Source organism: Eufriesea mexicana, unplaced genomic scaffold (genome assembly GCF_001483705.2).
Source record: "Eufriesea mexicana isolate 0111107269 unplaced genomic scaffold, ASM148370v2 scaffold22, whole genome shotgun sequence".
Lineage (NCBI taxonomy): Eukaryota > Metazoa > Arthropoda > Insecta > Hymenoptera > Apidae > Eufriesea > Eufriesea mexicana.
The window spans coordinates 682,068-754,156 of NW_016908212.1; the positions used below are offsets into that span (position 1 = coordinate 682,068).

The 72,089-nt window shown below is 44.0% G+C and overlaps 1 protein-coding gene across 1 annotated transcript; it reads right to left on the minus strand.

Annotated features, from left to right (window-relative positions):
- Positions 1-5,758: 5,758 nt before the first annotated feature.
- Positions 5,759-48,729, minus strand: LOC108553334 (agrin). The gene is made up of 24 exons (XM_017908205.1): positions 48,717-48,729; positions 46,682-46,918; positions 33,328-33,543; positions 32,146-32,387; positions 30,071-30,257; positions 26,636-26,733; positions 19,656-19,785; positions 19,266-19,499; positions 18,516-18,812; positions 17,830-17,991; positions 17,429-17,680; positions 17,156-17,302; positions 16,534-16,770; positions 11,865-12,059; positions 10,988-11,161; positions 9,981-10,320; positions 9,376-9,603; positions 8,692-9,260; positions 8,159-8,570; positions 7,837-8,090; positions 7,639-7,732; positions 7,325-7,432; positions 6,761-6,935; positions 5,759-6,205 (listed from the first exon to the last, which is right to left on the minus strand). Exons 1-24 carry the CDS (start codon positions 48,727-48,729, stop codon positions 5,948-5,950), a joined length of 5,259 nt encoding a protein of 1,752 aa, XP_017763694.1. The 3' UTR covers positions 5,759-5,947.
- Positions 48,730-72,089: the final 23,360 nt, after the last annotated feature.

Consider the following 72,089-nt stretch of genomic DNA (forward strand, 5'->3'; position numbering starts at 1 on the left):
GTAAAAGCGGTTTCGTTATCAAAATTGTATAAGCGCGTGTACCTTTCGAATAAACGAACGTAATAAAAAAGACACGTTTAAGAAACACCCGGCGATTTGTGGTAAGCGACGTGGATCGAGGACAATGTCCACGTGCTTCTTTCAAATAATTAAGCAAAAAGTTTTGGTCGATCGACGCTCATTCTTAGAACGACGTGCATAGCGTCCTTAACGTCGAACATTTCCAGACAGAAATGGTCATTATTTACATCGTCGATTAACGTCGAGTCATGATGACGGAATTTTATAAATATATAAACTTATGCACGTCAAAGATATGTATCGTATTTCGCGCTTAGATTCTAGAAATTACATACGCAAACGGTGCACTCAAAAAACAACCTTAAACATTAGAAAGTTCTTTCATCCTCGACGCTTATCATCGCTAACAAATATTCGTTACAATTAGTTCGTTTCCGTATTAAAATGAAACCTCTGTCCATTCGGTAAACCGAGCGAGGCTGGAAACGTTCGACGAGGTGGGTGAAAAAATCTTCGATAGCGTCTCTTTCCGCGACGGATCGGCAGCCGCCATTAACGATTAAAACTTAGGCTCTCATCGACGTTACGTTGTGATCATTCGCGGGATTTAACGAGCAAGGGAAGAACACGTTGACGCAGACATATTTTTCGTTTTCACGAGCGACGGAGGAAAATGAAATGAAAATATTCGTCGAAAAAGGCTGATTCGATGAATTATTACGATTACGATTAGGTCGTCTCGAAGATTCTCTCTCTTCTCTTTTTTCGCTTTTTTAGGTCCGACTTATGCAGGTGTGCACGCTCACGCGAGCTCTTAGTACACGATAGTAAAACGATAATCAACTCGTAGATCAGCACATGTTAATTATATTTACAAGTAGTATATCAGGACACGGTATTCACATCTTTTTCTCCAACCATACAGTCAGCTTTCATTCAGACACTCCTTCTCGTTGATCATTCGATTACACACAAGCGGTTCGTTTTCGTATAACTATTATTTCTGTCCTTTTTCCTCGTCGCATCAAGAGATCGAATCGTTTCCCGTTCATTCATATCGAATTTGTTGGAATTGGAAATCTCCTCGAAGATTCGTTCTCCTTTTTGGATCCTTGCTCCCGGACTGTCGAAGAAACTCGAATAAATCGAAAATACAATTATTATTCGGGAGAAACGATTCGACGTCGTGTTCGATTAGTTAAATACACGCACGCTTTCGATTCTTCTCGATTTTAGTCCATTTATAACCGAATCGTAGTAAACGTAGAATCTATGCGAACCCTGTACATCAAGAAGAAATCTATGGCCACGGTCGTAAGCTTTTAGAATTGGTTGCAGAGCTATTACGTGCAAGTGTGTTTGAGATTGTCGAACAGAAATGGAGTGTCTTCGAGGTAAGCTCGATGCATTCTCTAGTACCTGGTCTAGTACATTGATGATCGACGATACACATTCACCGTGGTACCTACGTAAAATTTGTTCGTCGCATTGATGTCCATTACATGGAATGTAATCTGCATAGTATCATATGTATAATATATATATATATATATAATCATAATTTTTTATATACATATATTCCTTACATAGGAACATATATATATTCCTTTGCGCATTGACAAAATCAGACTCTTATATCAAATTGATTACTGCAAACACATTGGTGTACCAGAGATGAAAGAAATATGAGCGCACGATAGAACAGAGTAAGAAAGAAAGAGAGTAAGAAATGAGGTGGAAAGAAATGAGACTACTCTCAAGATAATCGCATAATTTATATTTGTATATACAGTCACTTTACAACGCGTACTTTTTGTTATACAGTGTAGCTCACAAATACTTTAGGTCAGCGAACGGCGAATGGTCGCAGTAAAGACGGTATCAAAGTAAAAAAACTAATTCAAACGATCGCCTTGCCGCAATGGGTGTCCATCGTGAGAAACAAACAACGTTGAATGGTGTTGCACGCACAACGGAAGTCTCGAGAAATCATTTCCTCTCTGATCGGTATCATGGGGAGACAATCGATTTCGTTCCGTTTCGAAAGGGTTCGATAACTCACGGTTAATAATTTTCCTGGGACAAGGGAAGCTTTAGAGGGGAAAACATCGATCCTGTAATCTCTATCTAGATTGGCAGTAATTTTCAGGCATGGATTGAAATTTTTCCTCGCTCTTCTGCTTTCTTCTATACATTCTTCCGTTCTTAAACCGTACGCGAGCATCGTGAAATTCGTTTTCGTCGAACGATTTCCCAAGCTAGTCAGGTGGTAATCTTTATTGGTTTATTTTGTACCGTTCCGTCGATTACATATTGTACATCGTTATTACGTACATGCTTACGTAAATATCGGTCACATTGATGATTCGCAGACAAGCTACCGCAACAAAGTAGAACGTGGCGGTTTAACAAATAAGATCGACAATGGGAACAATTTATCATAAAATCAACATCGAAATTTTTAGAATATTCCTCATCTCTTTCGACATATCTTTTCACGATGCAACGCCTTCGATGTAGCAAAAAATGATTACAGTCGAAATTTAATAATTAACTTACACGTATGATATAACTGAAATCTACGAATTTTATCCTTAACGCTTACAAATTGAAATATATTCGATAAAAATATAATTATAATACGTTTCGAATCTAAGTTCGTTTTTTTCTTTTTCCATTATATAGATATATATATAAAACACAGTATATTCGTGAAAGCAACCTTGACGATCGAAGCAGATTTTTCCTCTTTATTCTCGGTATGAGCAGAAGTCGCATAATACAGGCGTAGCCTGTTCGTTATAATGAAACATTTCCTTTTTTCTCTGTCCTCTAAGGAGACACATTACTGGCCACAAATTCGTTTCGATATGTTAAATAGCGATATTCATTGGAAGAATACAAAGAATCACACTTTAAGAGGGAGGATATGTGACGATATTGCTCGCGATCGAATCGAATTCTCGGTAACGAGGAACAATTTTCATACGCAGCGAAGGCTTAATTATTCGAGAACGAACGCGTTTCTTCGGATTTTTCTCGCACACCGATCTCGATAGATCGACGGATATGAAAAGATATGATTGCTTACGAGACGTTACAATTATTCCCGGGGTAAAAGCGGTTTCGTTATCAAAATTGTATAAGCGCGTGTACCTTTCGAATAAACGAACGTAATAAAAAAGACACGTTTAAGAAACACCCGGCGATTTGTGGTAAGCGACGTGGATCGAGGACAATGTCCACGTGCTTCTTTCAAATAATTAAGCAAAAAGTTTTGGTCGATCGACGCTCATTCTTAGAACGACGTGCATAGCGTCCTTAACGTCGAACATTTCCAGACAGAAATGGTCATTATTTACATCGTCGATTAACGTCGAGTCATGATGACGGAATTTTATAAATATATAAACTTATGCACGTCAAAGATATGTATCGTATTTCGCGCTTAGATTCTAGAAATTACATACGCAAACGGTGCACTCAAAAAACAACCTTAAACATTAGAAAGTTCTTTCATCCTCGACGCTTATCATCGCTAACAAATATTCGTTACAATTAGTTCGTTTCCGTATTAAAATGAAACCTCTGTCCATTCGGTAAACCGAGCGAGGCTGGAAACGTTCGACGAGGTGGGTGAAAAAATCTTCGATAGCGTCTCTTTCCGCGACGGATCGGCAGCCGCCATTAACGATTAAAACTTAGGCTCTCATCGACGTTACGTTGTGATCATTCGCGGGATTTAACGAGCAAGGGAAGAACACGTTGACGCAGACATATTTTTCGTTTTCACGAGCGACGGAGGAAAATGAAATGAAAATATTCGTCGAAAAAGGCTGATTCGATGAATTATTACGATTACGATTAGGTCGTCTCGAAGATTCTCTCTCTTCTCTTTTTTCGCTTTTTTAGGTCCGACTTATGCAGGTGTGCACGCTCACGCGAGCTCTTAGTACACGATAGTAAAACGATAATCAACTCGTAGATCAGCACATGTTAATTATATTTACAAGTAGTATATCAGGACACGGTATTCACATCTTTTTCTCCAACCATACAGTCAGCTTTCATTCAGACACTCCTTCTCGTTGATCATTCGATTACACACAAGCGGTTCGTTTTCGTATAACTATTATTTCTGTCCTTTTTCCTCGTCGCATCAAGAGATCGAATCGTTTCCCGTTCATTCATATCGAATTTGTTGGAATTGGAAATCTCCTCGAAGATTCGTTCTCCTTTTTGGATCCTTGCTCCCGGACTGTCGAAGAAACTCGAATAAATCGAAAATACAATTATTATTTGGGAGAAACGATTCGACGTCGTGTTCGATTAGTTAAATACACGCACGCTTTCGATTCTTCTCGATTTTAGTCCATTTATAACCGAATCGTAGTAAACGTAGAATCTATGCGAACCCTGTACATCAAGAAGAAATCTATGGCCACGGTCGTAAGCTTTTAGAATTGGTTGCAGAGCTATTACGTGCAAGTGTGTTTGAGATTGTCGAACAGAAATGGAGTGTCTTCGAGGTAAGCTCGATGCATTCTCTAGTACCTGGTCTAGTACATTGATGATCGACGATACACATTCACCGTGGTACCTACGTAAAATTTGTTCGTCGCATTGATGTCCATTACATGGAATGTAATCTGCATAGTATCATATGTATAATATATATATATATATATAATCATAATTTTTTATATACATATATTCCTTACATAGGAACATATATATATTCCTTTGCGCATTTGTAAAAAGCTTTGCTTGCCTAGAAACAACGTTGTACGGCGTATCTGTTTGTATAATTCTTCTTTATGCGTGTTACGTATGTTTCCGTGTACGCGTGTGGGTGTACATGTATATGTATTTTATTTGTTCATCTTCTTTTTCTTCTTTTCATTTTTTTTTTTCTTTTCTCATTTTTCTCTACTGGCGTAAATCAACAAGTCCTTTAAAATACATTCTTCTATATTCTGATAATGCACAATCATTTAAATCTCTCTACCGAAACACTCAAACATAACACCGATTTATCGCTTTGTTTTTTCTGTTTTTTTTTCTCCCTTTTAACTATTTTTTTTTTTCTTCTAACTTCCCCGGTTCTCCCTCTTTCGTTCTCTTTTCTATTTCCCCTTTAATCAGTCTTGGCATCGTAAAACATTTATAGGTGCTTCGATATATTTAACTTACAGAGTAACGTCTAAACGAATATCGATGAGTTGTATCCCTTTCACGCCCGCCTCTGCGTCTTTGTCCCCGGAAACCCCCCAACCCCACTGTCCATGTTACTCAGCTTCATGTCGAGGCTTTACAGGCATCCCCCTACCCTCCCCATTCCCCGTTTATACGTATACGCGTTAAATTTTATACATACATATATATCCATATGTATACTTAATCTCGTCACCTTAAAAATATATTATTGTCCTTAGATGAGAACGTTCAGCATTTAACGCGGTGTTCCATTTATTCTCTCTTTTCTCTCTCGTCTGGCCCGTTCGTCGTTTGAACGAACGGCAAACGGGACTCTGTTTCTCTATACTATCCTGAACGAAAAATAAATATACGAGTTAGCTTGCTACTTCATTGGATCCGCGATTCATCCTTCCCGTGGTACGATCGACGTTCCCATATCCACGGAATTCTCTCGCACAGCTTTGGCAGGAATCACGTGTCATCGTATCGACTTCGACCCCAGTTTCCTTCCGTCACCTAGGTTCTCTATTCCTCGTTTTCCTCACGATCGTTCAGACCACGTGCCTCGTTTCCATTCGTCCCCCAGAAACGAACACCACCTTCGCTTCGTTCGTCTTTGTCCGTTTTTAGGCTGGTGCTAACTCGTCGAGGACAAAAGCGGCGTCCAGTCGACAAGCGTGGCCAGAGGCGACGTCACGTTGACAATCGTCGTTTCCGGGATTCGTTATCATACATCGTTGTCGTGACAGTACTCGATCTTCCGCCTGGCCAGTTGAAGACGCCGTTTGTCCACCACGAAGTCCGACACGCAGCCTTTGATACCTCGATGGCCTGGTTTACCACCGACGAAGAGCTTGCCGTTTGTCGTTAACAGAGTGGTCTCTGTCGATACCTTCACTGGGGTGAAGTCGTCGATCTGTATCATCGATGTTCGTCGTCTTCTCGATGCTCTGATATGGTGGAAAACGCCATCGTCCACCCGTTCCTGGATAGAACAAGGATCGATCAAACATTTGCGATGTTTTATTTTATATGTAGATGTAGCAGAAGTTAGAAGAAAATTTGTACAGTACATCACGTTTAAAGTGTAATGGTGGAATTTTGGTATGTTACTTTTGAGATAATATTAACATTGTTTGTAATCTTTCATGAATCAGTGTGAAAGCTCAAGATACGATGGTATAATAACACTGTCTAACAAATTTTAGCTTCTTTTCTAATTTATTCGCGTATTCTATATTTTTCTTGAATCCCAATTTATATGGGAACTGAGAGTCATTAAAGTCTTTTGAAATGAATAACGTTAGAGTTGCGGAAGCAGAGTATTAGAATTTAGTACACCGATCTGAATTTCCTTTTATGAGATGCTTTACAACGTCCCTAAGGTCAGGGTCTCTATGGGTAGCCGCCTCTGCGTAGAGTACCAAGCAAAGCGCTACGCTTCAAGTTTATTTGCAGTTTGTCAATTTTCCAAAATTTTGTACTAAAATCGTAGATAAAAATTCGTGTTGGATAGAATAATTAAGAAATAAATACAAACCCTGCTCCTCAGAGATATCAGTTCATTCTTGCTTTTGTATGTAAGAAGCACTTGACCACTGTGTAACGATAAGACAAGATTCTCGATTTTTCCTCTTCCAACCCAGGCAATCAGTCCATCCGGATGTGTCGTTCTCAATCTCAACTCAAATTTATTCGATTGCTGTCCCTTACGCCTAAAATATAATTTTCTTTAGTCATTTATTCAATTTTCGAATACTTAAACATCGAGCTACAGTGCCATAGGACAATGACATAACACACATGCAAGCATTGCTATAAAAGCAACGAAAATCATACAATATCAACCCTGTTAACTTTATTTTCCACGACAATTTTCAAATGTTAAACTCTTTTATTTCATGTAGAATATACCAATTATAATTGATATTTTTCAAAATTTAGTAAATTACGTAAAGTTTCTTGGATTGAGTTTGAAGGGTATGATATTAGCATTCTCTACATCTGAATAAACAGGGTAGCAGAAACGGCAAATTCATAGGCACAGAGAACAATGTCTCTCCCTCAAACGAGTACACCACAGCTATTCTTCCTAGAAACTTACTCCGTGTAATCGTAAGTGTCGTAATCGTAGTCGACTTCCTCCTCCAAGTCGTAGTCGGAGTAGGACTCCTCAAAGTACTCGCCGAGGGTAGTATTAGTTGAGTTAGTACTAGTCGGTGTTACACAATCAAAAGGTTAGTGATACTTTGATTGAAGAAGGGTCTAAGTAGTCTACCGTTACTAATGTTATTGAAACCTAACTTGGTGCTCCTAATTCGGAATAGTACCTTAGAAAGTGTGATGCAGTGACTTAGGAGTATGCGATAGAACTTTTGGAAAACGTTTAACGTTTAATCGTTATTCGATTAGGTTTACCTTCTTCCATTTCGATGTCTGAATTGCAGGAAATTGTCGCCCTTGAAGCGAACTGGTCTTTCGGATACTTCTGTAGATACGTCGTAACCCATGACTAACAAAGTGGGAGGAAAAAGATAAATTCTACACTAATTCTGTCTTATAAGAAACATTTGTACTAGCAATGTCTATGTAAATAAAATTCTATGTAAATCTTACAGAATTCGCAATGGAGGCCATTGTAATTACTAGCACACTTGCACAGGTAACTATTTAACAGAGGTAGACACACTCCACCATTGTAACAGGGGTTTTCATTGCTAGGGCATGGTAGACCATCGTAGATTTCCGTGTTATGTTGAGTAACGTTGACGGCTAGATTCTGGTAGGTTTTTCCATTCACCATCAATCTTTGTATCGCACCTACCAATCCAGTCCACGCTCCAGCCAGTCGATGCACTTCTCGCCATTGTCTACAAGTTAACCGAAGATGTATTTTCTTTCGCACGACTCAAATCTCATTGGACTTGTTTCAACTTACTTGACACCACCGACGTAAAGAGGCATTTCCAAATTCAGTTCCGTTAAAGGACTTCCAGATACTCCTCTGGCAACTGTTCCGTCATCCAACTGAAGAACACCTTCTCTGCCCAGCCTGTTGATACGAACACAATGCCACGTGTCGAGTGTAACTGGATCTGGAGAGGTAATGTTGGCGATACCACTTCCAAGATTAAATCTGAACTCCAGTTTTCCATGGACCAGATTCAGGCTAATGAAATCACCACGTCCGTTATTCAGTTGGCCATTGTAAAGAAGCAAACCGTCGCTCGCGTGTGTGAGGAACCACAACTCGATGGAAAATGCTTTCGCTACGCCTTCCAGGCATGGCAGTTCCAGAAAACCGTCTCCAGACATTTCGGGTATCAATAGCTCCGTCAATTCAGCGTCAACTGCAACCAATTACATAATAAAGCTATTCGATAACGAATAATATCTATACGTCAGACTCGACAGTAAGATTATCACCACAGATAGAAGAGTACTTGGAGAGAAAAATAGAAAAGTACTCACGGTTCTCACAATGTTCTCCAGTCCTGCCAGGTGGGCACTTGCAAACGTAACCACCCTGTGGTAGAATATCGCAAGTGGCGCCATGCTGACAAGGTTCGCCGATGCAAGGGTCTAAAGACTCCTCGCAGTTTCTGCCTGTGAACTGAGGCGGACAAATGCATCTGTAATCAGGAGGGTCGTACTTTTCCACCGCGTAATTTCCATGCTCGTAACTGCTTTCGTAATCAACGTCGTAATCGTTGATGTTCGATCTGCGTTGATCGATCGTGGTGCAATGCAATCCCTTGCACCTTACGATGTTCATTCCGTTCCTGTTCTTGCCCTTTCCCCGTTTATGGATTCTTCTGCATTCGCGACCATTGCAGAGGTCTTCTTCGAAGATCGGTTGGCAAGTTGCACCGTTCTGGCAAGGAAGATTGGCGCACGCGTTTTCTCCGCACTCCTTCACGCGATAGGTCTCCAAGACCTCTTTGTCGCGCCCTACGTGGAGATCGACGAAATTCCGATTGATCTTCAGTTTTCGTATGCAACCGAGGAAACCGTGACTGGTGCCAATATTATCGTAAATCCTGTGAAAATAAAGAAATTCGATGTTAACGCACCTTGAGTTAGAAACGTTAGAACTCGATAAAGTTGGAAAAATATTGGTGCTTGCGTAATAAAGAATTTAGAGGGAATACTTACTTGGAATAGTTTGTAGGCATATTTCCAATGAATGTATCTTGGTTTAGGTCAAGTGACTTCAACATCCCTTGACTCTGACCTGCGACATCTTCTCGGTTATTAAAAATTAAAACACCATCCTTATGATACCTCTTGGCTGCCACGCGGTGGAAAGTTTTCATAGTAACCCTTTCGGGGGAGGACAAAATTACAGGTCCATTTCCTAAATTGTATCGAAACTGTATGTGTCTGCAAGCAAAATAGAAAATATCAATTTCTGCTTTGAACTAGCTAAATTTTCTTTGCTAACACTACTAATCGATCTAAAATTCTAAAGTCATAAACTCCGGATAAAATTTCATTCGTTCGCGTCATTCAATTAAGAAACTCTGTCGACAGTAATATTTTAATAATCGAACTCGCTGTTATAATTCCACCCGGCTTCCATAAATACATATCTGTATTTTATGAAAACAAATATCATTATATATAACGCGAAGGTCTAAAAACTTTCGAAACGAATCATTGCAAACCACGAGAACTTTGCGAATAACCCAACAAAATGTTATACCGGCGAAACTAACTCCGCGTCAACGATACTAATTCAACAGATAACAACTACAGACCCGTCGACGATGGCTAACGAGACGAAATCCCCGGTGCCGTCGCTCTTCTGTTGGTTGTAAAGTATAATCCCGTTGTCAGCGTACGTCTTGAACTCAACCTCGACGCTGAACTTGTAGTAAGCCTTCAATCTGTTCATCCTGACGTAGCTCTTGCCGTCGAACGACGGCACCTCGTAATCCCTTTTGTTGATCTCCTCGTCGCATAATAGACCGGTGTAATTTGGACGACAGATGCAAACGAACGTCGCGCTGGGCAGATCGATGCACGTCGATGTCGCGTGACACGGATACGACAGGCAGGCACGAAATTCTTCGGTCGGCGTGACAGGCACGTAATTAGCTGGAAACGGGTTAATTAGATTCTTTCCTCGGTCTTCAAAGGACGCAAGAAACGTCGGACGTTTCGGCAAAGAAAGGCCCTTTCTCTATCTACTTTCATCGCTTTCTTTTCTTTCCGTTTGAACGGCACTTTGCTCGCAGGACCGTAACGCGAGAACGTGACGCGAGTTTTGTTTTCACGTCAATTAGTACTACCTGACTTCCTTTATACTCTTCTTGGAAAATGTGAGTCGTGAAATCTTTCTCAAACGGTACTTTCATGGGTATTCCCTTTTCACGTAACCTACTGTGATAATTACCGTTTCGTGCCATTGCGGTTATTTCTAGGGTCCTGTTCCTACGACAATTAGTTCTGCTCACGTCTCTTTGTGTTCTTGAAAAACGTGACACGCGGAATTCTTCTCGAATCTTGCTTTCATAGCTATTCGTTGCCAAGGTAGACGATAATTAAAATTACCGTTTCGCATATGCGAAACTACTTTAAAAAGATAATTCAGTGTAGTCTCGAATTCGTTAAACTGAACTTCAAATTGGAAAATGTTCTCTTTTAAATCCCTGATATTTTACCGATACTTCTCACGTTTTATCTCTACACTGCACTCAAGACTTACGCGTAACGCGTTGAAAGATAAGCGCAGCCGATCGAATAATAAAATACAATGAATTACCAAAACAGTCCTGCCTGTCGCTGGTCACCGTGTATCCTTCGGAGCAAATGCAACCACCGTTCGAGCACTCGCTATTGGGGATGGTGCAATCCTTGTCGTCGCTGCAGAGATCACCGACCAACGCGGTGACCACGCGAATCGTGGCTGGGGTTGGTCTGTACGCTGCGGCCACTCCTGGAAAGCGGAATTATCGAATGAATCGATGTCTATGGATTGACACGGTTCTCGAGGAAAAAGGCATTTCTCGTACGGACCACGTTCTGATCGATATCGATCCGATTACCGACGTCGAGCTGATCCAGAATTAACCGCCAAGCGGATTTAGAATGCACGCTTCGAAGCGACACACACGCACATAGAGGCAAAACATAGACACACGAGAGCACAAACATATAATTCGTATCATGTATCCGGCGTTGTTTCTAATTATTAATTACGCTGCGAGCGTTATCGCGACGACGAAATTACGGAGCACTGGTTAAAGGAGCTTAGACCAAATGCATGTGATACTCGCGTATCATCTGAGCACCAAACATGGCGCAGGAACATTCACGTTGTTTACATTAACACTATGCCGTTCGCAAGTTTAATTAGGATTCTTTAGCTTGGTACCGGTAGGACTGGCTCATCATTTGCGTATGATACCAACGTGGTGTCACCGGACGACATAGTGTTAAAAATTCGCTATTGCGGCAACATGTTCATGGACAGATGAATTAAGGAAAATTGAATAGGTTCGATCTAATGTATCCGAAGGAACGATCGAGTATATCGAAATGAAACGAAAGATGGCGCGGAGATGCATTTCGTAGTCGCCGTAGGTACATTGCAATGAAGTATGGCCGCGAACGATCTTGGAATAGGATTAGGCTTTTACCGTGCTTTAAATTGTCCCTGTCGATCGTGATGGTTTCTTGATGCGCCCTGTGTGTGTAATAATAGCGTGGATCCGGTTCAGGCACTAACAGATGCCTGGTAGATTTCGACAACGGAGAAATGGCGGCCGCTGGCTGAGTGTATTGCACCGCTGTGTACCTTTTAACGGGGAAGTCCGTGTTCACCAAGGGGTCGTCTGAAAATTTCACCAGCGTTCCTCAGTTCTGCTCATGCCTCATTTTAGGGTGCATCCGGAAGAATACAATTACGATTTTAAATTTTAACCGGTGGAAGAGGAAATGAGCTTCGGACGAGCAACGAATTATAATATATAGCTAATTTCTACCGTAATATTTATTTAGAAGTACGTTCAATGGAGTCAGAAAAATTTGTATAAATATCGTTAGGCACGAACAAGGATTATTGGAAATTTGTTAGGCGCTTTTAATACTTGGTCGAATATCGATGCATTTAATGCACAGTTCGTTGTTAATTGGAAATGTAAGACATATTTGGCAAGTATGGTTGAAATTTACGTGTAAATAAATTGTCCTCGAATTTTTGTCAGCCAAATACCAGTCGGGAAGTAATTAAAAATATAGCTATCCTCGTTTATCTCGAGCAAATTAATTTCTGTTGCTATTAGCATACTCTGACGATTCGATGGACCTATCGAGAGTGAAATTTTGAAACGAATTTTCATTCTGTATTTGATTACCGTGGCAACGAATGAAAGAGCAGCCTGGACATCGGTACGAATGAAAGGGAACTTCCGATCGCCGACAAAGTGGCGGAAGTGCATTGCAAGTCCTCTAAATGATGAAAATCGGAAAGTTAATTTTATCGAAACCGGTAACTCCGAGCTGGAAACAGGAACCGAAGACGGCTTGATGGGATTTTAATTACTTTCCAATTGCAGCGTTGCTTCCTATTATTTCACAATGACGACTTCCACTGCACGCGACTTTTTTCCATTATTTTTCCCACCCCCTGTGTGTTTTTGTCCCCTATCGGCCATTCTTGGCAATGTAGTCGCATATTCCTCCCGATATAATCAATTCTTTTATTGACTGCGAGACAAACTGACAACGAAACTTTTCCCTTCCCCAATGAAAATATTTTCTGCTATGGGAATCGGTACTGATTGCGAGGGGGTGAGTCGAAGGTACGCCGGTGAGGCAGGGGAGGAGAAAGAGGGGAATGGATTTAGTCAATTTAAGAGTTGGATGATTGGCGGAGAAGAGAATCTGACGGGAAATACGAGTTGACATTTACGAACCGAGAGAATTTCTTTCCCGATCCGCTCCACCGATTGGCCTTTTCATCGGCCGGGGTGGCTTTATCGACGTTACCGTTTGGCTGTTCCATTATTTCATTCCCTTCCTGTTTATTTTACAAAGAGTACCGAAGAACCGGAGCGGGATTAGTCTCGTATTTATCTGCTGAAAGCGTGGAATTTTGATGAAGTTGAGAGCTGAAATGCGGATGGTGGACGAAGAGGCGGAGTCAAACGAGTTGCTACTTCCCGCTTTCACGTTTATTTCTCCCGTCGTTTTTTCCCTGTCGTCCGAATTGCCGGTGATTTCGTTGCTTCCGTCGGAAAATAAGTTCCATCGATGACTCTCGAAGGTGAAACGAGCTTGGCCGCGGATAATTGAAATTCGAGACAACGGTGCCGATGTTGGTGCGAATATTTTCTGTCCAGCTCGTTTTACCCTTCTCGCGGTCGCGAGCTGATTTGAATAATGGTCCCATGCCGCTCCTCGTTGTTTCCCGGCGCGAAGCGTGACAGTGAAATATGTAAGATAACGTTCTACCCGAATCGCGAGACTTGCGATTTTTCTCCTTAAAAACTTTCCAACAAATTCGTCGAACGGTTGAATTAAGCGCGATATAAATGGCACGATAATACATCAATCGGCAGACAAATAGTCGATTCGTATGGGATACCATCCTCTCCGTGCACGATTCGACGGGATTTTTCAAAATCGTGACATACCAATTCGGATCCGTTCGACTCCACCCCCGGACGAAACAATTAATCGTCACGCTCCTTCTTTTTCGGCCGCCACATCCATCAAACGCACCCTCACCCTTGATAAACCTTCACGTCACGTCAGAACGTCCACGTAAGCAGGATATCCATCCTTCAATCAGTGCCGGCGTATCCTCGGCGCGGGTGAAAGGGATCACGCGAGGACGTCGAAGAAATTGCGGTATGCGATATTTACGGGGTTGAAAGTGGCGTCTCGACCACGTGCGGTTCCACGCTTTCTCGTTCGCGGAATTCTCGTGCGTCGTTCTCGCGAATGCAAGAGGGAAACCGGCGATGAAAAACGGTAGTCGAGAGAGAGAGCCGCGTCGTCTCCGTATAAAACGCGGAGACAGTGACTAGGAGGATAGCGGAGCGAAGGGGTGGTTCGCGTGCTCGAAGTAATCTGATTTATGTTTGACTCCGTAGGACGAGTCCCGAGGAAGAAGAACTTTTTAAGAGATTGACTTTCAGCGAGCTGGAGAGGACCAGGGCAACGCTGCTGACGGGGCGGGGCTTCGAGAGGGCTGAGCAATCGAAAATAAGGGGTGAGAGGTTACGGAACCGAGAGGAGACTTTAATAGATTCTGACGTTTCGCTCCGCGAACTTTGTCAGTGAATGTGGAATACTTCGGAGCGACAGCTGGGGATGCTTCTTTCCGCATTCTCCTCTGGCGAGACTCGTTGCTTCGTTCGACGAGTATATCGACCACACGTGAACTCCGGGCTGTATTCGGGATTCCACGATATTTGCGTTCGTTCGATGTTGCCACGATTTTTCGTAATATATCGGAAAATATAAAACAGCCGTCAGGTAAATTTAATTTTCAAATCAGGAAAAGGGTGGAAGTTGCTTTATTTCCGTCTATTTCTACCTCGATTCAGCTGGAATTATTTTCGTTCGCATAAAATCAAGAGTAAACACAAAAGGTACGTTAAACCAAGTAAATTAGAACTTTCGTAGCACAAACATTGACTAAATAAGTAGAATATTTTATTTAAACGAAAATATACAGAAAATACAGAGTATTTCTCTATACCAAACACGAACTGATGAAAATTTCTACCGCCTCATTTTGCAAATTTCGCTGTTTACATCTCTAGCCATGGACTGAAATACTACAAAACTTCAACTTCCAGATTTTAAATATAGTTTATCAAATACCAGTCTCATTTACGATAATAAGTAATTAGCTGAAGAATCGAGACGAATATAAAGTAAAAACGAAATTAAGTGTTAGATAATCCGGGATTTTAAAAACTTGGTCTCAATCTATTTTGCTAGTTACCTGGTCCACGTGATCCCGTCGGAAATCACTGGTAGGACATGCAAAGAGAATTCTTCGTCGGATAGATTTATCGCGACCTACGATTGGTCGGACGACACCGTCCGAATCTCCGAAGGCGAATTTATGGCAGACAACGGTATGAAAAAGCAGTCGGTACTGCATTTGGTCGAACTTCGAAAGAGCTTTAGGTCTCTCGCGGACTAATTTATTTTGATGGCGGGGCTGTGCTTAACGGCTGGGCCAAGACGTTTCGTTACCGTTTCTTAAGGTTCCGATGTTAAGTTCCGGCCTGGCATATCTCACAGGGACCACTTAAGACGAGACTTCGCTTCGAAGTCGACGGTGATTTAGTTAAATCCACTTTTGGCGCTTAGTTTCACGAGTTAACGTCACCAACTTCCCCAAAATTTACCTACGAGTGAGATAGCGTACTCATGGGATAAAGGAAATCCGCGGATCCGTATCCGCTGCAATCTTTCAATTCTGTGTCTTCTTTCGAACCAACTCGGCGCGGTTAAAGAGAGAAACACAAATTTCGGTCGATTGAGTAAGCACGACGTAATTGTAACTTGACTCACTTTGCTTTCTTTCTCGTTAGGTCGTTAATTCGTCGTTTCGCCTTAGAGAAATTCATGGAAGAAACGATGTGCAAGATTAATCACAGGGTGTCAGTGAAGAAAGCAAGCAAAGTAATGGACAAGCGCTTCGCTTCGGGTGTTAAGGGGTTAGAAACATATATGTATACATGTTAGTAGAAACTTGATAAGTTTATTATCACGTAATGGATACAAAGGAACAAGTTAGATGTTAGTCCTAGTTTCGATCAGGCTCTACTAGATCGTTTCGACGTCTTCTACACAACGATAATGGTATCATTAATTTCCCTACTTCATACTCCAGTTTCTACGTAACACGTGTTCCTAGTTAAGCTACTCTAAAATTCGCGAACCCTCGAAATCGTTACGACAATATCTCATGGGCTAGACCAACCCTCTACTCCATCGTTGACTTCATAAATATTATATTCGCTGCTCGTCGTTTAATTTGCACAAACGATCGCATTATATCTACTCTTAGCATGAACAAAAACGAAACACTTTGAATATGGACTACAAACTCAACAAGTATGTTGAAGAGAAGTCGCAATATCCTCGTTACTTATTTCTACGTCGAGCGACTGGCTCGTGTTAATACTGATTAAACTCTACAGAACAGCTTCGCGTTTTATCCGCAGGATCGAATCCCGTTCGACAGCTGATCCATCGTGTTAAAAGTGCTCCCGGCGATTAGTTAGTTTTAGTAATGCAGAATATAAGGCGGCCTGTACGGCGTACGTTCAGTGAACCCACCTCTGCAGTGGCCGAAGGCCTGCGTGACCACGTCTGCCTGGTGGCGACAAGCATACAGCCTGAGCTCGCACTCGTTGTCGTATGTCTGTCCGTCGCTACCGCAAATCGGCACAGACGGTATATCCGATGGACAGGACGACGGACAAACGCAGTGCGGACCACCAATCTCCGAGCACTGGCCACCGGAATAGCATTCCAGCTTGCTGCAAGACGTCGGTATCGGTGGTATGGTGTCGGCTGCAAGCAGATAGAATGAACCCGTTAAATCGATCGATGCAAATTATCGAATTAGGATATTGGTATAGTCCATATAATCTTGCCGAATTATACTACCACTGTATCGTGGTCATGTTAGATTGCGGACAGATTTTCTCTTAACAAGTGATATCTTAAATAAAATGATATTACTATTATTACATATTTTCTTTCGCTTTCGCTTCACCTGTCGCAATCGAACGCTATAATATCGCGTTAACGTCGTTTCAATTTGGAGAAATTTTATTAAGGACTTAAAGGCTCGATGCTATTATTTCAGGCTAATTATTCCTCTATGTTCAATGGCAATGAAGATTGATTTGTTTGAAGCTGAATCTAAAATACATGATCTCCTTTCGCGTGATACCTGAGTAGCAACCAGTGGATGTTAATATCTTGTTGTGGTCGGTGCAAATGGTACATTTGTGGCCCTTTATATCCGTCTTGCAGACGCATTTACCTGTCATTTGTTCGCAATCCTCTCTCATAGAACCGAAGAGCGAACAGCCACACGCTGAAGCAGTCAAATAAAATATATTTGCATATCGATAAAAGTTTAATTCGCATAGTAAATCTGAGATTGAAGTACATAATACAATTATTACTTGGCGTAGTTCTCAAAACTCTTAAGCATTCTTACGTATACATCCTTGAAGTCCTTCGTTGATTTTAGGCAAACCCCAATAGCCAGGCATACATCTATCGCATTTCAGGCCACCAACGGCTGGTTTACATTCGCACTGTCCGGTCTCTGGATTGCAGATGTCAGAAACACTGCCTAACTTGTTGCAATTGCATATATTCGGGCAACCTGCATCATTGGGTCCGAGTGCTGCTGTTTTATTATCCGGGCAACAGCCATACCAGGAGTCCTTGCATTTTGAGACTTGGGCTAGATAAGCGATAATTTACGATTATTTTCTTCTTTCCGGAATATGTATTTTTCTTTTCTCGTAGATGGTGTTAATTTTCTCTCTACGAGATATCGTTGATCGCACGATACGTGTTTGGAAGGGTTCTATAAAGCGTTACAGTGTACACAGGACAACTGACCTCTTTTGCAGCATCGAGCTAATCGCGTGGTCTGGTGACAGTAACTGTTGCTAGGACAATCGCGTCGTTCTGGGCCATTACCGCAATCGTATTCTTTTCCATCGGCGTCCACCAGTGGAGGATCACCGTTGCAAGGCTTCACTTCCATACCTGCGTCAAAGATTCCATTTAAAATATATTCCTCTATGAGATATCTTACTTCCTTGTCATCTTAAAATGTATTCAGGCCAATTAACAACTAAGAATTCGCGAATTACGAAGAGAGTGAGTAATTAAAAGTTTACCTACGGCTATGTAAAAGGAGGAAACAAAATTAAGTTCTAAATAACATATCAAGTTCCTACAACTTACATGTAATTAAAATTCTAATTAAAATTCTAATTGCATTTTAAATTAAATTTTAAGCAACACAGGTGCTACAACTCACGTGTAATTAAAAACGTAATTACATTTTCCTTCTGAAAGAAGCATCGCGAATGTAACGAACAAATAAACGCCCGAAAGCATTATACGAATGAACTAAACTATACACATGGCCAATGTATGCATAATAACTCGTTAAATCGTCAGCGAGAGAGCAAAGCAGGGGAACAAGCAATGGAATAACTGGTATGAACCGAAGGTCGAAGCAATTATACAGCGAATCTACTCGGGCTATGGTAGCTGCTGCGAACCTTTGCAAAGATCAAGGGGTCTAAGTCTTAGCTCTTGCTGCCTCTGGCAAGCCTCCATTTTCATGGCACACAGGGACGAATAGGTCTTCAGGTCGCTGCCGCAAACAGGACGCATATTTTCCTGGGAAATCGAGGCGCAGTCGAACTTGCAGCTGCACCTGGGATAGTTGTCCGGGCCCAGCTCGCAGGTCGCCTCGAAGTCGCAGTTAATGTTCTTGCAAGCCTCGCGTACCTGAGTGCTGGTCACGTCAACCGCGGTGGTGGCCAATCGAACCACCGCAGGCGTCGACATCGTGGCTATTAGAAGCGGTTAAGGGACGGTTAGAGTAGTTAAGGTTGTTACGCAAGGTGTCGTTAGATAGTTAGTATCGTTAGGGAGGTATTTTTGGTACAGGATGATTAATACCGATGAGCTCGCAGCGACTAATACACGTGAAATTGCGTTTACGGTGTTAGTTATGCGATTTGGCAATGTTCGCTATCCATTGAAATGATTATTTCGAGGAACTTCACAGTATGTGCTTCCTGATAAACGAATACGTGAGTATTGATAGCATCACTGCATACATAACATCAGTGGAACTCGCAAATTTACATCTATTTCCATTTCAAGAATTATAATTAATGGGAAATAATTAATTTAATATCCACGCATGTTCGAAAGATAAAATACGCTCCTTCGAATTCCTTTTTTGATCGTAAAAAGGAAAAGGAAGAAACGTGTCCTGTAGGAAGGAATAGATGGCTTACTGAGTGCTGCCACAGCGAATCGTTCACCGCAATCGCCGTAGAATATCACGTGCAAGACTGGCAACTTGGGATCCCTTCCACAGGCTGCCTTTTGCAATTCGCACTCTGATGGGTACGTCTTGGCATCGCTACCGCATACTAGTTCTCCAGTGCTCTCAGGGCACTCGTTCGGGCACACGCATACTCCAGCCATGCAATGAGCTCCATGATCGCATTCTACGTTTGCGCACAGCTCTGAAAACGTTTATATTTCTTTTATAATTTCAAGACAATTCTTCAATATCTTCTTCTTCTTTCTTTTTTCAAATTAATTTATACTTAACGAAGAAACAAAAATATGACGGTTCACGTAAAAATGACAAAAAGCACGAAAGTAGCCAGAGAACTTACCACAGTCACCCATGTAGCTGATAGTGATGAGCGTCTGAGAGCTACAGGAGGCCATTTTCAAAGCGCATTCGGTGTCGTAGGTTACTCCGTCGGAGCCACAAATCTTGTCATTGACTGTAGGTTCTTTCTCCTGAAATTGGTACACGAAACGAGTCATCGCAATGTTGCTCATTAACAAATTGATCAATAACAAAATTACATATTCAACAGAATAATTCGTATCGAAGTCGATTGATTTAATTACAAGTTATCTTATTATAAGTATTTTCCATGCACGCCAATCAGGGAATGACCCAATTAAATCTGTGTCTCCCGATGCTATTCAATTTATCACAATTCGTAACGCAAACTGTACGAATGTAAAAATGGTCTACCTCTACTGGTAAAATTTTCTAGCAGAAAATATTTTCAGGGCTAAAAGACCGTCCGTGTTTCCGCGAATACGATATCGCATCATTTTCCTCTACCTTTTAAGCAAATAATACCTTTAACTCCGCAATCTAATCGTCCACTAACCAACCCCGTCGTATCCACGATACTTTCTCGTATTTACGTAGTTTGGGGGTGTTCGCGAGGGAAAACAGCGGAAAAACGCGAGGTTGTACGCGTTTCGCACTTGTTGCACGCGGCCAAGGCGCAGCTGGGCCGGCATTCTGACATACGCTGGCGTCGCGACGCCGGGGGATGAGCCGCGTGCAGGGATGAGAAATAATACGCGAAAGAGCGAAACTTAATTAGCTTGGCCTCGGTATCCAGCCCGTTGTTTGCTTATTACACGCGTTGTCGGCCAACGTGACTTGCCCTCCGGTCTTCTCCTCGCGTTTTCACTTGGCTGAGCTTTTCCACCCCCACGTACCTGCGAGATCGCAAGCTCGTTCGGCATGCAGCGAGTGATTGCGTCACGGATAACGAAAATATTAAATTACACCGTATACGAATCAAGCTACGCGAACGATAAGCATGATCGAGCATACAGGGTTGGTTACCACGTATTGCCATCTAAACGTATGTAGGATACCATTTCGGACAGAAATCGCGAATCGGCCATTGAAAACAAAAACAAATTATAAATCGATCGATATTTTCTAGAAGCAAATGGAAGAGTTACTTTGGGTAGCAAAATTAAGTTGCGTGGTCCCATAAGCATAAAAGCAGGACCCTTGACGACCAAAACAGAGTCCTCAGAAATTAATTGTGACCGGCACTAGCGTGAGTCGCTCGGTGTTGAAAAGAGAGTTAAATTAGACTGCGTTTCCCTGTGTTTTCTTTATCTTGGTGTTATTTTCCTAAGTTAAATTAGTTTTATGAGTTTTGTGTTCGTGTTACTCTGTTCTTGTTGCTCTGTCAGACTTTGGTGTGTCAAAACCAGTTTTCGCCATCCTACATATACGTCATTATTATCATGCATAGCGAAAAATGTTTAAGATGAAGATGAAGTTGAATGGCTATGCTATCGAATACCTAATGAATCATTAATTTATCGATTCAGAAAGTGTTGCGATGCAAATGGTAGCCACATTGAATCTTTTCCGTAAATACACAGTAAAATTAAAATATCTACTAAACTAATGATTTTTTAACATAAATAGGTTAATACTTTCTCGTAAAGAATACACGCCCATCTATAAGAAAACTAGTATCATGAGAATATGGCTCTCTCAAAACATTCAACTTCATCCGAAATATTTTTCGCTATGCGTAATAATGACGAAGTATATCTAGATGGCAATACATGGTGCCCACCCTGTATATTATTTCATGGTAGCTGGTATATTCGAAAATTCGCGTATGAACGAGAAGAATATTTCGCGACAAGCAATAACAAGGGATATTTAATGGTCCAAGCGATGTTTAATCGGATTACGGAAAATGAAGTAGGAAGGAATTATTTTTATCAGGAAGAATTACGCGATTCTCGTGCCGTATCAAGGAAGATGCACTCCGTGTTATTACATCTTTCATATTGAATTCGAAGGGAATTTATCGACGGTAAACAGGGTAATCGGTTTGGAAAAGCAATTATGCGACGAGTGAGAGCTTTATCCTTTTCCCGTTCCGCTCCTTCCTTAATCCACTCGACGGATTAATAAATATCTCAGTTTTATTCCCATGATAAGGGACAAAGGTATAACGGAGAGACGGCCGGGTCGATACGTTTTAATTAGTTTCCGCGACAAGTTGATACGCACCTTGCCGCCTTCTTATTGTAATTTACGAGACAATTACGGAGGGATTCACGGGGATCTAAGGGTGGCTGGGACGTGCCGATATTCCTCGTTTGCAGTTCAAACAATGCCTCTAACCCCCATCTCTTTCGCAGCGCCTCTGATTCAGTCCTTTTCGTCCCATCTTTCCTCGCAGGTCCTTTCGTTCCTGTTCCTCCGCAGCGGAACGCTGACGCGTCCAATTCGCGGGAATATCGTGCGTCCATGCGAGGAAGATGCGATTTCGCGTTCAAAACGAAAGAACGAGGCGAAACGCCCGGTGATCATCCGCCAAGAATTACGCTGATACATCGCAATCAGCCAGCAACAATTCGCGTTGTTTCTTTCCATCGTTGGAAGGATAAAATTGCATCCGATCAACGGACAATTGGTCAGCTGACGAATCTCTTCGAAATAATTAAATACCTCTATCGGGAAGAAGCTGAATTATTCTTGCACCTTAGAAATTATTCAGCAATTGGATTATCCCATGAAAATCGATTTCGCGGATCGTACATTTTTCATCGCGAGATATTCGATTGCAGCGAGCATGAAACTTTCATGTCTCGTGATATATTTTCAACCTAGACATCGCGTTAACCCCTCTCTCCTAATTCTTCTCCCATTCCCATTTCTTCCGGACTACGTGGTCAGTGACGCTGGAGAACCGGTCACGTAATGGGTCGAACGTCAATCTTTGACGAAGATCGTAAAAAATACAAGGACAAGAGCACATCGATTTCATTGTCGCCGATTACTCAGGCATCTCGATACCGTGACAACCGTTCGTGCACGAGTAGATCCACTTGCCGAAACAACGAAGAAAGAGATCGGCCGTTAAACGTGTGTCTCGTGGTAGCTGCACGAGTCGATAGCACGTTTCGTTGGCGCGAGGTCGTTTAGGTTGATGGCTGGTCGGCCATAAGCATCTTCTAACGCGAACGTCGTTGAATTTCGGATAGCTCGGGGCCAGCTCGTGTAGCAGACGCCTCTGCGGCGATCGACCACCTTTCTGATCCCTTTTGGAAAAAGAAGCATGTGCCTGCGGCAGTTACCTGAACGACCCTGGAACATCGGCGTGCTGCACGGGAAAAAGGAAAAAAGAGCCGAAGAGAAAGAAAGAAAGAGAGAGAGAGAGAGAGCGTGAGAGAAAGGTCAGAATTGTTCGTGGTTTTGTCAGCAGGACGTTTCACGAATCCGTGAATTTCCGAATCGCCGTGTGTCCTGGACCGGATCGAAGGAAAGAAGCCTTTTCTAGCTAGTGAACGCTATCTCGGGGCACCGTGACGTGCTCTCCATTCTCAACGAATATTTCTGCTCCGGGAAATTTTGCTCCGGGTGAGCTTCCGGGAAACCGTCGCGGATTACCCGCGATAAAGCCGCGTTCCTTCCCTATCCCACTTTTTTTTTTTTCTCCCCGTCTCCTGGTTGCACGTATTCGTTCCCTGCCTGCACTCGGGGTCTCGAGGAGAATCAACACGGTACCCCAGCCTCGATCCCCAGAAAGATTGATTGTTACGAGCCGGATATGGGAACGTTTCGTTCCGAACGATCGGGGAAGCGACGAATTTGCCGCAACGTGGTATTATGGCGAGGTGTCGGTAAATTTCTTACCCCAGAATCCATTGCTTCCATAGCTTTCGTTCCCGTGCTCCGCGATACGATCGCGAGGAATTGCGATTTTCGTATCCAGCCTCCCCTTTCTTAGCACATTTGAACTCCGGTAAAAATCATTCGAATTCTTTAAATAAGATTTATAAATATTCGCGTTTGTCGTGTTAAGATACAATAAGAGGTGTTGCGAGAGAATACGATGGATATTGAAAAGTGGAAAACCGACGGAACGCTATGGATACTGGAAACACTCGTAAAGAGATACCCATAAATTTCACTCGAATATGTTATTACCGTCGAATCGAGGGACGGTACCATTTCGCTCTGCGAAATTGATCGTTTCGAAGTCCGAGGAAGCGTCGATTAATTTTCGAAATTGCAGCAGGAACGATCGAAATCGTTCGACGCTGAGGAATCGCTACTTGAGTACGCTCGGCAGGCGCGGCCGACGAAATTAGAAACGAAAAAGGAAGGAAATCACAGAGAGCCGATGGGAAAATTGATAGAAAGGCTTTAATGAAAATGGCGTGCATGCTGGCCGATTTGAAAAGGTGGGTCGGTATCGATGATACGAACGGTTCATTACACGGTCGCGTAACATCGAGTAGCGAAGCGGAAATGCGAAATATCGTGCACGACCAGCGTATTCTGGCTGTGCTATGTATATATAGCCGTCGCCACATCCATCATGAAATGAATATTTTACTTAAGCCGTGTGAACGACCGAGGCTTAACATTGCAAATGATGGTAAGCACGTGAAGGCCTAGAGAGCGGTACCGTTCGATGGTTTATTATGTTTGTTCGGTTAATAGGACTTTTCTTTTATGTAATGTAGGAATATTGGGCAGGCAACAGAATGAGTGATGTGAATATAAAAATGATTTATTTTAAACTAAAATTTATTCTAAGATTCAATAATTCTTGGCTGACTTTAAAATACACACTGAATCTTTCACATCCTTGCACCCTTATACAAACCTTGCACTCTGTCCTCTTTCATACTCGGGCTTTGCTTCTCAATCATACTCTTTCCTCGGTGAACCAAGTCCTTCCAACACATGACGCATTCATAGACTTCCACTCTCGTTTATCGCACTCGGCTCTGTCATAAACATCCCTTACATTCGATCCTCTTGCACGTGGTCGCTCTCGTTCTAAGCTCAAACACTCTTGATACTCTTTCAGAGCCGTACTCATTCCATTCCTACAGTAATTAATCCTTAAACGTCAACGAGGATCGAGCTAGCAATGTTGATAAATGTAATATTCGAATGGAGAGGATTTTTCACCTTCGAGATTCACATCTACCGGATAAATCGCGTATCTCGTAAATACGATAGCTCGTGTTCGGTGGTTTCCTTTAAACGCAGTTTATAGTATGGAGCATGAGATTTTAGGAACGGAAAGAGTAAAGTGGTAAATAAGTACTGTTATCTGAAATAACCCCATTCCACGTTGCGGCATGAGCAGTCGTTTAGATAACAGCCTTCGCTATTTTTCAACTTTGGGGCAATGATTTTCCTTCCGGACGCGCGTTTGCTTACACCCGTTCGAAGTTATTTCGCAAATTTTTACGAGAAACGTAACGCGAATATGCCACGAGCTATTTCCCGGACTAGTAAAAACAAAAAGTCCTCGGATTTAATATGCTAATGTCGCGGCGAATCGCGCGAAAGTTCGGCAAGAAACTGTTATCAAAAACATCCTCGAACTTTCGACCGGTCTCTCAGGGCTTTTATTTTCTTTTCAAGCGGCAGCTCGGCTTCATCTCTATTTCATTAAAGGAATGGAAGTGGCGAGCGGCAAACGGGATAAAAATTATCATTTCACGAACGGATTTGCGCGTCGGAAAATTGGAATCGGCTAACCAAGCTTCAGACGATGCGTTCCAATTCACTTTGATAAGGATTAACTCGATTACTTCAATACGATTTACGGATTAATCCGCGGCGGTGTACTCGTTTCAGTCCAAAGGTTAAGTAGATCCAGCGAGAGAACGGCATTCTGTTCGAAGAATTATGCCTTAATTCGATTCGTCCGCGTTTCATCAGCTGGAATCGAGTATCATCATCAAGAGCAAACAGTTTAACAGTCTAATTAAAACGATCGACCGAACGACTTGCGAAAATACGTATTCCCGAATGAATTTATATTTATCTCGGATTTAATCAGGATTATTTAATTACTCGTTATGCAAACAAAAATGGCTTGCTATTTTTGTTATTACAATACGTAAACAATCAATAACTGGAAATTTGCAATTTCGCGAGTAAATAAGCTCTTTGGGAGATCTTTATGAAGATATTCGTATGTACGAACGCTAAAAGGGAAACTGGGAAATTTTGAATACACAGCGAAAATGAAATTAACGTGTTAACGATAATCAGGTTTTTAATAGGCTTTTTAATAAGCTTTTCGTATTTTGAATGGAAGAAATTCCAAATCGAATTCTTTTTCTTCCTAATTCTACTTAATTATGAACAAATATCGTGAGTTTATCGTTTATTTTTAACGTATATTTTATATATCTTTGGCAGTAGTAAATTGTTCTTCTATTATATTACACTAACACGCTTCTCTTTATCCATCATCTAACATGGGACTAAAAAACTCAACAAAACCGAACTTCGTCATATTTTCCCCCGCAATCTGTATATTTAAAAATAAGATTCTCCGATGTACCGACGTGTAAATAAAAAACTGATTTCAAAACAGCTTTCGAAATAGGTTTCACAAACTTTCCCTGTAATTCGGTTGAATCTGTAATCTACGATAGAACTTGGATTATCGCGACCAAACCATTCCATTCTCCCAATATTTCTTACCCTCGTGTAAACCCAACTGCATCATACGAAATAACGAAAACGTAGATCTACGAATATTCCAGTAGTCCTAGAAACTTAATATCTCGGTAACTCGTCGAATATAAAAATGAAAATGAAGAAAGTAGCTCACCCCTGGCGTATTAATTACTTCGCACTAGAAATCCCTGCTCTGCGCAATAAAAGGAAGAAAAAAAGAAAAGGAGATAAAGAATTAATCTGTCCGCGTTCATTGCTATTCACTCGCGATATAAATTCGCGTACATACATGCTACTGATGCAACTGGGTTAACAGGGAGTTCGATAATCGCGATTTTACTGCACACGCGAGGTACTCACCAGTCCATCGCACTTTCTGGGACAGACGCACTTGGCCTCGCCGGTGCTGTCGCTCTCGCACTCGGCGTAGAAGTCGCACTTCTTGTTCTCGCATCCATCTGCGAACAAACAACGAAACATTTCCAATTAACGAGCAGCCAGCGTCGCGTTTCCTCGTTCCGTGCTAGCAATCCGAACGATCTATCTCCGCTGGTAATTGCCAGCGAGCAAAAAGCCCGGCAAGACAGACCATTCGTCACCGCGAATTCGTAGGAGCTAGCCCGGCTCGAAATCTCAGATGCCGCGATATCTCGCGCGTGGCCGCTAATTCACCGGGCTATCCCGGGCTGAATTGTTTAGGGCGGCGCGAGGGTTCTTCCGTTTCCGTGATTCCGGGCATCGACGCGCTCGCAAAGCAGCCGACGCCACCCTGTTGCGGACCCTCTGGCCGACGTTCAACCCGGCATTAATAAAGATTCCCGCCCGGTATTTGCATAACTGCATCCGTTCCGAGGGAAATTATCTGCCGGTGTGACTGCGTGTGGATCCGGAAATCGGGGAACCGAGCGAAGGAAGAGTAGTCGGGGGTAGCAAAAGGGTGAATAGATGGAAAGGGAGAAAGAGAGAGAGAGAGAGAGAGAGCAACAAGAAGCGGCAGGACGTAGACCCATTGAAGTAGGATTTGCAGTCGAGAAGTTATCTTTAGAATTCATTGAAATCCGAGAGGAAAGGGGCATCGGCTTACCGCTCTCTGTCTCCCTCTATCTCTCTCACTCTTCGGCGACGTGTCGATGATGCTACTACGGCGGAGGGTAACAAGCCTTGGGAGAACCCTAACCCGGGATAGGAGGATGGGAGACGATGAGAGAGTAGCTTCTAGCTTTCCTCGGTCGCGATACGAGAATCCCGTCGCTCCTGATCGGTATATACTGCTAAAGTCAGGCGCCAAGGATAGGGACGGGTGAGATCCGTGGGGTGGGTGGGCCGGTGCCGCATGCATATGCAACGTGCATGCCGTGGGGTAACAACTCATAGAATTTCAGCGAGGAGCGAAGTCGCCCGCGCCCCGTGATATGCATGGAACCGAATCCCGGCAGTACGTTTCACAAGTTTCACGCGATTTTAAACCATGCAAATTATCCAAGGGCCGCAGCGCAGGGTTCCGGGGAATTCGGCACCAACCGACGATTCGACGGGATTTCTTTGGCCGAACCTCTCGAAACGAGCGGTTACTCGAGTCACGAGGCGGCTTATGAGAAAAGTTTAACTCGATCTCTCTGTGGCGAACGCTCATCCGGCCGAAGATCGAGGAAGGTGCTCGCCACCTAGTGGGAAACCTGCTTTCATCGCGGCTTCGTTGCTCCACGGTGTTCTTCGATCTCTTCCTAATCTCGTCATTTTGGATTTTAATTTAGACACCGTCGAAATATAGAATCCATATCTTCGATATTTTTTGTCTTTCTTTTACTCTGCGTTGCACGATTAAAGATCAAATTAATCATTTCGTTGTTTAACGAGAATTGGAATGTATGGTGGGAAAAATGTATCGAGTGCAACATCGATCAAAGACTATAACGATAAATTGTATCAAATTTATCGTATTCGAATAACGCGTGATAATTATAACTATTAATATAATTATAATATAATAATTAATAATACTGTTATTAGTTAGGTTGATAATTGGAACATCGCAGAGATATGATATTCGCTGGAATTCCAAATAACTGTCAATGCAAATAAACTCGAGTGGCACGCAACAAAGTATTAAATAATTAGTTCGAGAGATTAAGTAGCAAATCAGACCGATAAATATTTTTACGTGGCGTGATATTTAAGCTTGGCAGAGAGCGTAAGCCATATCGTTACAAATATCCCGCATAACTAGCTTTGTCAAAGATCTACCGATAGCTGAACGTTTAAACGAGATTTCGTTTCGGTTGCGGACTCATTTGCATAAAGGATTTCTCAGTAAACATGCAAATACCGTTAGCGAAAAATTCTTAAGGCACAAAGGCTCGCGGTTGATCAGCATGCAAACACGATTATGATATCGAGGAGGAGGTTGGATCAAAAGGTTCAAACATTGTATGCAAATTATTCTCCGGTGGATCGATTATTTATAAGAAACCTCGAACCCTGTTGATTTCGCGAAGAAAGAGCAATCTCGTGGTCGTAGGTCGAATCTAATTGTTCGAGCCCCGATATAATGAACTCGATATAATGAACTCGGCCAGTCGGAGTCGATCGTTGGTCGATTTTCTTACTTCCCAGCCGCCTCGTTTCGTAATAAAGTTTCCTTAATTATTTACCCGCTACCTTCTTCCTAATTGTTCCGCTTTGCCTATCGACCGATGCTCGGTCGACGAATTTCGCGAGGAAAAACCATAATCGTCGGACGTTTCGGCGAGGAAACGAAATTTTAAACGAACCAAGGTTTCTCTAACGACATACAGTAAAAAGCTAAATTATCCCGGGTACGTTTGTTAAATGACTGCTCGCTTAAACGAGCCCCTTGGTTAATCTATTTTCGAATCGTTTTGTAACGCCGAGACAATTATCGATGATGATTTATTCATATTAGTCGATCCATAACGCTTGTTTCTATGATTAGATATTTAACGTCTCCCGTAATAGCTCGCCCACCTCGTTTGCATAATTCTAAAATCATTTCCCACGATCGCTCGCTCGACGGCTTCATTTGGAATTTAACCGACCAATTCATTTCTCGTCAGCGAATCAGTACGAGTAGACAGGTCTCGATTTCTTGTCAAAAAGCTGACGTCATGCCCATGGTTATATTTCGAGTAATAAACCATTGTATAGATATAATTTAATTAATTGGGCTATTCGAGCTTCCAAATTGATGGATGCACTACCATAGTTGGTTTTTAATTGAAGTTCTATATATCCTGTCTGTCGGAAACAAGATATACAATGATGCAGATTTATTAGTTCAGGATAGTAAAAATATCGCTTTAAAAAATAATTCAATCGTTCGATTACGAAATACGTAATCGATACATTACGGTAACAACAGCGAAGAATATATACAGGATGAGTCAATAAGAGCGACAACCAGTAAAATGATACATTCCACGACCTACGATAAGGTAATATTTTACTAACCATGAATTTCGAAAGCAATTTCCACGAGAGGATACCAAAACAAAAGATTCGCGTGAAAAATTTATTTATTCATCCAGTAGATGGCGAGTCATCTGGATAGTCACTCCTATCGACGTACCCTATATATTTCTCCCATTCGAATGTGAAATTTCTAAGTGTCGCACAATGGACAGCTGCAAAACGAATGATCCAAAATTTAGTTGAATACTCGGAAGGGTATTAATTAAAAATAGCGTAATACGTCCACGAGAAGGTGGATTATGGGAATCGGGGTTGAAAATTCTAGGGTATTAAAGAGCACCCCATTTCGAGGGGATTGGTACTCACTGCAGAGTCCCTGGTAAAGCACGCGGATCTCTCGTCGATGTTTACAGCCCTCCAGGCGAAGCTTACACTCGTTTCCGTAGCTGATGCCATCGTTGCCGCAAACCGGCTGAAATTCCGCCGGACAGGTTGGACATTCGCAAATCGCTGTGCCATTGGTTTCCGCGCAAATCGCGCCCCACTGACAGATCTGCAAAAGAAATTCCTATCAGCTTCGCTTTTTCCCTTGGACATTTTCGATCCCAAACGCGGCGATTCATTTCATTTCTACGTTTTTTCTCTTCTCCGTCTCCGTCTCTCTCTCCATTTCTCTGTGTTCCGAACCCAGAGAAAAACGCGAGATTAATCGCGGTGGATCATCGTTTGCTTTTTTCATGCCTCACCTTTCGGCGACAGCAGCCTCTTTGTCGTAGGTTTTCTCGGCTAGTCGTTCGCGCAAAGCTGATAATTTATCGCTCGCGATATTTTATCGCATCGCGAAATTTACGCGCTACTCTAATTCGCGGGATTTAACGTAAATCGTCCCAGTGCTTTGCACAGGTCGTCGCTGATTCTTTTTTCCTCCCGCCTTTCCGAAGCGCTCGTCCCTCGAAAGGGACGACTAACCAAGCGTGGATACGATCAATGGAAAGCACGATTCGATATAACAATTGCAGATCATTTTGGCAGGATCGCAGTTTTAGCGAAAATTTAAATATCGAAATCTTCTTTGGATTATTTAATAAATTCGAGACTGACGGTGATACGCGTATATCTTACAAAGTAAACCGATCTTACGAAGGAATTAACAGGAACGTTTGAAAATTAAGGTCGACATGGATTCAAGCTAAAGCAAACAACGAGCAATTTAAGCTGCAAACTGCGAGAATATTTTCGCGATAAAAATATAGAATATATCAACTCGCAAGATAAATTTTACAAGCCATCCCGAATTTAATCTGAACTTCATTCGACGAATATCTCAGCATTTCGATACGAATATACATAAAGTACGATATATCTTTATCATCAACGCCTTTGATTACAGCAATTTCTCCTCGTTCTATAATCCTCTTTTCGAACAGCGTTATCCACATAAGTTTTGCAGCTCGTTATTTATTAGTTCGATATATATCTCGAAGCAATGTACCCATATTTCATATCTATGTAGGGATACCTTTGATTGACAAATATAGGGAATAGGAGATGTTGTTTTATTTTAATATATGTTTATTACGACCTAAATGAGACTTAGGAGTAAAGGACTCCGTAAAGGACTGTGTGCAAAGGACGTTCACGCCGGCGTGTACCACCGGTGGCTTACATTCGAATGTTCCATCAGAACAAAAGTTTAGCATAAACTTTTTATTTTCGTGATATCTCTTTTTTAAATTGACTTACACCACTTTTAAAATAAACAGTCAATATATTAAAATAGTAGCTCAGGGTGCTTGAATACACGCGCCGTCCTACAGCGAGAAACACAAAAATCAGCGCCAGCGTGAACGTGTTAAGACAGCCCTTGCACCCTTATTTATACCTACTCTTCCATATGCATGCTTTCTTTCTCGTTCATTCGTCTCCCTCGTGATCTGGCCCAGGTGGACCAGGTACTCCAAACACTCAGACGCATTCCTAACTCTCGCTCCTCGTTCACACTCGATACAATCATAAATATCCTTACACGCTGTAACTCGTCCTTCCACGCACACCCCAGACGTCACGCTGAACGTCACCCTTCGAGAGTGAATCTAGACTGCTGTTTATTGTCCATCATCAGCTAGATAGATCCAAGTGTTCCCTCGCATTCTCTCTCAAACCCTGTCATCTATTTTCCCTTCCTCCTATTCTCCCTCAAAAAGAACAAAAGGGAAAAGAAATAGCCGAAATAAACTGACCATAGCGATTCAATTCCTTGGACAATTTCTCAAAACAAGAGTCCTTCCTCCCGTTTCTCTAACTTAAGCAACACTGAGTCGAAACCCCTACATCCGCGCCTCGATTTTCGTCACGTCGCGCGTTTGTTTACTCGTTCAAATATTTGCCACTGTTCCTTTATGTTTCGCGTATCTCGCACCTGGAGCATAAACTCGACTGACCTTCTCGGTGCAGGGGCCCATGGAGCCACAGGTGCCAGTGTACGCGACCTCGATGTTGGTCTTCGTTAAACAGGCCTGTCTCTTCAGCTCGCACAGCGACATGTACGTCTTTCCCCCGCGCGCGCACACCGGTCTCATCACTTCTTCGCATTCTGGACCGCACTCGCAACTCGCAATTCCTTGTCGGTTGATCACGCACTGCTCGTAGGGGCCGCACTTCGCCTCGTCGCACGGATTGATTCCTGCACAATCACGCAGATTAAAAACGTCCCCTCTTACCGAGCCGTATCGCCAACCCTCATCATCGAGCTTTCTCGTTTACGCCGGGGTAACAGTGGGTATTACGAAACGTTTATTCCGCTTGGAACGTTTCCGCTTCTGAATCAGGACGAGGGTAGCCGGTGAATGGCTCGACGGTGGTGACGGGCCGAGACGAACCGCGAAGGATGTTGCTGTTTGATTTGCAGATTTTCCTTGGGAATATGGAATTTTCGTTTGGGTGGAAAGTAGACAGCGATTCTCGCGGTTGCTGTCGGTGTTAGGGCAGACATTTGTGTATGGATCGGGTTTCGGATTCGGCTATTCTTTTCACGGAGGGTTCATCGTTTGCAGAGAGGGTGGAGTTTATTAAGGACTTTGGTTCGTTGGATTTAATCGGTCTTTGGTAATGATGGCTTTGTTTCGTTCGGCATTTAATCGTTTCTATGGCAGCAATTATCGGACTAATTTTGCCACGCGATCCGACTTTGTTCGTCCTAAGTGCGGGTGAAACCGAAGTCGCGATAAAATCACAATGGCGCTTTCCAAAATACGAAACTTAGCAATGCGGTCGTGCTGTGTGGCATTTAAACGATTAAATCTGAATGCCAACTTGTTGACTGATAAATATCGATGATCTTGCAAACGAAACCAATCCGATAACGAATTTTGTCTTCCTCGCTGGCTACTGTAACCCCGTAGTCAAAATTTGGTAATGTTAACTATTTTAATTCTAATTATTTTTACGACACGAATTTAATCATCGTCGGCAGTGTAGCCATTGGAGATCGGTAGTTCTATCCTCGATAAGTTTATCAAAGTATAACGACTCGTGAGACAAACTGTCGTGTTCAACGTGCGTCTGTATAATGATGCATACGTCTCCGAGGAACGTGGACTGTTGGTAGGTGAATTTGAAATTACCTGAGTTGCATGCGCCATTGTAGACCTTCCTGAGCGATAATCTCGATCTGCAAGCTTCCTGCCTGAGGCTGCATTCATTCGAGTATGTTTTACCATCGCTTCCGCAAACTGGTGCGAACTCGATGCCGCACTGCTCGCCGCAACGACAGCCAGGTTGCCTCGACTCGTCCAGCTGACAGATTTCCGGTTCTACGCACTCCACGTTACCGCAAGGATCTGGAAAATTAAATTGCGGTACGTGCTGCTTCAAGTCACGTTCAGCTCGTACGATGAAGACGTGCTGTTAGTCAAACGACTGACACGGTCGTAAATTCTTGCGTGTCGAGTTAACGCGAGCAACGCGTGTCTCGTTCTCATTCTTGCTTTCAAATGAACTCTCGCCTATTTGCTCTACGAATTAGCCGCACTGGCGATGTTTGCGAGGCTTAAAATAAATCGCGAGGCAGGTCAACCATGTGCACCCGAGGGTTTCTTTGCTACGCGATAGCAGAAACTCCAAGCTTTCCTCTTCCAAACTCGACGACATTTTTTGAAACGTTGATAAGGTAAACGGAATATCGCGAAAATTAACATATCAAATGTATCAAAGTCACGTGAAATTTATGACACACCGTGACACACCGATTTCTATTAAGAGCCTTGTCCTACCCACGTACCATAAATTCTTATACCTAAAACCTGTTCTATACCTGATGAATAATATATTCCACACTGAGGTCGTTTCATAACAAACCTGTCATAATAAACATCGGTCAATTTCTATAATTTTCCTAGCTGACGATCGAGAGTCGGGTACAAGGGGTTGTTATTCGCGAAGATGCTGAAGTGAACCGAGTCCTCGAAAGATCAGGCTTCCGTCGCCATTGACGGACCATAACAGCCACTTTCGCCAACGAATTAGGGACGAGCTAAAAAGAACCGCAGGAGCGAAATTTATATAACCGCTATACAGCGGTTAGCACGGGCGAGTTGGAGTCAGATTGATAAAGGCAGATAGAAAGAGCCCGATGAGAAGTGTACGCGGTCTCGCGAGCGGAGAAGAACACGGGCGGTAAACGGGGCGTCGGGAGAGGGTGGTGGAGCTCGAAGGGGGTTACCGTGGCACAGGTAGAAGCATGGCTGCGCCGAGATTAATCTTCGCCCTCGAGGAAGGAAGTTGGATTCCGTTTCCTGTCCGTAGGCGGTAGGTTTCGACCTTATAGCAAGGCTGACGCGGCAAGTTCCCGGGGCGGTGGTGTTTCTCGGGGTTAGTTCGAGTTACAGCCCAGTGGAGCGGCTAACCTTCCGCAACCACCCTCGTTTCTTCCTCGTGCGCCGTCAGTTTAGTGGCTCGTCCAAGAGTTGTAATCGAAGTCCCCCACCCCCTTTCCCGCCACGCAAATATTCCTGTACAGCTCATGGCTGTTTCGTTTTCGCCACGGCGTACCCACCCCCTGCAGCCCTCCGTAAACGATAATTTATGGCCCGCTAAATGCAAGGTATGATTCCTTCTTTCGCCCACCGTCTCTCGACTGTTGCATTTTGCCGAGGTATTCCGCGACTCGAAAGGGGAAAGATCGGCGTAGTGTTTATTAGTACGAAGTTACAGAATGCTTGGAATATTTATTCCGATATTATCGCTGGAATTACTGTTCAGTTCATGGAGAAAATTGTTTTGATGTTTTAGAGTAATGACGTTTTATTTTCACTCGAAATATTGTTTACAGTCAACAAAAACATTTCACGCATCATAGTCATCGTTTCTTTTCATAGTTAGTAGAATGTCACTAAGAATTTAATACGGAATCAGAAGGAACAAAACGAAATGAGTATACTTAAATAATAAATTTTAGGTATAAAATCAGAAACCTTTTTTCCAGTAATTATGCAATTTACTATTACATTCGCTAAATAAGAAATGTTATTTATTAATAAAATAGTAGATTGCACCGTTAGTTTATATGATTTTACAATGTAGGTAATTTGATAGGTTTCATAAATTACGTCGTTTTTGTTTTTTAGACGTCAGGAAACAAAAATGTAGCCCTAAAGTACAGTTAAGTTAGAAAGGTTATTCTAAAGATTATTAATATTCCTGGGACGCTGGGGCCCCATTTTCAGATCTACCAGTACCAGTTTTCTTCGGCAAAAGCACTGCTCGAATGTTAGGCAGATCACCACCTTGAGCAATTTCCTTGGAAACCTTGGTTCTATCGGATACGACGTTTTATATGTTTACCATTGATACATACCGATAAAAGATGAAAAACAAGAGAATAATTCGCGAATTTTTGTATATCTTTTACACTCTGATCTTTTCGCCGTTTCCTTCTCTATGCTAGATATTCGAAGAGAAACTTATCCTTTAACTATGCACAAGATGTCATCCGTTTATTCTATTTTTTAATTGTAATCCACGCATCTCGGAAGGCAAAGAATATACAAAAGTTGGAGGAAAAAGGAGCCATTTCGTTGCTTAACTTTTGTCCATGAGTAAACTTTCGACGTGTATCTGAAATTGTTAGAGGTAATACGTGTTTCTCATTGACGAAACTAATTGAAAAGACACGGCAGCGAGTTAGCCCCACTTGCATAACGTAATTCTAAAAGCACTTAAATAAACAGGTGTCCAAAGTTGAACAACTTTAAACTTGAACTAACGCGGGGAAAGTTTATTCCTCAATTTGGGATCGCTGTTTCGAACTCGCGTGTACTCGTGTTTTCTCTTTTCCGCAATGGAGAATTACGTTGATCAACACGCCTAACTAGCAAACTTTCGGGTACAGGTACGATATATCTCAATTTACCATTTATACGCCATTATTTCCTCAGTCATCGCGATTGCCCTCGAATAGATCATCGTGTCACGCGAATGCTGCAAGCGTTTTTGAACCCTCTTTATCCGAGAATCTCCGCCTTTTTTCGAATACCACCGCGCGACCTCGCCTCAAAGACGGCGAACCACGGACCCCTAAGCTGGCGCTCCAGCTTTCCGCCACATTACCCTGATGCGAGTTTCTTTGTACCATCATAGGAGCAGTTCCAAGGATCCTCTGTATCGGCGTCTGTTCGTCGTTATCCAGAAAACTACGCCGCGAGTGCGCGTAACGATGTCGCTTTACGGTGCACACGCGTCGCAGTTGGCCACTTTAACAAGAGGAAACAAGACGTTCCCCTCGGGTTCAACCCGTTGCGCGCGTTTAACCAGATATTTTCCTCGGCAGCCTTCTGCGATAATTTCCGAGCTGGCCAGAAGCGTCGATTCGTCTTTATTCAAATTTCCACGGTGGCAATTTTTCCGCCACGCCATCCGGCGAATATAATTCAGCGGTAAAAGACAACGGAGCGGGCGGCATTAAAACAACATTGAATATAAAGCGACCGCGGGAAGGAAGAAAGGGGTGGCAGGGGGTGACGCGGACGAGAGAGAAGGTAGAACGGAAAAAGATCAGGACAGTCTGGCGTCACTTGAAACCGTAAAACCCCTCGTAAATTGCCTTAAAGCCCTTCGATCGTGGACAGAGTGCGTCGAGTCCTCGATTCTCACCCCGTTCCAACCCCCGAGCAAATTCGTCGAACAAAAGCCATCCGGACCGTCGATAAAAGTGTGTTTAAAATTCCCGCGTCGCCGCGAGGCAATTGTTTTTAAGTCCGTCGCTAAGAGCCGCCACCCCCTTTTCCCACCCCGTTTTCCCGCCCCCGGGAGTCGATCTTCTTTCCTCGCCTTCTCTCACTGTTCACAACGGCTGTCTCCGACGGCAACATCGGCCTTGTCTAATCTTCCGAGTTACGCGAAACTTTCTACGTGGCCTGGCTACTTTTTTTCCACACCCCGTCTCCGACTCCCTCTTTCTCTTCTTCTACCCGTCCACGATCTTTCTCTCTCTCTCTCTCTCCCTGACTCTCTCTTTCACGAGGTTGTTCATCTTCGCCGTGCATCCGTGACCTCCTCGCAGCTCTCGCCACGCCGCGCGTATTTTGCATTCACGCGGAATAACTTTCAGAAAGGAATAATAAGCGGTGGAGCGGAATAAGAAAGAAGTTGTCCGGGAGGGTAAGTGGCGGATAAAGGGAATTGAATTGAGTTTGGTCAACGAATTGAAAGATCGCTAACTTCCCTCCGCTCGTCGCGTTTCACAGTCTGCATTCTTATTTTGCGCTTCGTTATTGTTCCGGACGGTTTATCCTTTTTACCGGCCGCCGCCAGGCTCTTCCTCTGTTTGCACTTTTGCCAGCTGGTCGGGCAAAGCACACGGTTTCCAACGCGTTTAAACGACATTTAAATATTCTCTCCTTGCACGCTGCAAGCGTTGAATGGCCGAGACGGGGGTGAACGGTAATTCGCGGAATAATAACAAACAACTTTCGGGGCGGAAAGTTCCTTTCTGTTCAGAGAAAACAGAATAAATGACGGGGATTTCGCTTAGGTTTTAGTACACAGGGTGTTCCGCAAGCCGGCGCGGGATTTGAAAGTTCCGCGTGCCTTTGTGAATCCTCGTTCATTTCAATAAAATCGGTAGTTGCGCATTGCCGCGGCGGCAATTCTACGTAACTTCACGCTATTTCGAAAATTTCGTAACTTCAAATATGTTCGAAGTTTACTTCAAATTTCATCGGACGGGAGCCGCAACCTCGTTACGCTTTTCTCCGTGGTCGACAAATGAAACTCGACTGCGGCGAACGCGAGTGAAACGGAGTCCATAGGAATTGCTTACCAAACTCGGATTTACCCTTTCTTTTGCCTTTGCAAATCACCCGAAATTGCAAAAATGGTTGTCAAACGATCCATGGGAACGGTTTCTATTTTCTTCCCTGTCAAAGAACATCTCGTTCGTCGCAGAGCCATAGAACGAGCCACGGGATTCGTGGGATACGAGGAGAAACGTTAGGAGCATCGTCGAAGGGAATTATGCTCACGGAGCAATGGCTGAGTTTATGTTAACAGCGGCTTGGCGGTCGTCTTCCGCTCATCTGTACTGGCAGCAAGCCACTTTCGTTCGATCTGCGGCATCCCCGAAGTGTACAGGAACCCTAGCAACCCCTCGGTGGGCGAACACAGGAGGCGACGGTAGTCACTTAGGCTGGAGGCACGTAAACATAAGCGCGTAAGAGCATCCGTTCCAGAAGCAGCGATGGTAATTTACGACGGATGGGTACGGGGCACAGAAGGCTTCCTGGGTGGTCTGACTCTCGTGCATGGTGCGTCGTAAACGGGCTACTTTGCGAGACGAAGTCGCTGCGACGGCTTGTTCGACGCTGCCTCGTATCAAAGAGGCCGCTCGCAGCACGTGTCGTTGGTGAATTATAAGTGATTACGCGGATGAATGCAGATGGATTCCACGCCGTCCTACGCACAGATGCGGCGTGCATGCTGGGATTCGCGGTTTGATTTCGTTACCATGCAATTTCAGCGTAACCGTTTGAGGATAATTCATATTTCAGGCCAGCCCTTTTCAAGGGAGTCGAGATGTATATGTACAGTACGCGACAAAATGATAACACGGTCTATAACTGCCAGCGTTTTTCGAGTAACTACAGAGCGATATGTCATGGCAAAAAGAAAAGGAGGAATCGTTTGATCATAAATTAAATTTGATTTTACAGGGAAAGGTTAATACTATACAAGCAGTTGATAAAGATTTTGGAAAAAGACTGCTATCTTTAGAATAATTTCGTAGAAATAGGAAAAGTCGATACCTTTTATTTATTTATTTCATAAATCAGAAATGGTAAGCAATCTTTGCTTCCAACTTCGTATTGATCGCATGAAAATACATTTTTCCCTTCCATTTTTAGAAAGCAAAATCTCGTTGATCTATTTCATTTTGTCAGCCATTTTTCACATATATAAGTAGAATTTATCGAACGAAATGTAAACTGCAGTTAATATTCTCCCGTATTATTAAGGATCGGGCACGCTGTGTGAGTACATATGTGAAATATGAATACATTGGATTAGTTTCAAGAATATTAAAAACTACTGGCTGTATAATATTATTTTGTCGCGTATTGTATCTCATCCACGAGACTGTACGATATATTGGACAAGTCGCGACATTTCCAATGCGGTATTTCTGAATGACGACTGTGATGGAAAACCATCGGGTACTTGTGAAGGGGTAGAAAGAGAAAATTGTTCTGACAGAGAAAAATTGCAATGGGAAAATAGAGTCTAGGTTTGGAGTTGCTTTGTCAGTGCTGTTTCATCCTGTGACGAGATCCTGAAAGTAGTTCAGTATGCACGAGACTGCTCTAAGTGGCAGCAGTTCCGTGGTTAACTGGATTCGTGAATATTTAACTGGAACATGCTCGAAAAACAATACATCAACCGAAATTACTCGAAAAAATTATTCACGGTACATTTTCCCATATTCCGGAGTATTAAAATAAAAATTTCATCAATGCATATTTATCGATGAATCAAAATTCAACGTTCAGGTCTCGCGTATTAAGTCACGACGAATGAAATATGTACAAGGGTCATCAGATTTCTTGTACGTCTCAATATTACACGTCACGTATCTTGATTTATGTACCGTGCTAGACCTGGTAATGACGATAACCATGCTGGTAATTACGAAAGCTATATAAGTCGTGTTGAGGAGTTATATCGAGAAGAACGTGAAGAATATATATTTACTTAACCCTTTCTCAACAGACGCATTCTCCGGTGTGGTTAGGTAGCATATCTTCATTATATCAATGCATATCTTGTTTGCCTTTCCGGTAAAAGAAATGCATTGAATGCCTAAAATGCACTTGATTTTTCGAAAAAGCAATTTACATGGTCCCGAGTATATAAATATACTTCAAAGACAAATCCGTCTCTTCCCTCCACTTCATTCGTTAATTCACTCTCTTCCTCTCGAAACGAGAACCCGCCGTTTCGTTTGTCTCGAAACAGGCACTCGAACGATCGACCGACCGGTCCTCGAGATAAATCGGATCGATGCAACGCGTCTCGAGCCTGTTCGGCGCGTAATACGCCGCGGGAATCCCTCGAGTCGACTAGTGTGAGAATTTAGCCGAGCCCATTTCGAAGGAGCCAGCTTCCTCGGAGCTAACGTTTCGTAGATCTGCCCCTTTCCTCACGGAAGACCCTTATTTCGGCACAGTGGAGCGTGAAGAAAACGGCACACGCCCGCCTCCATTTCGGATCTGGATATTCACGGAGAAACGAGCTAAAGCGAATTTCTCCGGCTGACGGTGGAAGGGGTGGGAAAGGGGCCAAAAAAGAAACCGAGCTTATCTCTCAAAGACTTCTGTTGGAAAGGTTACTTAACGATCACGGCGACTGGATAATTGTGGAATTAAACAGGACGAATCACGAGGTCGTGCCTCCAGGCGAACCATCGCTGTATAATTAAAAGTAATTAACAGCACGGCGGCGGCAACGACGGGTTGTTTTAATTTTATGACCAAGGAAATCGGTTGTTAGCACTTGCAGGGTTATTCCATGGCGGAATGCTGGAATTACGTTTATCGTTGGAATAGTATATTCCGTCGGTTATGACGAAACGAACTATATTAGCAGTTTTCTATTTTATCGCAAAAAGCGAGATACTACTTTAACTCTTTGGGGCACGCTGGGATTAAAAGGGTCCCACCACTTGGATGCACCGTAATGCACGGTGGAACATTTTTAGTCCCACCTGGAAATATTGTAATAGCTGCATTCGCATAGGTTTGTATTGGTAATATCTGAAATTTCTATGCAACATGGGTCTATTTTATTACCCAAAATCCCGTGCCGCAAAGAGTTAAGAGAGACTTAATCGCGACTGCGAATTTTCGACAGTTAATGTCTCGGAAAGGTGTTATTAACGTTAGACCAGGTGACGCGACGTCAAAGTTTCGATTACGAATTATCCCGAGATATATAATAAAGTCACGTACTATAGCTACACGTTGAATTTCTGCAGGTATAAATATCTCTTTACCATTCGAGAAGATGAATTTAATATTAGCAGTATTCCGTAGTCCGGCTGTCTTTTATTTCACGAACGATCAAGACTAAACGCGACGCCATTTGTCGGCCGGACGGAAACGAAGTAAGTTTGCCTTTATCCACCAGTTTCCTTATCGGATCTCTCGTACACGGCCTGGAAGATTAATCCTTTTCAACTGCATCACGCTTTCGCCAAGTTTTCCACGGGATTCTCGCGCGTTCGACGACCAATAACGCTTTCTCTCCACTCTCTCCTCCATCTCCATAGTTCAATAACATTAACACCGGCAGAGAACCCGACATACTTTTAATCGCGAGACCCAGCCGCCATGCTTTATCGCGTTTCGCGACCCCTCTTCCAGTTGCACCCTCGCCGTTAGCAACCTCCACCGGCGCTGCTACTTTTCAATCATTGAAAAAGTTCGTCTGTCTCGAAAACTCATTTCCCCCCTCCTCGCTCCTTTTTTTCTTCAATTTACCCCCGGGCCAATCGTCCCTGACAGCGAAGGTAGATCGCGGGATGGGTACGGAGAGGGTGACGATCGAAAAGTCTCGAAAGTTTCGAGCTAATTTGATTTATCGTCGCAGCCACTTGAGATTCGCGACCCAGCTCGTTCCACCCCTGACTCGGCGTCCTCGTTGCCGAAGAAATTAGGAGGGGTCAGGGATGGGCTGGGCCGAAGGAGAAACGAGCCACGATCGGACCCCTGCCATCGGAATTTATTATTGATTTCGCCGTCCCACCGGCGGGGAAAGACTGAATACGATTGATAAAGGACACTCTTGACTTTCTTCCTCTGCCTCGTCTTTTATTTCTCCCTCTATCCGTGACTTTCACTTCGATGAGAATCGAAGCGGGAAAGATGGAGGCTCCTTTGGCCGTCGGTTTCGCCAATCTTTCGAGCATCCTCGTCATCGGTTATTATGTTTCATTGTTCCCTCTGCCGAGGGAGAAGCAACCAACTGATTCCACTTCTCGCGGAATTTCACCGGCGGGCTACTAATTTTTCGTCTCCCGTTCTTTTCCACTGGGATTCGTGTCGAGGGTGTTATGATTAAGTTCGAAGATTACGAGATTATATTCGTCGTTTTCGCCGGAATTTCCACCATTGATCTGACGGTGTTTACGTTGTTTTGCCAATGTGGGCTAGTTCAATGGAGGTTTCGTAGGTATTTATTTTACCACAGCACAGAGAGCGAATATGATGCATGTTTGACTCGGTATTCTGATTTCGACTTCTATCCGTCTCGTGTCTCCTTTATGGATTAGAGGTTTGTATGAAATTTACGTCTTTCTGCACTGATAGAAGCTTAGGCCAATTCGGGCCTGTATGTTCTTCGTTTAATGATTCATAGACTCCTATTATATAAATAAAATAGACTCCCATTGACTCGGGATGCTCGGTGCTTTTGGGAATGAATGTAGAGAATGAACAAGCGTAATAAAATCAAGGAATCGATTTTACGTCGGAACAAATTTAATATCCAGTTTCGTACGGCACGAATCCAGCTGCTCATTAACGCAGGCTTTGCAGACGTGCAGCAATTCAACGCATCAAAGTGAACGATTGATCGAACTATCTCGAAATACGCTACTGAAAGGATTCGAATGCTACCTAACATCGCGAACGGATAATTTCATTCATTAGACTTAGGGAAACGACGATTCCCGAGCATGCTCCTAACCGCCCATAAATTCTCATAAACCTCGTAATTGTGCAACATCCCTCGGCCAACTATGCGGCGTGCAGGCAGCCAGAAATTTCGTTTCGATTCGCGTTTACCTAGCTATTTTCTGGTGCTCGGTCTCGCCGAAGATCAACAGCAATTACATCGCGCGGAGATCGTCCTCTGGGGATGAAACGCATCGATGTTCCCAGCGTTCGTTAACCGCGGCCTGCGATTACCGCCACGTTCGTTCGAAGAATAAGAAGCGCCGGAAGAGATGCCAGCAGAGGCGGCGGGTGGACTTGCCTAATCCTAAGTAAACGTCGCCACCTTTCCTCGCAACTACCTGTCTGATCAAACATTTGTCTTTACCACTCGGTTGATTAAACGCTTGCCGAGTTTATACCGCGTTAGAGCCGCCGCGTCGGCGACTGGGGTTGGACACGGGGCGAATAGGGTTGGACAACGGATAAACAGTCGGGTAGGAAATCTGAAGGGCACGAAACTCGATCACGCGGATTCTGACACAGGAGGGCCGGGAACAGGAGGTGTCGCGACGCGAGATACGCGGAGAAGATAAATAAGGGGCTGCCGGAAAAAGGGGTGGGCGAGATGAATAGGATAGAGAGGACGGGTTAATAGAAGAGGGTGTGGAAAGGGCGGAAATCAAAGGACAGATGAAAGGAAGAAGATCGAGGATGAGTCGGAATGCGGAAAATTAAAATAAGGGGGACAAAAGAAGGGAGAATAGCCGTGGCTGAGTGCAAAGGGAAGAAGGGGGCGGGGAGAGGCGTTGATTAAAGGGAAAGGCGAAAAATGACGAAATTCGTTTATACGAGAAAATTTAATCGAACGTGTCGGTGTAATATGAACGTAATACGATCATGATCTCGGAGATGGAAATTCGATTAGGGTCAAAACGCGCGGCTCAGAGGGCGAAGATATTACTCAGCCGGGTAGAAAGCTGCGGATAAACAAAGATACGCCAGGGAAAACGTGTATCGTTCCCGGAGAGAAAATTATAAGCGAAGAAATACGCGTGGTCAAAGGTAAGAAGGTAAAACGTGCGATGTAAGTGAGGCAGTAAGAAAGAAAACTCTTAGGAACTATATCAAAGAAAGCAAGACGAGCGAGAGGGACGCGAACAAAGGGAAAATTAGATAAGAAACGGAACCGATGAGTATAAAGAGATGAACACTGACAACCGAGAAGGAACCGAGGGGAAGGGAAAGAATACGTTCACGGCAAGAAGAAGCTCGTCTTTCATCCCTCTTTGTTAGTAGAATTTTAATTTCAAACGAACGAGACAGGCCGCGAGAGAGGAAGAACGAGATTCTTCTGGTCGATGGAAAAGGATCGATTTGCTCGGAACGAATGTCGGATACGCGTTTCGTTCGACTGGGTCGTCGATTGCTTTCGAATTTACTCGCACGATTCGTGCTTTCTTCCCTCGGTGAACGCGCGTGAAAAGGATTTATCGCGTATTTACTCGAACCTACACGTGTGAGAAACGTGATTGTCTATGCCGCTCGAACCCCGCTAATTTATCACTGTCTCACCCTCGATTTCGGCCATCGTTGCGGATTCTTACGATTTCGCGTCACATCCCCGATCTCTTCCGCGGCGGGTTCAACGCTTCCCAAACTCTCGTCGGTCTTTTCGTTTAACTCGTCGCTACTTTTCGATACGCCATTCACGGACAGCGTATAAAACGGCTGTTGATTAATTCCGACGTCAAGCGCACGTGCACACGCAAAAATTAAGGATTGTTTTTGGATTTAAGGCTTTTATCCCGGGTCTGAATGGCGCAGGTTTTACGCCATTGTGTTTAATCAGTGATTCTCGGGATTAGCGTTCGTCGAACAGGCAAAGGCGTGCATTGTGCTTGACAGGATGGGAAGTTTATTGGTCGAAGACTACAGGACAAATAAAAAGCGATGCAGCGTTTAATCCGCCAGGTAATAAAGGGGTGCTGCCAATCGCTACGATACCGTTTTCCGAACATTTTATTTCGATTCGTGTATGCTTTCTATGTACTAAAATTCCATCGATTGCGCGATAAAGGGAAGCTGATATATTCAAATTCATTTAACGAAGCCATTTATTACAAATTTGAAGAAATCCCGTATAATCAACGATACGTCATCCCAAGGTTTTCGCACGTTGCAAAATTCACCCCCGACTCGTCGTTTCTACCCCAAATATTCCCCTGCGTGGAAACAAATACCCGGAATTACACGGCTATTAAATTTGCCGCCAGACGATATTCGCGCACGCGAAGAAAATTTTCTTATATTCACATTCGGGAAGCAATTTAAGCGGAAGGGATCGGTTTTCCCGGGATCGCGATGCGATTCATGCTCACGGGTTCCGCGAATAAGAATTCCAGCGATATCATCGGAGCATACGTAGAACGTCGCGAATGTAAACGAACGCATCTGCCCGGAAGTAATCTCGATCGCGTGCATAAAGGCGCGAGTAAATACGTACTGACAAACCCGGTATTTAAGCCTCCGCTCGACTTCGATTCGGCAAATATTTGTCGTCGCTGGGTTCGCCGGATTATCTCCGAGTCCGGGCACGCTTTCGCTTTCGATAAATAACCGAGCCCGGAAACGCGCGTTTCTTAGACATGTCTCTTGAGTGTTTACGGGCTGGCTACCGGTCTTCGTCGCCATCGTTCCAACCCTCGGGGGTCGATATTTCTTCGTTCTTTCGGTTAAGTTGCGTTTAACGATCCATAATTACTCCGCAAGAAGAGGAGACGGGTTACCGTGGAAAATGGAAATTTAGCCGAGCGATAAGAGAAAAGGGGTTCCGTTCAGGCACGATTTTTAACGAGACGTAGTTAAGGTAACTTGAAGAAGGAATTTTTGGCGTTTTCAGGAACGATCGGAAATCGCGAATGTTGATAGGTGCTTCTGAATCTGGATATTCTTCGAAGTTTTATTCCTTGCAAGTTAAATAGTTCGAGTAACCGAGATTAAGACCAAGTTTGAGGTTTAACCGTTTGAGTGCCAAGATTTTACGCTTCCTCTGCTTCGCTCGAAAAATGTCAGCACTCTAGGCTGCCAAGCCTACAATCGCGACACGCTCGGTTTCTGTCTAATTGGAGTAATATTACACTTCGTAGGCGTACACCTTTTTATCCTTATAAACAACGGATGTGACTGCTTATGCTCAGAAGGATGTCAGAACAACGCTGAATTGAAAGAATTACAACTTGTCAAGGGGTTATGATGCAAAGAAATTCAGTGGAAACGATGGAAAAACCGTATAGATGTTCATTAAACGGATGAACGGTTAGAAGTGGCCAGTTTAAAGCCACGCAAGTCACAAGACGTCTCCAGAAAACGGGAGACAAAAGACAAAACGCAGGGGATGAGATTGTTCCCACATCGCTAGGATGCAGAGTTTATTTTAGTATTTAGTTTTTAACTACAGCACAATTTATCGTATATAAGCAGAAAACAGTGCAATAGGCACTCAATTCACTCTCGGTTAATACCGTCTGTGTTTGCTTTAGAAAATTCGAATTGATATCCTGCTTTTTAAAGGATTAATATGAAAATTGAATTTTAATTCCAACACTCCTACGGGACCAACCATCCTGTCTTCCTAGAGCGATGAACTCGACACCAAGTTCGACTGTCATCGAACACGTTTCCTCCTCCGAATCGTTGCTCGCGTTAACTTAGGCCAAAGCGGAAGACAAGGGAATCGCTTGATCGCGTGGCAGACGAAAAAGTAGATACTCACCGCATTTTCCATGAAACGCCATCGTGATATTAGCACCCTTGACGCAGGCTGCCCGGTTCAGTTCGCAAAGAGACGAATAGTCGATCCCATCTGTGCCGCAGACAGGACCCGATCCCTCGTGATCCCCCAAATTCGGACAGGATTCCAGACACTCGCAGAAAGCCTCGCTGCCATCTCTGCTTCGCACGCATTGCGAACCCTGGGTACAGTTCAGCTTAGCACATGGGTCCTTGATTTCTGTAACAAAAATCGGTCGTGTCAATCGCTACTCGAAGAATCGAGAATGTCCTTGGGAAAAGTTCGATTCGAAGAAACTTTCGATTCCTTGCTTGCATACCCCGGGTTACACCCTTGCATCCCTGTAGAACGCAACGTGCCACGCGATAATCGTGCAATAATGACCGGGGAAAGAATAATCGTGGAAGCGACAAAAAGCGTGGTTCAAGAACGATTTGACGGACAGGAAGGATCCAGTTTAATCGATAATTCTTTTCACCGACGCCACGGTTGTTCCGGCATCAAACGTAATTACAAACCGTAAACACGGAGCGCGCCGGAAAGCGACGTGAAATTAAATCCGCGCGATTCACGATGAATAAAGTATCGCCTAGCGAGGTGGGATTTAACCGGCGTGATAAAATACAGCGTACGAACCGTGACCGTGCGCGTCTCTCTAGCTGCTCCTTTCTTCTCCGGGATTTGAACAGATAAAAGCCGTCCGCGAATATTCAGCCGCGGCTAAGCCGGTGAAAATTTTTAATGGAACCGCGGCGAAGGAACAGAGAGCGGTAAGCCCAATTAAAATATTCTCCTCATTCGTCGTGGCCATGATGTCGTGACCCTGTTTCCGGCGAAACGACAAGGGACACGAGTGGCGAAAAGAAATTGGAGAAGGAAATAGCTTATTCTCGCTAAAGCGAACGTGAAAGCGATTTATTCCGCGACGCGGACAGAGGGTTGTTTGAGAGCAAGTGACCATGCTTTCAAAGAATCGTTTATTCGATTTTCTGGCGAAATTTTTCACCCTCGAGTCTATAAAGGAGACACCGCGTGACTCTTTCAGTGAGATCTGTCGCGTGATTTCTCGTTGAAATAAGAAGCATCGCGTCGATTGATATTTTTAGGGCAAAAATACGATTGGTACGCGTGTGTGTACCTTGTTCATCAATTTTCCAGGGTGGACGCGGAATTATATTACCGGTGAAAAATATTAAAATTGAAAGATTATTTCGATCCAAATGGGAAATAATTAAATAAAGAATGGAACGCGTATTTTTGATTATACGTTATTTTCAAAAGTTCACAGAATCTGCCGTATAATTATTTCATGTCGTATCTTGTTCCTTTCGGGAACAAGAATTTTAAAATTTGACTCGCGAAATTATTCGCCCGAATATTCTATTTCGCAGGATATTCGCGACACTTTTTCGTCTTTCTTCCCGATCTTCGTTACGAGTTCCGGTGGATACAAAATCCAGTCCCCTTGACCGAGGCAAGAACATGGAGTGGTCTAGGCGTCGCCGTGTCGCTCGTTATCTACATTCAAGTACCTTTTGGAAAAACGTAGCAGCACTGGGATATCGTCAACACGTCGCACAGTATCAACACGGCTTTCCCTATCATTGTTCGTCACCTCTTCCGGCTCCCCTTCTGCAAATCAAACCGACTACCATTCATCTCGTCGTTGTTACACCCTGCGTTTCATCAGGCGTCCTCCTGTTCGTCTTTGAAAACGAGGGACAGTGGACGTTAAATATACACGCGAGATCTCCAGTCTCGGGAACCTCGTGAATTTGTACCGAGTATGCAATACGAGAAACGAGCAAACAATCGGTTAATAATTCCTTAAAACTTGTTTGTATTTACTACAGGAATCCAGTGTCCCTTCTCACGCTAACAGGAAGGATGTAAAATATTAAACATATTTTTGGAAAATGCAACAAGTATAAATGAACTAAACGAAGAAATCTAAATCAAATTCTTTCTCCTCCAATTTTGTAGACGTTATTTTCATCATTTATTGGTTCTTACATACCTTGCGTCGCCATATTGAGCACATTTGACATTTAATTTCTATTTCTTTCGCATACGACAAGTAACAACAGTACGAAAGTATCAGGTGGTGGATTATTGTCACTGCAAAGACGTGACTAGCACCCGAGACTAGTCGTAAAATCCTACCTAATCCACTCGCGAACATCACCCCTTACGACAACGAGGCAATAACGGTATAAATCTCAGGTTAATTTCTACGTAGATCGGGAAAACACCGTCACTCGACGATCGCCCCGATAAATCATTCGGACAACGTTTAACCTCGAAGGCGATCAAACTCGTCACGATCGTCAGTCGTTGACGATCGGCTCCGTTCAGCGCCGATCGTCAGTGGTGGCACTAAACGTTTGTGCCGCCGTCGAAAGCTAGTAGTTCAGCCGGATAATGGATCGCAGCCTCGTTTGCATTCAATAACTCCCGTCCCGGTGTATTTTCGATTTACCATTCACCGCAACCCGATTATCGTCGTTAACGCATTTAATTCGCCGGCCACTCATCGTCGCGCCAGTCCCGATCGATGCATTATTAATTATCGGTATGACAAAAGCAATTAGCGATCGGTTACCCGACGCCGGATAGGAGGTGCCGTTCGATTTGTCCCCTTTCGCCCGCGCAATCTTCCTAATGGAACGAATTTTCCTAATGTAACCGAGGCTGAACCTAATAAATCGGGATGACGAGAGCCCGTTCTTCGAGATATCCCACCGAGTCCCGCGCCGCCATCGCTGGAATTTCGTCCAACATTTTCGTGGTCGATGAATGAATTTCACGCCGCTTCGGAAATTTTCAGCCCTGGATTATCGCAACCACTTCGCTCTGCCTGAGCTTTTTACCTTTTTCCTCATTATACACGCAAAGTAGTCGATTGAAATTTTAGGGAGCAGATAGATATAGCGAGCAGGAGGGAAGAAATTTCACGTCCTCGTGTAATAATTAATACACGCGGTGAATCGTAGGTAAAGAGAGGGTGATCATTTCTTCGAAGCCTTTGGAAATTGCTCGAAAATGGGGTAAACAGTAGTCGAAAATATTATTTCGACGACCGAAAACAATTTTCATTTCGCGTTTGCCCGCTATTTTTACACGTTCGACTGTGCGATCTTCGTTTGAATTAAACGAGTTGTTTACCATTCAAACAATGCCTCTTCCGTAGCCGACCGAAATATTTCTAAACATTTCTGCGAATGCATCCCAGCCGCGTGGACCGCGACGAAAACACTTTCCGGGAATAGGTATTTGTACGGAAAATATCTTTAAATAAGCACGGAAGAAGTTCCTGGTGCATTCACCTGCAACGGTGGTTGAGAAGAAATTTTGATAGGATCAATTTGAAAGTTAAATCAGGTTGAAGTTAAAAATTTTCACGCAGTTTATTACTTTTGCGTCTGAACTGCGAACGAACTTCCCTTACATTTTCAACCCTTAATTATTCAGTCCCACGAATGAATTGTACAAAGCGTCGGTGAATAATTTAGCGTTGCTCATAAGCACGTAAAACGGAAAGTAGACGGGACTGCTATTCGAATAACGCTGGGCGAATATTTTTCCATCGCTCGTCCGCTCTCCCAGCAGCGGATAATTCGAATGGCGTTAAATTTAAGTAGCGAAGAATACAAACAGCGTGTTTAAATGAGGAACCCTCCGGAAATTTCATCGCACGTTGACGAGCCAAAACGATCAATCAGTGTTTAAATTGCTATCTCCTTTTTCCCCCATTTTCTATTTTTCCCTTTTCAATTTTTCTTTTTTTCCTTTTCGGTCGCGTGGATCCAACGTTTAATCCGTAGCATTCGTTCGTTTAGCGGATGGAAGATTAACATTCCCTATAAAACTATCGAGCGACCGGTTCGGCGAACGAAATAACATTGGATATCAGTTAGTCGCATACCGAATAGAATCGAAAAGCCAGCTTAATCGAGCACGCGAACCAATCTTGTACGAACGATGGCTGCTGCACGCTCATGGAAAATTGAATGATCGACTCTGAAATGGTGGAAAGTATGGCGACGACCTTGCATTAGACATGCGACTTGTGTCCTCCTTGTTATATTTGGAGTCACCATTTTAGCCGCTATTGATGCGACAGCTTAGAAATTCCGAACGTCTTAAAGTTTGGATCTACTCGCCATCTTGTTCAACTCTTCTATAGCTAATGTCACTATTAAAAACCCGAGTCGAATTTATTCACATTTTTGCTAAAAATAAGATTCGTCTCTGGGGTAAAATTTATTGAGAATAATTGTAGAAAAGCGAAGAACTAATAATTACGACAGAAATTTGTATTACATGGAAATCGCGAGTTCTCCACGGTCTACCCTATACAGAGACAATAATTCTCCGCAATTTGCATAACTTCCCGATTCTTCGCATATTTGGATACTCTTGAAAGTAATTCGTTTGTCAGAGATAAATACTCAGTATTCCGTTAAAGTCCTATTTCGTCGTAGAGAAAAATGAATGTGCACCTAAGCACCCGCTGAAATTTGCAAACACAGCGTCGCACGATAAGCCAATATTCCCGTCATCGGCATGCATCTTTCCGCTTTATAATTCGCACGGGAAAATATCCATCTTGAGTACGAATATCGGCTCGGTTGCGCGGGGGTGGAATTTCGGGGCAGGAAAAAAGCTCGTCAAAGTTTCTCCCTCTCGTTTCGTCCAGACTCTGGCCACAGGGTGTAACGTGATATCGTAATTAATAATCCATTTTGCCGGTTTTTGCCGGTGCACCTGACCGTCGCAGCTTGCCGCACACCGCTTACGGATAATTTATTATCGGCGAGCACCGCATTACCCCCGTGTACACCGACACCAGGTCGTCGAAACGTCTGTCAAACGTCGATGGCCGTCGCTCGGGCTCGCTGTTTCTTTCCGTGTTATCCCTGCGACACGTTCACCCCGTCACCGTAATTTAGTCCATCGGATTTTTCGCTACGTCTGTGCGTCACGGTTACCGTCGCTATTATGGCTTTCGGTTGCGTCCTCGGACGCAGCACCACCCTTCCGGACGGGGTGAGAAATAACGCGACGCACGGAACGCGCAACGCGTTAATTTTAATGCAAATTACGCGCGCGAGGACTTGCGACGGTGTTGTTACGCGTATGATGTACGTTTTCTTGGCCGGCTGGTGTTTTAGGTTGTGCAACGAAAGCTGCTAGTTAACAAGGTGTCGTGTTAATTTTTTCGTACTCGCGCGATGCTTGTGTCAGAAAGATTTCTACGAGCTCGTCTAAATTTGCTGCAAGCTGGTACATTGGATGTTTAAGTTCGGTCCAAATTCGATGCACGTTAGATTTGGTATTTTACGGGTTTCATATTTTTCCAGGCGAACCGGAAATTTGGTTAAATTACATAGAAACCGTGTCGAAATTGCCAAAAACCATTAAGTTCGCCGATTTCGTTCGTTTCGCGTTTGTACCAATAGAGATATTAAATATCTAAACGAGCATTTTACATTTCGATGTTCGCATATTCATTGCGAAATTAATACGGCAATTGAAAAGGGAATTACGACCACTCTTGCCCTGCATTATACACCGAGCATTGATCGAGGTAAATACTTCGATATTTCAGTTTTTGCGTCTATTTTATTCACTTCCGTCTTGATTCTCGCAAATTAAGTATAATTGATTACGTTTCCCTTCGAGGGAAAGCCCGATAAAATAAGCAGTGAGAAAATTACTTCGCCATTAATTTTTCTTCTCAGTTTTATCCAGCCTGCAACTGCTGACGATTTATTCACCCGCTTGAAACGTTCGTCGTTGCGCGATAAAATATTCCAGAAGGGAGAAGCTTCGCATTGTCTCGAAACTCGAGTAGAATGAACACGCACGTTCCTTACCTACGTACCAGGATAATCCCATGGTTCATGCTCAAAATTTCATAGAGTTACACGTTTATTCGTTCGCAGGTTATGAAATTCTAAGATCCACTAAACGAAAGCTGTCTAAAATTTCGCGTGCAGTCACGTTGCTGGCTTCCTCGCACAGAGCTTTTCCTCGCGAAAGACGCCGAGATTATCCTTTATTCCATATTCGATTCAGACCTAATCTCCGGTGACCATTTCTCTGCTCTCGAGAATAATTCGAAGAAAGGGGAAACTTCCGTATTCGATACACACCTTGCACTCAGGGACGTAATCTCTTCTATTTTCACCGATGGGAAGGATATGGGAAGAATTTAAGAAACTGGAAGCTCAGTAAAGAATTACACTGTCTAACCAATTTTAATTTTTCCTCTAATCTGTAATATCCAATAAGTGACTCTCATAGTGCTCACTTTCCTCAACACGAATCCGTAATCGAGATTGCTCTGTCGTCCACAATCTCCGGAAAATTTACTTTATAAAACACGTATAAATTATAAAATTAATTATTAATAAGAAATTGTTCGCATAAATTTATAATAAAAACGAAAATGTTAATAAATTATTGGCTATTATTTGATAGGCTGGTACTTGTATTAAAATGTACCTGTAATTTGTAAAAAATGTACAAATTATCATACTGACTATTAATAATAAATTGTTCGCGATGTGAATTTATAATAAAAAAGAAAAAATTAATAAATTATTGGCTATTACGGGGGAAAAGTAATAATTAATGGACTCGGTAAAGTTTGGAAATTTCCGTGGATTTTACAAAGTGAGGTTAGGGTTGGCCACGCTTCCCACACCCTAAGCACTTAACCAATTTAATAATAATTCTTCTTTTTAGGTCTATTTTTTTCAGGCTGTAATCACTTTTTCTTTCTTCAGGCATTAATTACTTTTCCCTTTCTCGTGGACTGTTATGATTGCTCCATCGCATTTGATTCTGAAATTTTGAACGATTCTCAAATATATTTTGTTTGTCGAAATTTTATTTCCTCGAAGTTGCGATATAATTTTCCATTGCATATTCTGCGCAGTGAAATTCCACGAATGGAAATTGTCAGAGAGAGCAACTCTTTACCGAGTAAACGTCCGAAGACGATGACGAAATGATCGACGATGAAATTGCCAGCTTACGTCTCGATGATTGCCAATTAGTGGGTGATTATCGAAATGTACGTGGCCGGTATAGAAGCAGGCCAGAACATTTTGGCAGATAACGGCAGGGAAGATGAAGGGGGACGATCAAGAGGAGCGAATAATGGGATCGAAGGGTCGCCTGTGTGTGGCCGGCACAGTCGGACCGTGTCAAATGAGCCTCGTTAGGCAAACTTTGAGAACAGCCCGGATATTGTTCGACCGGGAAACGCAGAAGTGGACTCGACCAAGAGAGTGATGACGAGGGTCGTTCCAGATAAGAATTCGCCCTTCTTGGCCTGTCTTATTCAATAATCTGGCCATCGTAACGTATAAGAGCTCGTTAATCCACTTTAATGGCCGCCACTTATGGCTAAGAACTATTACAGCCTTTTTATTGCTTACTTGTGACTGGCGGATTTTCACCGAGGGAGTTTCATTCGTTCCATTTATTTACCACCTCGTTTAGCGATTGGGTAGCCGAGTGATCGTCAGAAACGCTGAATCAGATGAGAAATGAGGAAAGTCGATCTCTGACGAATCGTGGTTCGCTATGCACGCGATAAACGTAGCTGTGATAGAATTCCTGTCGCGCGAGTCAAAGGTGTCTCGGTTAACAAGTTTCGGATAGACCCGTGGTTTCGAGGGTCAAAGGTGTGAAAGGGGGCAATTAAACCGAGAGTACAGAGAACGCGGTATGAATAAAATTTTGGAAATAGCCGCATCGAGTAAAAGAGATAGATTCGGAGATACATTCGAGCGCGAGGATGAATAGGCGTGAAAAATGCACGCGCGGATCAGCAGTCAGTCAAACCCGGGGGTAGAGTGTAGAGAATTGAGAGTAAACACGGTGCGTGAGCGACGGCATCGATTAAGCTGTTATTTAAAATCCCACTGCAACTCTACGCTCCTGCAACAGCGAACGCAACGAAATATCGACAATTACACCGCACGCAAATATCTCCTCGGTGACCCCTTCTACTCGCCATCAGGGAGTGTACATCGACCCACGATATCTCGGAAATCCTCGCTAACCATCATTTTCCTGCGAATACACGCTCCGACCTAGCCTCCATCATCCCTCTCTCTGAGGCACGCGCTAGTCTTAAACCCCCACAGCTAGCCCATCCATCAACCCCGCCGAAAATACACTTTTCTCCCTCTTCTCTCGTGCATTTTCTCCCTCGCTCACTCCTCTTTTCATTACCACGTCGCATTTTCGACGCGGTTTCTCGTGGAATTACACGACGAAGCCGAATCACCACCGAATCAAAGTCATTAGCGCAGCGAGCTCGAAAATAAATCTCGCCACGAACGATATCACTCGTTGGAAGTTGGCGAGACACATAACGCGTCAGACGGCGGGTGGCCAGGTCTGGCTAGCTGCTTATAATTCGCGCGGCGCCGGCAACTTTCGCGCGCCAACTTCGACACCGTCGTCGTTACAAATTTCCGCACTCGAACGGGGGGTCAGAGGAGAGTGACGTTTTTCATTTCGATTCGCCTGGCTGTTAATCAATCCTCGGGTCGATGCGTGCCGTTAATCTCGCTGGCTGGTTCCCGCGGACGCCATAAATCCCGCGCGGCCTTTAAACGTGCTTCAAGACGCGCTGGAAAACAAATTATTCAGGCGCGCGGGGGCAAGGTGTACCGGGTGGACCCGATGCAACACGGCGTAGCATCGGATCCGCATAAACGAGAGCGAAGGTGGGAGAATCCGACTGTTGTGATTAACGAGCGAGTTTCGCCTGACAGGCGGACGTTTCTATGGTCGTAAGCGGATATGGGCTGTTCGGTCAGAGCGCGTCGGTGGTAAAGGCATCAGATTGAATTCGGGATTGAGCTCCGCTGTGTGAAAGGATCGAGAGGATGACGTGCTACGCCATACCCGATAAGGCCGGTCTGCGAAATTATGTGAACCCGTACACGACGATCTCGTGTCTTGCTTGTACCCGCTACGCTCGGGAAATGGGACACGGCGGTTGGGGTGCGAACAAGTTGGCCGGGTTGGATAATTTTCGTATTACTTTCCAGCGCGTATGTTCGAGGCCGGCAACGTCGAGTTTGAAGCTACGGAGAGGAATGAAAACGTGGAGGGATTTTAATCCCGTCTATAGTATATGGCAAATCGCGGAGTTGGGGTTGCAGATCGGTTTCACAGCGCCCTGAGTGTAGATATCGTTGATTCCGCTGTGCAATCGTGCCATGATATACATAGTAAAATCTCTATTATTCCATTATCCTAATATGGTAACGAACGTTATAACGTTGATAGAGTATCCAACGCAATTGGGAGTAAAGGAAAATACGCGATGTTTGAATTAATTAAATACGCGAAAATACGCGTTTTTCTTTGCTATCATGGAATTCAGCATTGCGTTAATTCGTAGCATTATTAAATAAAATCGTTGGATAAACGTAGCTTTCGGCAAACTCGTTTAAACTGCCATGTCTCGTGGAACGTACGATTCGATGTGAAAACGCAAATCGCGTTTTATCCCGTGTTAACCTTGCAACAATTTTTCTTGCTTTTTCATCCGAGGGAACGTTCGATATATAATTTTCCCATAACGCGATTTATTCGCATCCAGCTCGGAAACCGTTTCGTTATAATTCCCTTCACGATCTCTTAATTTTATTTCCATTCAAAATTACTCTTCTTGACACGATTCCTTTATTATGTACACACTGCGTCACACTTCCATCCAATTTTTATCCCTTTAACAATGCTCCGACCGGTTTTTCGCGAGCCAGAGAAATAAAACATCACGCCACGCTCGGCGAGTTTCAATTAGCATTTTCACTGGTTACAAACACGACAGGCGTGTCGAACATTTTTACAAATCGATCGAAGGCTCGTTCTTTTGTCACGGTGTCATTAACGGATCAAATCACTAATCAATTCTCGCCTCATTCAACGGAAACAATGGACTTTGTTCCCGTCGTGCTCCGTACAGCTCCATTCGGCTGATCCTAACATCGTTGCAGAAAAGGAGAAAAAGAGAGCGAGAGAGAGAGAGAGACAGACAGAGAGTTGGGATGAAACCGGAGGAAGAGGTATTAAAAGCGCAATTATCGCGGGGCTTAATTACGAGACTCTTGTAACATCAGCGGCTTCTCTTCGTTTTTCTCTTTTCCCCGTCGTTCTTCCACGAAAATCTCCTCTTCCTTTTTCCCCTTTTTCAACCCACCCACCCTTCCGCCGTGACATCGCTTGGCTTTTCAAACGGGATAATCTTCGCCTGTCCGGATCGTTTAACTGTCAAGACAAACGAGGAAAGATTTACTTTACGATGTCAATAAAGCTCACCGAGATTGCGCAATTACTTTCTCGCGTCCAGCTTTCGATACAGAAAATATTCATCGTTCCTTCTGGTATCATCCGGGCTGGAGAAATTCGATCGGTTACGTAAGAAGGCGATCCGATTATCGAAATCGAAGGAAGAAAGAATCGTATACTCGCGTTACCATCTTCGTGCGCTCCGTCTCTAAACCCACCCTCTCTATTCCTTTCGTTCCATATCGAACCCAAGGCTACTATCTACCTAACGTTAGACTATCCGGTCAAAGGGCCCAGCTCATCCTACGTATATTCTCCAACACGAGTATACACGTCTCGTCCAGTAAGTAACATCATCTATTCGACATTAAAACTCTTTGTTATCGTTGCCCCGAATCCCAAAAGCTCGGCAATTCCGTCGCAGTATAATAACGAAAACGACGCTAAGACATCCCCGGGGAATCTATTTGTAACGTAACTTCGAGATCAGCTCCCAGCGAACCTCGTATTGTATTCCATTCCATTTCCTACCGATGCTCGGCCCGAGCCTTCGAAAATACGAATACAATCCTCGCAAGAGACTGACCGCGCCTTCGGCAAACGAGAAGCACTTCTAGGTCGTATCTTCCCCCTGAAATTCAAGCTGTAACGACGTAACAACGCACCACGATCGAACCAGTCGGCCCGTGGGCAAACGCTGTCGGCTCTAGGTCGCTCGCTTTTCTACTTCTCACGGCAACACGACGTTACACGTGGCTTACTTCGTCGTCCAATATTTCAACGCTCTCAAGATTTCCACGCTTGCAAACGCTCCAAAGTGGAAGACGAGCGTGTGCAAATGTAGGTTGAAGATTGTTTGTTCCGCACTCCGGGGGACGGGATGGAAAAATTTACATTCGTCTCCGGAATTAATTTCCCTCCCTCGAGGATCTGTTAATAAACGACCGGGAGCCTTCATTTGAATTTCGCATTCGTCGAACCTTTCAATTTCCCAGATTCCAGGGAAAATTCCAGATTAATAAAGACTGTTTGCGAACAGAAGACGGTTTCGTGGTAATGTATTTTCCAATTACCGATAACGCTATTCCTTCCCTTCTTCCGCCATCGCGGTTAATCATCGGGATCATCTCGCGACGATTCCTCGTTCACGTATCAACGTTCGCCTTGTTCTTACGATCAACCCTTTGCACTCGGTGATTTTTTCGTTACGGAAAAATGCTAATTCGAGCACTTTCTGCCATAAAGTCGACGATATTTTTAAGACGGTAAAGAAGAAATCGTATGCAAATTAAGACGTGGAATTATTTTATTTCGACATTCAACGCATCGTTGCTAATTCTAAATTTGATATATTATAATAATTAACACCGATCTTTAGAATCTGATTAAATGGCGACCGAGGGTCGCCTCTCGAGTGCAAAGGGTTAATACCTAACGAAACAAATGGCAATTATTTTATCGCAAAAAGCAATTATTCCCGATTCCACACTCTCGTTGGTCGCGCCTATCATTGCTCTGCAACAACGTTCGAGTCATCAAGTCCCGCGTTATTCGGTGGAAAAACTCCGTTCGTCCCATTTACCATTGTCAACCGGCCAACCTCGTTATTAATATTAAATGGACATAAACGAACTCGCTGGTAATTCGGTTCGAATAACGCACGCACGCGTGTATCATTTCACTGCGAACGATAATTTCATTCCGTAACACGAACCTCTGTGTTACAAGAGGGAAACCGATCATATTAATTCTTTCCTTTTCTTCCATCTCGATTATGAAATTGTTCATCGCGATGCCATTAATTCGCCGGTAAATTTCACTTTATTCCTACCCGGGACCGATAACTCGGCCGATTTTCGACAACATAATTATTCACCCCTTTCCCCGTTCCTCGTGTCCCGTCGAAACAACAAAAGGGCCACGCTTGGTTAAGTTTAGATGTACAATCGATTCTGAACTGTCCCGGTCGCTTATCTGCTCGGCTGACCACTGCTGTCCTCGTTCTACTTATCTGCGACCGGTTCGAAAACGAGGGGAACGGTAACCTCGATTTGAACAACGGCAACGCGTGTCTCTAATACGGTGCAGCGGTAATTGAGATTGGGAGAGAAAAGAGGACGATGGAGAGGAAAGGGGAGAACAAACGGGGAGAAAAAGAAAATTTTTTTCATCGGAATTGTTTGGTAATTTTAGCCGCGGCAAGTGGTCATTCTCTATCGCGATAATTCGAGCCGCGTTTTCACAGTCGATTACGATTTCGTAGATTATGGAGTAGATTATTGTGTACCGCGGTGTGTGAACGACGTGTGAGGACGACAAATAACACGGTAAATTTGTAATACCGTAAAACATTTCGAAGCTGTGTGAAAATTAATTACTACTCGTTCTATAATTTGCAATATTGTAATTGCGTTCCAGCTGGCGCAACAAATATAATTAAACGTAACCATGCGAAACCAGTAATGGGTTTAATACCATCCCATAATCGCGCGCACTGGATTGAATATTATTCAGTCTATAGTTCATATGTTGTAACGAGATTTGACGCAAATCGCTGTGCAGTTCAATAGACACGCGGCGAATTTCTGTTCTTCCACGAAATTATGGAAATTTGTAAATTACCTGAGTCGAGTACGATCCGTAGGTATACCTTCGTGGTGCGTATCGGGTTCAGCTCGATAATATTAAGTAGCAACGAATCAGCGACGCTTATGCGTGGACAATAATGGTCCACCAAACGCAAACTCGCGAAATTGTCACGTATACGTGTATACAAATAGTAACAAAACGCGTAAAGAATTTCATTGAGCTTAATGGGACCAGGACGGGAGAGAAGAAAAACAGAATCTTTCTCGGCAAAGTAATGAAAATTGAATAATAACAGAAATGTATAGCGAGCGAATTAAACGAAGCATTCCGGGTCCTTTGCTTTCCACGGTAGGTTGACGATAATCTTCGCCCTTTCCTAGCTTACAATCGCCATTCCGCAGAGTAATTGAAAACGGAAATAATCTCTTTCTACGCGCGACAAATACGATTAAACGCAGCGATTCAAATTTCCTAATTGGCAGCAAAGTGCCGGTTTTCAAAGTAAAATATTTCCGCAACGATGCAAATAATTATACGTTATAAACATTCGCGACGGTATCTGGAAATCGTCGGAAACCCCGTAACAAAAGCATTCCGTGACATTAACAAACAACATCGACGAAACGACTTCCCGTCACGCCGTATCCGAACACATTTCCCAGCGAAATTAGAATAGTATCCATTACCAGGGTAATATCCATTACAGGACAAAGGATTAATCGCGAAGCGGAAAAAATCCCGGGGTCGCTGTAACCTTGGAAAGACAGAGGATCCCGCAATCTTTCTCAATGACCGTCCGCACGGTAGCATCCTCGATCCACTTATCTGGCTGGCTGACCGCGCACGGACTCGCTCCACTTATCTAGCCCCCTGCCGCTTTTGTTCCAAAGCGTGCCACGGGGGCCGTGCACGCGTGCACACCGAGGCCACTCCATTATCTATGCTAATTAACGTAACGCCGACCCTTCGCCTGGGACACGTTCAACACCGCAACGGGTTGCGTAAGAGAGCGAAAGGGTTAAAGAGGATGAACCCGGGACGCAGTGGCCGCCAGGGAACGCGACAGGACGAACGAGGAGGACTCACTGACGCGCGTCCAGGCTCGATAAAGGCCAATTACACCGTTATCTGATTCAGACACGACAGCAGCTCGTGCACCAGTTATCCGTGCGATTTTTCGACGGCGAAACACACCCGTGATCCTCATCTCCACTTCGCTTCCCTTATCTCATCCGACATCTGGATTTTACGGGACGATTAATATTTCGCCACTGCTTGCCACTGCGATCGATCCCATCTCTACATCGGATCTTCGATCCATGGATGTAGACCGCGTTTCACATACGACGTGCAACGTGCCGAACGCCCCGACGGGATTTCAAGGAAAGCGATTTAAGACGTATCTACCACGCGATTTTCATTTCCCTGTGCGAATTTCGAAAGCCGATTTATGGCACACGGTGTTGCTCTCGGAACGCGGGACTGTTTAGCAGGCTGTTTAATAAATTTTAGTTTTAGCCGAGTTAGTTTATTTTGGTAAGTTCGAGAAGCTAGGCAAAGCGAGATTTTATGGGGTTTCATAGGCTAAGTTGCTGAACTTTGAGCCACCCCGGTCTAACTTGGGTTTTCTTCGAGAAGTGTTTCGGGTTTCAGCAGCAGTACAAGTACTGTAGCTCCGTGAGAGTTTGTACGGTAGGTAGAAACCTGTACGGTGTTTATAGCTGTTATTTGGTTGACATGTCCAACTCTGCAGTATGCGCGGTATGATAAAAAGCCGCGTATCAAGATTCACGTGGAGCATACCGTTATAGTCATTCATAGAGATGGAAGTACTTAAACACGACGGTGTAAATCGTATCGCAAAATTCCGCCATTATCTTAAAAACTGTATTCAGCGAGGTACGAGAATTAGTACAAACGTACACGGTTATAGCTCGGAGAATTTTAAATATTTTAAATAAAATATACCCCAGAGAAAAGCAAAAACCCTCTGCTTTAAAATGGGTTTAGTTTCGCGTTAATACGATTATTCGTTGCCGAGATATCGTTATTTAAAGCGGAACGTAATTGCAGGTGCTTCACTGTGCCTGTCTCCCTTGCTCCGTAGCCCGGACCTACCCCAAGCTAGCCGTCCTGGTGATGGTCAGTGGTAGACATTGAGTCAGCAATTCTTTTTTACTATTATCATCGGACATACGCGTTCCCAGGGTGAAATGTGGGTCAGTTTCGAGGATTTCGCAGATTCGTCATCGTTGCACTTTAAGGTTGCACTTTGATACCTCGTAACTCGATCATAGATATCGATATCGACTGGGATCGAAGCGCGTTATCAACGTCGTGTATCCTGCTATTAGCGGAAAGTGTCGTTTAAATGTGGGTCTAACTGCACACGCTGTGCGATTTTCTTTTTTCTGCACGCAGAAAATGAGATCGCTACCGATATTTCAATTTCTTCTGGCACGTTGCGAACGAGGCAAACGTGTGGTTAAATCACTGCACGCAAAATATGTACCGTTTGAACGTTGTTCCGCGAAAGGAGGTCTCGCATTCGAAAATCTCAGGGTGCATCGACCGTAATTGGCCGAGAGTTCTAGCTTCCAAAGCATCGGCGAAATTGCGTGCCATCGTCGCAGCGACCTTACTTTTCCAATACAAGATAACGATATCAGACGGAACATTTCCGTGGAACGGCCTGGATAGTTTTAATTCGTGACAATGTCCCGGAAAATCATGGGAGAATTTCAGAAATTCGCAACATTCCCCTCTATCGCCGTCGCTATATCGCTTTCTAACGCGGGGCCCTGATTTCGATGGGCGTGTCCGCTGGAACAGAGACGGTTTTAATTTGCGGGATTCCTCGCCGCGTGAAATTCGAAGAATCTGTAAAATTTACAAAATTCGACGCCGCCCTCTGTCGCCTCTGGCATTGCCCCTGCGAAATGGCCCGATTTCCCGCGCGTTTTCGCCGGCTGGAAACATTCGCGCGACCGATTCCCTTGCGAAATTATGTCATCGCGGAAGAATTTGCGAAACGGGGCTGGAATTTCCGCCATTATCCGAACCGCTGAAAAATTACGGAAATATGAAATTTACGAGCGAAACTCGCTCTATTCGAAAACAAATTTCTAATCCCCTGCCCCCCGGTTCCACTTCGTTCTCGTCTTCCTCGCGAGGAACATTTTCCAACGAACTCGGAAACCTTTGCCAACGCGATGCACAGAAGCCAGACACTTTGTGGCACGCATCTCTGCTAAAAGCAATACGAACAACCGTACTTTACGCCACTCGGCAAGTTTGCTCTCTAACTCGCGACGTTCAAACTCTTTCAGGAAAGCGTATATTAAACGCGATTTAGTGTGCGCCAGGCAGCGACAACAGTTCGCAACGTCTTGCGTACGCTCACCCCGGCTGCATGTTCTTCGTTGCACGGCGAAACGCGCGGCATGCGAATGCGCGTAATTGCGAGATAAACATACTCGCGTTAACGGGAAGCCGTCATTGTCGCTCCCATTATGCCGGCGCGTACGTTTCGCAGCGTCGGCCAGCCAGTTTTCCGCGTTTCCGGGGAACGCGAGTATATCGCTGGTCGTTAACTCGGCGAGCGCTTTCCTCGGATTGAGACCGTAACGCGAACACGCCGGCAAGAAAAGAAATCGTCCGTTCCATTACCCCTCCGCGAACAGTTTAAATCTTCTCATTTGAGGCGGTTGGTTAACTTCCTCCCCTTTGCTGACTTTTATCGTTGTTCCGTCGATTTATAGCCGGTACTACCGGCAAAACACACCAGTGCACGAGTAGATCCGGCCGCGGAGAAGTTCGCTTTTCCCACAGAACAAATGACTCGTCGATACCTGCCCCCGGTAACTGGTTCCCGTTGCAATCGAATGACAAATAAATTTCTTTCCCACTCGACGCAATTTTTGCGCACTTGCAAAGTATACCAACTTCGAGGTACGCAATTTAAAAGGAAATCCAGATTCGTTTGTATCCCGACGAGCAAGAGGAATGTTAATTTTATAGAGTCACACAGTCTCCACTACGCTGGAGAGCACCTCGAAAATTTTTCGCAGACTAAGAACCGACTTGGGACTTTACTCTATAACTAGCTAAGACTCTAATCATACTGACTCTAACGAAGTCTAACTGACTGCTTGACTGCTGATTGAGTGATCCTCGAAGGAGTGCTTCGCTTGACCTCTGGGCATGGGCTTCTAGGGGTACGCCCTTGATCTGTAAATCCGCGACCCCCGAAAGAAGAACTTCCTCCTCGAAGTGAGGCTCTCTGGTCACCCTCATGGTAACCCATACCGAAATGTCGGCTGCGTCGGGGTTGTTCAAAGCCAACGCAGACGGCCTGACCCCGACCTCCTGCGGCCTATTGTCAGCCAAGTCCCAAGTGCTCAAGCCTAATTCTCTAAATTAGACTCTTGAACGATGCCTCGTGTCCGGTGACCCGAGATAAGAACGAAATTTAGCTATAATAAACAAGTAAACAAATAAATACCGAGCCCCGAATTACTCAGCATTTAGGATTTGACTGCTAAAAGACCCTGACGGGTCTCCTAGACCTTGTTCCCTACAGGGATTCCCTAATAAAGTCTAAAAATAACCTATAAATTGAAAATTTGAAAATCCCTCAAGCCGGAAATTTACGAAAACGCGTTGATCGCGACGTTGGTTGGAAATCCTTCGATGCCCTTGGCCACTAGAGGAAACGCACTAGGGAACACGCGTCGGAATCGTGTCGGACATGACTGGTGATGGGCAACGATGCAAAAGAGCCGCGAGGGTGAAAGAAGGGGGAAGAATGACGAGGGTAATGGTCCTCTGGCATCTTGGGGGAAATACGCGGGTGTTCGTCGGAAATAATGCGCGGCTCGTTTGTCGCGTCAGACAATGATTCGTCTGGTTGAGACGTGGGACGTGAGAAAATGGCCGAGTCCGGTGAAAAGTGGTATATTTTTCATCTGCATGGTCAGCGTCGGTTACCAGCGGCTGCGGTGCAACTTTCTCCCCCCCGTGGAATTCGCGGACTGAAAACAAAATAATGGGAACGAAGGACAAAGAGGAGATTGCGGGAAATAGGAAGGAACAGGTTTAACTGTACGCCGAGTTCCATTTCCGTCCTGGATGACCAACTCCGCGAAGAAAAATAAGAATCTCGACTTTCTTTTTCCGATTCCGACCATTTGCACGGTCTTCCCTTTCGCTGCGTTCTTTGTGCCGCCTCCTCTCGCCCCCCTTGCCCTCTGTCGCCGCCCTTGCCGGTGCAAGGTAGCGTTTAAAAATGAGTAGGTCGGAGCGAAAAAAGAAACGCGCTTGAAAAGGGCTTGATATTTTCACTCGGTTTCATTCTCGAAGCCCCGGTTACCTCTATAACGTCGCGGCTGTAATTGAAGGTTCGTTTAAATGGAACCGGGTTATTTTTCGCCGGCTGCAAACGTCGCGTCCCTGTTGGGCCGCGTGAGAGCGGAAGATCGCGCGGATTTAAGCTAGTTACCGAAACTGTGACGTTAAACGGGAAAACGGAACGGGATAATTGAAACGCTGGATCGTTGAATGGACGAATCGAACAAGCACCTCGGGTACGTCTCGTTGTGCGCGGCTGAGACTAATAAGGCAGCAACAGAAGGCACTCCGGAGCAGTGGGAAAGTTTCCGCGGCAAAGAGAAAGAAAAGTGAGTTATTTCGAGGACAAAGAATACGGTCCGTCTGCGTACGGTGAGCGACTACTTCCTTTTAATTCCGGACGACTTTTCGAGTAACAAGGTCGAAAGATGGCTACGAAACGTGAATACAAAGCTGCAGCAACGGAACAAAGAGGGGCGCACGGTTCTCTGTTCTTTCTGCAACGAAGCTGCTCCTTTCATCGGGCAATGTACAAAACAATAAGGTAAAATTAAAGAAAGGATAAAGGAAGGAAAGAAGCGGAAGCTGAAGACCGAGCTACGCGACACCGGTGCTCGATAACTCGCAAAGGAAGAATCGGATGCGACCGCATTGCGATTTCAATGCGCCGCGTAATTACGATCGTTTGTGCCTGGATCATTGCACCGGGCTGCAATTTTCTGCCGATAATTCACCGCCTACCTTTCAACCGGCTTCTCGCGATAATTACCGTGTCCTTCCGGCCAACGAGACAGGGTCCGTCGCGACCCGACTATGCGCAGAGGAAGCAATGCCGGACGCGGCAAGATACGCGGTGAAAAGCAATAAAGTTTATGCGCGCGAGCAATTTAACGATGGAAAATTATACGAACCGGTAAGGTAAACCGAATGTATAATTCATGAAAGCGTGCCCGTGCCCGGCGTGTCGTTAAAAGGTGCTCAATGGCTGCACGGGGCGAAGGGGAGCGGAAGAAAGAAACAAACGGAAGGAAAGAAAGGGCGGCAAGGGGTTGCAGGGTGATGGTTTTAAAAATAACACACACGTGTGTACACACGTCTGCACGCACACGCGACGGGAAACGAGGATTCAACGGAAAGCACCGCCACTTTTCCGACCCTCGTTGCCGCTTCTGAAAACATTTATCGAGCCAAGTAATTACAACCGGTAGACCGGTGTAAGGACTGAGCTCGCATTTTAAAACTCTATTGTTCCGGTCGATTCGAGGGCCGCACAAAAGAATCGCTCGGCCTTCGATAATGAATGGAATCCGATCGGGTCACGGACCCGTAATTATCTCGTTACTTTCAATGGAACATCTCGGATCATCCGTAAATGTTATTGATTACGCCGGCAGGGCCGCTCGAATTATCCTGAACATGGTTTCCCTCGATCATCGAGCACTTTGCTGCGAATTTTCATAAAAATTCCCGCAATTACGAATTGAAAAACGTGAAACTCCTGTCTTAATGCATCGTGAATGAGACTTTTAATTTCTTCTCTGGAAAATACGAGTCAAACGACAATTACGTGCACGTAAATGATCGAGGGACTCGTGTCAAAGACGACCCTAATTAACTTCCTTTAGTTTTTAATACGCCGGTTCAACGACCCGGAATAGAATTTTCATTACTTTGCATCGCGTATATTTTTAATCGTCGAACAGTGTCCCTTTTATTTTGTAACCATCGTGTGGCACAATATTTTCTTTCACTCTTGAAAATTCAATACAATTGACAAGGATCCTCTTTCACGTGTATCCTTCGATTGGAAATAACAAACAGAGTGGAATTATTTAAGTAGATAAATGTCAGCATGGGTAATGCAAATAAAATTATTTTTACGTAGAGGGAGAAGCATTTCGCTTAATAATTAAAAATACCGAATCACGGGTGTCGCATTTGTCCGCGAAGAAATTAAATCTCGCAATCTCGAATCTCTCAATTAGCCTCTGCAACGACCAGTCGTAAAATTAAAAATTCCAAATTGCCACGGATACTTGCCTACTCTCCCGCGTCGACGGTATTCCCAAAGTGCACGGTTTACCCAACGAAAGAAGCCACAGTGTCAACCCCCGGGGAGCAAATCGCGAGTAGCTTCGTCTGGAAATCACGTGCACGCGTAAATCCTCGTAAAACTCTGTCGCGTGAACGAGCTGGTACACTGGTTGACGAGTGCGAGGCAATTAGGAATCGCGACGATCTGTGGAAAATCTCTTATTTGCATGTACGGTGCGCAGCGTTGTATTTCCACGGAGTGGTTTACGCACGGCGTGACCAGTGATTGGCGAGAAGCGGGCGCGAAAAATTGGAGGGAAACTCGAGCGGAAACTGGAGCGGAAACTGGAACGGAAGAATCGGGCGTTCGCGACGTGCATGCAAATGGCGGATCGTTAACTTTTCGAGCCGCACGCCGCTCGATGCCGATGTTTATTTAATACGATCGAAAGCGGTGGTTCTCATCCATCATCGGGCCCCGTTTCTTTCGCTGTTATTATAGAAGGAACAAAGACGCGGTAGGTGGATAAGAAACGGGAGAGAAGGAGCGTGGTACACGAAAGTGCAGACCGGTTATTACATCATTACGCGTGATATATAGCGGCCGCGAGGGCAGCGGTATTAATCACGCCTGCTGCAGATAAATTTCGATGCAATCGGGACGTGTGCACGCGTATGCGGCTATACACCGTGACGATAACGACTGAAAATACGTGGCTGCGTTTCGTTAATTTATTTCCACCGCGAACCGGCCGCATTAAGGCGGTGTGCACGCGTGCTTAAGGGCGTCGCGACACGCTTCAACCACGGCTCGGTAATCGCCGTGTGTCTACCTGGGATCACTTCCCGTCGCGACGATTCCAGCAAAGCTGATCGCGATTCTTCGCGCACTTTTCGAAGCTCCTCGTCGAGATACCGACCGGATGTACTGCGTTGCCACCGCGCCGGATGGCCTCGTAATCCTGGCACGAACTGCTGCCGGAGAAATACGCCGGAATTGCGGTATGAAGTTGGTGTGCGCGGAGATTTGTTGTCGGGGATAAATTGGTTCGAGGAGAGAATTTGCGACGATAAGATGACGCGAAATTATTTTGGGAATGTTTGGGATGGAGCTGGGGGTGTGCGAGTCAAGAGTACTTGATTTCCAGTGTTAGAGCTACGTGGGAATAATGTTTGAGATTATTCTGTGACACGGAGCTACGCAGACGTTCGGGGTTTCGCGTAGATTTGACAGAGCGTTCTTTTGGGAACGGGAAAATCGTCGAGACATGTTGGAAAATCGCTAGAGATCCAGAGTTCGTTTAATTAAATGCAGGTGTCGGAATTTTATCCAACTCGACAAGCATCGGGCATAGAAATAATCCGATTTCTATTCCCTTTGATGTTTATAATTATTTTAATTTAAAGAACGTGGATTTAGGAGAATATCGTGGTTACGAAGTTAGAGAATATTTATGTAATTTTGGGTTATAATGGCTGAAGATAACGTCGATTTTAACCGAGATAGTATCTAATTTAACTAGAAACGCTCGACGAGGTCTAGATCGATGTATTAAAGGGTTGAAATAAAACTAGGCGAAGCGTGGTGTTCGTTTCTAGCTTCTCAATCTTAATTCTCGTTCTTTTCACGCTTCAGGATTCAAACGGATTTCTGCAGCAATTATTCGCATAGTCGTGTTACGACACGTTGCGTGTCACAGTAGCGAATTATTTTTCTTAATCTTTAAATCCTACACCACCTTAATCACGCTTTTTGTTTGCACTCAGGCTCGCCTTTGTCTAGCTACTATTACAAATTATTTCCGCTCGTTATTTCGACGTTTGTCTGGTTCTCCGTGTACAATGCAAACAGCCTACAGTTCGTACGATGTCAGCGCGTCTGCCAATTAACTTTGAACAAAAACGATCTAATTGAATCCCCTTTCCGAGTGGCAGGTCCAGTTGCCGAGCTCTTTGTGTGAAATTGTCGTGGTTATTTCCTCGCATTGCATTTAACATCACGGGTGTCGCTGATGAACGCAGGCTATCGATTTAAGCGTGCCACGCTTTCGTACGTTCTTCTTAATACCGAATTAATATCCATACCGATATTGTTTTTCCGCAGAATTGAAACATTTCGTCAGTATCTAATTCGTTAATTACATATGCAATTAATTCCTTCGATAATCACCGAACGACACGTTCATCCAACAGACGGTTCCCTGCATCAACGATCAATTAAAACCATTGATTTCGACCGGTTTGCGTATCACAATAACAACGATAATGGAGAAATTTTGCTCTCTGAAATCCCAGCAGCTCATTCGACGCAATCTATTCGACGATACCGTCCGACGACTTTTCGCGATTATACCTTTAATCCCTCGCCAAGACTTCGAGATTCACGCCACTCCGCTTCAGACCCCGATATTTCCACTATTTTGATAAAACGTTAAAGAAGTTTCAGCGATAAAACTTCAAACTTTCACACTCCCTGAACTCTGAATTCCGAATTTCAAATTTAAAGAAGAGCCGAAGTCCTACTCGTTCTGTCCAATCACAACTGCACCGCGGTTTGCTTTACAAGATTCCCCGCAATTTCTTACTTGCATAGCGATTCCACGAACGATTTACAACGACGTAAGGTAACGATTTATCGACCAGGTTTCTACCCCGTGTTAGCTGAGAAACGAACGCGAAATCGGGAACACTCGTACGCGATCCGCGCAGTTGCGCGTGCAATTGCGTCGACTGTACGAGACGTCGTTCCGCCATCAAGTGTTCCGCCTGGATGTACTATTTCGTTAATCCCTTCGTCGATATCGTATCGTACACGCGTAGAAGAGTACACCCCCATGCACGCCGTTCCTGCCAGTCGAGAATGACTGCTGAATTTCTTACACGCACCAGTGCGCCGGGTACGAATGCAAAGACAAGTGCCGATCGATGCGACCACGTGCACGTCAGCTGCATCGAGTCACGTAACGTCGGATTAATATCGCATTAATCGTCTGCCATTATAACGCTGCAGATCCACGCGATACAACCGCGCAGCTTATAACCCTTGCGCGAGTACCACTAGTAATCCTGCGATTCGCACCGGGATCACATTGCTCTCTGAAATTCCTTTTCTTGAAAGAAACGCGTCGCGATTGGTCTTTCGAAAGAAACGGCCTCTTGTCGTCGTTTGAATTATGGGATTAGAACGAATGGCGACTGAGGGTGGCGACTCCGGGGTGCAAAGGTTCCAAGATAGTAAGACGAGTTAGGGGAGTTTGAAAGAGAGTTAAAAGTTTAGCAGGAGAGATTTCAAGAAAGCTAAATCGGTACCTTTAATCGATCTTCTCTTCTGATATCAGTTTATTCGAGGACTAGCAATTGCGTGCAAAGGGTTGAACTCTGGGAGGGTCTTCGAGTGTCGAATCTACCCCTATATTGCTTCATCAATTATCGCAAAGAAGATACGATAGTACGATCATTTAATCAGTGAATAATTTCGAGTTAAACGCCGAATTTACCGATAACTTTAGTTCCGGCAGTAGTACAAGTCAACAACTTGGTACTCCCGATCCTCCGAGAAGCATGTTAGGTATTTAAAGCGAGTTTATCAGTATCGAATATATCCCTGTGTAGCTCCATAACTTATCGCAATGAAGAATTCAATGATGCGACTGTTAAATCAGTGAACAGTTTCGATTTAGACCTCGAATTTACCGATAATTTTAGTTCCGGAAGTAATACGAGTCAAGAAGTAGGTACTCCAGGTCCTCCAGAAAGCATGTTAGGTATTTATAGCGTGTTCATCAATATCGAGTCTATGCCTGTATAGCTTCGCAAGTTGTGGCAATGAAAATTCGATGATGCGACTATTAAATCAGTGAACAGTTTCCATTTAGACTTCGAATTTACCGATAATTTTAGTTTCGGCAGTAGTACAAGTCAACGACATGGTCTTCGAGATCCTTCAAATAGCCGCATGTCAGGTATTTAAAGCGCGTTTGTCAGTGCCAGCGACACCAAGCCGATTCGTTCCTTTTCGAGTAAACAATCGTACGCCCTGACAGCGATGAACGATTTGTCGTCTAAAGCGTGACACTGTAATGGAAAGGGGCGGCGAGAGGAAGCTGGAGAGGAGTGAAAGAAAGTTGCGTTTCGTACGACGCCTGCTAGTGGACTCATTAGTCAGGCTTTCCAGCAGCCACGAGCCTTAGACGCGGGGAAGACGGAGGATAGGTTAGAAAATCTCTTTGTAGGAAGTGGATGGCTAGACGAGGACTTGGGTGTCACGGAGAGCTGACACAGGAGTAATTGCAGGGTGGTGTGATTGTTGCGTTCCTCGCTGTGGGTGCATTGTTGCGGCCACTCGTAAATTCGGACATGCGAAAGCTTGTTAAACGCGGGAATTCTTTCGAGAGGGTTAAAAGCGTTGGGTTATTAATCAGCGCGTCAAGTTTGAATAAACGGCCCGTACGAAGAGCAGCGAAATTATTGCAGGAGGTAGTAAATTACTGATCGAATATTAAAGAACCGTTTAATGAAAATGCTTCCTAGAGATCGTTCGGTATTAATTAAACTTTCAATAATGAAGTGACCTGCAGTTCCTTGTTAAGATAAAGGTTAGAGTATAATGAACTCGCTGAGATCGACACTACAAATAGAAAATCTTTTACAGTACCATACGAGCGACAGAAAGTGAACGAAATGATTTTTGCATAGCCGAGGAAATTAATTTTTCCATTTTATTTTCGAAGTATGATATTATTCGAGAATTCCAACGCACTTTGTCGTAAAACAATCCTTAAAGCCGAAAGCTCGATTTATTTACACACGTATAATAATCGTCGTCGTTTTTCAATATTGAGGAATTTTCCAAGATGGCGGAATCGGAGTGCAAGTAATAAACACTTGCAAAACGATAATAGATACCTCGTTCATCTTTCTCCTCGCAATTCTCTTTCAAGCTATTTTTGTCAGATTCTAATTCCACGAATAAAATATAAACGAACTAAACAGAAACGTGGAAAAATATAATTGCCTCGCGAGAAAGTTAGAAAGTGAAGTGACGGAAGCGATAACATCGTTCGCAAGGTTTTCAAACGAAAGTTCAACAACT

Bases quoted from the DNA above. Each gene is read 5' to 3' on its own strand.
- LOC108553334 (XM_017908205.1), bottom strand. The intron at 8,571-8,691 runs GTGAGTACTTTT...AATTGGTTGCAG, and splicing joins TGGAGAACATTGTGAGAACC to TTGACGCTGAATTGACGGAG. The intron at 8,091-8,158 runs GTAAGTTGAAAC...GTTAACTTGTAG, and splicing joins CTTTACGTCGGTGGTGTCAA to ACAATGGCGAGAAGTGCATC.